Below are 64,887 nucleotides of genomic sequence, written 5' to 3'. Positions count from 1 at the left end.
TTCTCCGGTTGTAAGTGACAAGGAGTAGGGTCACCTGTCCAACCTCGTGGGTTTTCTCCGGGTCCTCCGGTTTCCTCCCACTGCTAAAAGACCCCTACGCGCAAGTGATTTTATTGAAATAAAATTGAACCATATGTTAGTCCTGAAATGACCTGGTTTGTGTCAAGTAGATTTTAAACCCTATTTCTCTCTCTTTTTTAATAAAACTAAATTAAATCTTTTATTTACATCTAAACAACAGTAGGTGTTTGTTTAAATTATAAGGATTATTAATGTGTATATGGCAATGTTTATTTGTGCTGAAATCTCAATAAGTGAGTTTTAAATAATTTACAAAATCCTTTTGATGACCGTGCGATTTGGGTCACAATGTTTTTCATGGAGTTAAGTGGCATGGTGTCAATCCTAAGTTTGCAGGTAACGAGGAACCTCGTTGATTTTCCTCCCATATCTTGAGACTCCAACACAAATTATTGTAATCACCATATGTTAGTCCTGAAATGACCTATTTTTCTGTTGAGTCGACGTTAAACCCAATTTTTCTTATTATTCATAATCAGTATGGATTAAGTCCAAGAAACTTTATTTAAACCTAGATTTATGACAAAAAGCTTTGAATTCACTTTTTTGACGAATGGAACATGTTGTGTGCAATAGATTGGGCAAGGTGAAGGAACACACCTGTTTTGTTCATGAACAGGGGAAAAACTCTGACTCTGAAAAACACCTGAATTTATGTGAGGTTTTAAGTGGAATGGGTAAAGGAGCATATCCTATGGATGCAAATGTTTGTGGGGTAAACGGGTAACAGCTCTCACACTCACAACACCCTCTGATTCCTTGATTACTCTGCATGTAGAAATTTTGTGAAAATAAAAGTTTTTATATCGTAAGTGACAATTTCTTTTCATACAGATTTGTAACTTGTGCTTTATTGTAAATAAATATAGTATTTTTGTTGACAAAAAATTTGTAGGTTGTTGTTTTTCACTTTATGTTGTACCGCCTATTGAGATCGATGTTCATATAATTGACGGTAAATAATATATATTATTATTATTTGTTCAACAAATACAGATCTGTGTATGTCAAATCAGTAGGGCACTCGCATCTTGACTACAATGTTCCAGGTTCGAATTGTGCTTCCCCATGTCATTGGTACAGGACAGAGGGCCTGGCAAGGGACAATGTATAGTCGTTCGTGGAGGGACGGAAGACCGAGGTCTTGTGTACACATTGGCGTACACGTAAAAGAACTCTTGGCAGTTGGAATTCGATAGTAGGCTGTAACGCCGCTGCCCAGACGAAATTTCCCTCATTGCACACTGTAATGACATATGTCCATCCTCATTAGCCTAGTTGGAGCAAACCAGTCGGACGTTAAACCCCATTTCAAGGTTTGAATCCCAGCGTGAACAGAGAAGAACTTTCAGGATTTTTTTTCAAGCCCGGTTCACATTTGTCGGGGGCGGTGCATGCAGGGCCAACAAGAAAAGTATACATAGTCATTCAGATGGGATAAAAAAAACAGGTCCAGCCAGGTATATATTGGTGTGCACATAAAAGACCCTGTGGCAGATGGAATTCTAAGAAGTTTACTTAGAAGCGCCACTATCCAGGCAAAGTTATTGCCCTCACATTGCAATAAAAATTTTGGTCTCAAAACGATGGAAGTGTCATGTTGATGATAATTTCAACCCCATCCCATTTCATTCTGTGTGTCCTTTGCCACAGCTTGCATGTACTAGGGGGTTGAATATGGCCGAATGGTTAGCAAGTGTGCGTTGTATCATAAGGTCTGTCATTGAGTCAACTGGCGTGGTTTCGATTCCCCGGTTGTACGTGACACGTGACAATTAGTAGGGTCGCCTGTCCAACTTCGTGAGTTTTTTCCAGGTCCTCGGGTTTCCTCCCACTGCTCAAGACACCTACACGCAAGCGAATTATTGAAATAAAATTGAACCATGTGTTAGTCCCAAAATGACCTAGTTTGTGTCGAGTGGATATTAAACCCTCTCTCTCTTTCTCTCTCTACAAAGACTGAAAGTGGTTGTTTTTCATAGATTAATAATAATATTGTTACTTTAAGACTTATCTGAGAAAAGATTTGGATAAAATTAATTTCAAACTCTTGACATTAAACCAAGACTGATGTCAAATTGCGTTAGACAGAGAGGTTGATAGATAAAACAATAATTCTATTCTAATCGCTGCTCACGCGGATACCCATAATTGTGCATGTTTTAAACTATACAAAGACTAGAAGTGGTTGGTTTTCATAGATAAATAACAACATTGCTATTTTAATCTGAACTTAGTCTAGGTGTGTACTGGGTACAGGTAGATTGTTTATCAACAGGTTTGTTCACATGTCAAAGATCAATACAACTGTCTGACCTTTTAAACCAGTTATCATGACATCCTTAAAGGGCCAACAGATCTAATAACTGAAATGCGGTTTAAAGTCCTACTAACTGTTCAGACTAATGAAGATGAGTGATATTAAAGACAATTTGTCCAGACAGCAGTGTTTCTGCCAACTCTTCATTGATTCTAACTGCCAAGGGTTCTTTTATGTGCACGCCAACATGTAGCCTGCATAAGTCGCATCAGTGACCCAACTTGCGCTTTGATTTGAAATATTTGACGACTCACGAATTGATAGAGCTTAGTACTCGAGTCGCGGCGAGGTGATGTAACTAAAACTCACCTTATACACCATGAATTGCGAACTCATTTGATGAACTGGTGACTTGAATGGAACTCGACTTGGTGCTAAAGTCAGCTACTTGGGACTCGACTCGAACTTGAGGTGCCACGACTTGGGACTCGAGGGCCTCTGACACATGCTGACCACAATTTTTGGTCCCATCCCAATTGACTAAATGCTGTTACTTGCCAGGGCCTTCATCCTGCAATACACAACCAACACTGGAAACAAACTCAAGATCGTAAGAATGCAGAAAAATCAAGGATAATATCAGGATCAAAATGGGTACCTCTTGGTTAGTGATCATTAAACAGATGTTTAAAATTAAGTTTATTTCTTGTTGAACCAATCTGGTTAAAACACAGATCCTATTTTGTTTCGTTTTTTATAGTTCAAAATTTCGGTTTAATTGTTTTCACAACACTAGGATCTGAAAGAGTTGTTATATTACTGGTGTTTTGGTTGATATGATGGATAAGCCAGTGAAACCATCTGTTTTGGCGAGTTCTTGGCTGCTCTGCAGGGAACTGTTGGTAAACCACTAGAATTGTCAACGCCGATTGATTAATCAATGTCTGACGTCATAGGTTCAAAAGCCACTTGTATAACCCCTGACGTGACCCTCTAGTACAACTGGTCAGATCTTCATGTAGTGTAGGCCATTGAAAGTATAAAAAAAACAAAACGAAATATAGATCTGTATTTTAATCCGATTGTTGTTGAACGTGATGATGCCTCTTTAACGTGAAATATAGAAGGTGGTAATAATATTTTACCTGTATGTTGAGATATAAGTAGGTCAACAGGTAATTAAAATGATAAACAGATCAACAAGGTATTGTTATCATTACGCAGCACAAAATTTAATATAACCTGGTCTATAATCTACCGGTAGATAAATGATCTATTATATTGCGTAATATAAGTGTCCCAAAAGTGTGATGGACAGAGAGAGAGACATAGAGAAATGGAGTTTAAGGTCCACTTAGATAAACCCATGATTCAATTTTATTTCAATCATTCGTTTGCCCGTAGGGGTCTGTGGTAGGTGAGCTTACTCCTTGTCATGTACAATCAAGGAATCGAAACCATGCCGCTTGACTTAATGACAGAGCTTGCTATCTAGTGCACATTCGACCACCCAACCCCGTTCAGATGGACAGACTGATGAACCCAATTTAATACTATAGTGGCCATGGCTCAATTCCACCTTGTGAAATGCAATATTTCTTTGAAATGATTTATCCAGAATTCTGTTGGGAGTTCCTTGTTATTACAAGCCAAAACCACTCCGTTGGCGTATAAGCAATATGGACAGAAAGAAAGAGAGGTTGGAAAGGGGACCCTACTTCCTGTCACGTACAAGCAGGGAATCGAAACCATGCCACTTGATTCAACGACAGACAAACATTACGATCTAATGCATACACGTTAAACCATTCGACAAGCCCCTGTCCCGGCAATATGGACAGACGGATGACATTACAAGCCAAACCACTCCGTTGGCGTATAAGCAATATGGACAGAAAGAAAAAGAAGTTGGTAAGGCGACCTTTCTTCTTGTCATGTACAAGCAGGGAATCAAAACCATGCCACTTGACTCAATGAGAGACAGACATTTTGATCTAATGCATACACATTAAACCATTCGACCAGCTCCCACCCCGGCAATATGGACAGACGGACAACAATATAACTCCACTGGAGAGATGTGGGGGGGATACAAAAATCGATAATTTTTTTTCAAATCACAGCTTTATTCAATAATATGCCAGTAATAATAATAATAATAATAATAAGATAAAAAAAACTGTATCAAACTTAACCATTCACTCACTGGGCAGAAACTTAACATTGCACATCACAGAAAACATTAAAATATCTTAAAAACAACATAATCTCCTTGATTTGAGTGAAAAATAAAAAGGTTTATTGGATTGAATTTGATGTTTTGTTATGACAGATTGCAAATCATTTTACATTAAAAACTTGATGTCCAAACTTTCGGTTAATTTTGAGATTTAATCTGAAATTTCTACTTATTGCACATCAATGTTCTAAAATTTGGGATATATAAGCAGGTCCTGATTGACAAGCAGTCTTGTCTACAATATCACCATAGGTGGAAATGGATGTAAAACTCCAGGAACGAACGAACGACAAGCAGTGATATTAACTAGTTTGGTGAAATTTACCTGTTAATTTACATGCAATTATGTGTAAAATTTAAAAATATGTTTACCGGTATATATGAGATAATACTAAAATTTGTTGTTGAAAAACAAAATAAGCCAAAAATTTTGCCATGCTCAGATTAACCCGTTTCAACAATTTATTTTGACCTGAATCAAAGAGATTTAGTTGTTTTAATCAAGCACTGCATTTATAAATAAATAAAAGATACAAATTCATGTACAGTCACAATCAATTTTACCCATAGTACCCAGGCAGGACAAACCAATTTTTTGATATTTGTTTTTTCGAGATCTTTATAAATTGCCTCGCACCAGCAACCTTTTTTCTGCAATTTCAAAACTTGAAGCTCAGCAATCTGAGTAAAATACAGATCTATATTTTGTTACGTTTTTTTTATACTTTCGATGGCCTACACTACATGAAGATCTGACAAGTCAGGGATCATACAAGCGGCTTTTGACCCTATGACATCATACATTGATTAATCAATCAGCGTTGACGATTCTAGTGGTTTACCCACAGTTCCGTGCATGGCACGCCAAGAAGTCGCCGTAACAGACTGTTTCATTGGCTTATCCATCACATCAACCAAAACACTGGTTAAATAACAACTCTTACAGATCCTAGTGTAGTAAAGACAAGTAAAACAAAATTTTGAACTATAAAAAACGAAACGAAATAGGATCTGTGTTTAAATCAGATTGGAAGCTACGAGGCTAAGAACTATTGAGAAAACAGATCAAGTATGGGTGGCAAGTTCTAAAAACAAAAAACATGTTTCCCGAAGAACTAAAAATCAAAGGGACCATCAAAGACTTATTTATATGCGGGATGTGGTTTGACAATTTCTCTTCTTCAGGACCACATCCCCATTCATTTGGGACTTGAAATGTAATTACCGATATCCAAGTAAAATACTGTGAGACACTTCTATTCTTACGATTCAGAAATTCTACATAATATTTTCTAATATCTAATTAAGGCTGGATATATCTAATTAAGAATGGAAGATATCTAATTAAGGCTGAATATATCTAATTAAGAATGGTAAAAATGAAAGATACCTAATTAAGGCTGAATATATCTAATTATGAATGGTAAGAATGGATTATATCTAATTAAGGCTGGATATATCTAATTAAGAATGGTAAGAATGGAAGATATCTAATTAAGGCTGAATATATCTTATTATGAATGGTAAGAATAGAAGTCTTCTCTTTCACATACACACTACAAAAAATACACAGGCCACAGAAAACACACTAGATCTCCAATACACACTGGATCTCCAATACACACTAGATCTCCATTGATGACACATTGGATCTCTATTGATGACACATTGGATCTCCATTGATGACATATTGGATCTACACTGATGACATATTGGATCTCCATTGATGACACGTTGGATCTCCAATTAAAACACATTGGATCTCCATTGATGACATATTGGATCTCCATTGATGACACATGGATCTCCATTGATGACACACTGGATCTCCATGGATGACACACTGGATCTCCATGGATGACACATTGGATCTCCATTGATGACATATTGGATCCCCAATTACAATACATTGGCTCTCTCATAACAACACATTGGATCTCCATTGATGAAACATTGGATCTCCAATTATGACACATTGGCTTTCTCATAACAACATATTGGATCTCCATTGATGAAACATTGGATCTCCAATCATAACACATTGGCTCTCTCATAATAACACATTGGATCTCCATTCATACATTGATCTGTGTTCAATAACATCATTCAATAACACATAAGATCTCCAATCAGCAATGTGTCATTTAATAACAAATAAGATCTCCAATCAGCAATGTATCATTCAATAACACATAAGATCTCCAATCAGAAATGTATCATTCAATAACAAATAAGATCTCCAATCAGCAATGTATCATTCAATAACAAATAAGATCTCCGATCAACAATGTGTCATTCAATAATAAATAAGATCTCCAATAAACAATGTATCGGATCTCCAACCAGTAACTTGTCAGATCTCTGACAATCTGTAACAGATTGGATCTCTGATAAATCAATACTTTACATCATAACTTCTCTAGTTCCCATTTTTATTATCTTGATCATACTCTACACCCCCTCTGTTATCTTTAATGCCCTTTTCATCAACTTATAAAACAAAAACACACATTAGGCTAATAATATGAGGTTTAAAGTTTAAGATAACTACTCATAGGTATTAAATACACAAAATTATAAAAGTTTTTGAACAAAGAACTACATTATTTGTCAATTACAGCGGCAATACTTTATACCGGAAAACACCGGAAAACACCATTTTATACTGAATACCGGAAAACACCGGAAAAACACTAAATACCGGAAAACACACTAAATACCGGAAAATACCCTAAATAGGTAACCCGGAGACTGGCACCCTAAATAGGTAACCGGGAGCCTGTTCCTCTGTGTGCCTGGGTTAGGGTTAGGGTTAGTTTCCGGTTTATAGTATAGCCCTTCTCCGGGTTACCTATTTAGGGTGTTTTCCGGTATTTAGTGTGTTTTCCGGTATTTAGTGTTTTTCCGGTATTCAGTATAACATGGTGTTTTCCGGTTGTTTTCCGGTGTTTTTCGGTATATAGTATAGCCCCAATTATTAGCACTTATAAAATAAGCGAAAGTGCTAGTTCTTTTTTCCAAAACTTTTATATTTTTGTGTATATATTATATATATATATATATATATATATATATATATATATATATATATATATATATAAAGAGTGTGCCATAAATCTTTGTTATTTTACTGCCAGTGAAAGATTTCACATCTATTTTTAACATCGTGCCACAAGGATCACAGATTTTACTGTATGTGATAATTAACAGCAAATATAATATGTTTTACAATTATATATATATATAAACATACCTCAGTAATTGGAAAGGTATGTGGCAAACAGCAGTAAAAATATGCATCAAATTCAAAAATAGCCAATAAAATTTGACAATTAAATTAGCAGCTTTCATATCTACATTTGAAAAAATCGCAAAGATGTCGATAAAATATGTATGAGATTACACCGATTTCTATCTTTAGTATAAAATCACAAATATATACACTGGGACCTCACTATAGTGCTGGTTTCAGTACAGCTGTAATCAATGGACTCCTACATTAGGCCTATAAGTCTCACTCTATGAATAAATGGACCCCTACATCAGTGATATAGTAAAAAACTAAAAGAGTCTCACTATATGAATAAATGAAATGGGGTTTAACATCTTCATTTTCTGCACCAACTGGGTAAATGAAGATGGGAATATATGTCCAACAGTGTGCTATGAGGGAAATTTTGCCTGGACAGCAATTGAATTCCAACTGTCGAGGGATCTTTTACGTGCACGCCAATGTATACACTGGAAAAACAACTAGTCTTGTCTTTGCCAGGACGTCCATCCTGCATCAGTCAACAGGAATTCATGCTCTAGAAATCCTGGGGAACCTCATCAAACCCTGGACCTTCTGGTTAGTGAACCAGCGCCTTACTCACTGAGCCACTGTGGCTTCTAGTTTCACTATAACCTAGATGTAGTGGCTGTAGTCAATGGATCCTGAATTCAGTGTTACAGTGAAGTCCTAGTGTACTATATATGAGTCTCATTATAACATGGCTGTCCAAATGGTTGTAGTCAATGGACCCAAACATCAGTGTTATAGTGAAGTCCCAGTCTCACTATAATATGGCTGTCCAAGTGGTTGTAGTAATGGACACAAACAGTGTACTATATATGAGTCTCACAATAACATGGCTGTCCAAATGGTTGTAGTAATGGACCGAAGCACAGTTAACTATTCATAACAAAACACAACACAGGGTAACACAGAGAGAGAGAGAGAGAGAGAGAGAGGTTTAAGGTCCACTGATACAAACTAGGTCATTTCAGAACTAACACATGGTTCAATTTTATTTCAATAATTTGCTTGCGCGTAGGGGTCTTTAGCAGTGGGAGGAAACCAGAGGACCCGGAGAAAACCCATGAGGTTGGACAGGCGACCCTACTCCTTGTCAATTCAAGTTAATGATAAATAGAGAAGTAGTTATATCCATATATATCTTTGTGTTGTGTTCTGTTATGAAAATATCTAATCTGTTCTAATCATTCATTACTTGATATAAACAACTACCAAAATCATCTTAATCTATCAATTAAAACTTATTAACAAAAAATAAACTGATATAATTTACCATATGTTTCAACGATTTATCTTCCTCAAAAAATACATGCACAGGAATGTTACGAAATAAACAAAAGAACATGCACAGAGGGATTTTCCCTGAAGCGCACCTAAGACTTACTACCACGTAAATAAGATTTTGGCTAATCAGTTCTATTGAACTATAAATATGTTTCATGGAAAGATCCTAACACAAAAGGTAGCACTAAATTATAAGGTGAAATGGACCCTTGGTTCCTCGTATTACTGTGAATCTATATTGTAAAGTATAGTATTATGTGTACTTGTACAATAGGGTATTACTTGTACATCTAGTTATTACATTGTAAATTAGGATTACTATTACATGTACAGTAGGTTACTACATGAACCAGTGATGGGATTTTGCCCGTATATTCCGGACATGTTCTATGCTATTTTCCAATCGTCCTAAGAAATGTTGACGAATATTTCGATTGGAATAACGTAAGTAGTTACAGTAATTGTTTTAGACGATAGCGCGTGCTTAGAGTCGAATGGGTTTATTTAGCAGTTGGTGTCACTCACTTGTTGTATTAGAGCGACGTTTACTACGGTTTACGGCCAAATAAATTTCAGGATGTCATTTTTTTACCTTCCGTATATAAATCGAAATGGAGTACAAGACGAATGCCGGACTTTGCTGAAAAATGTATCGATTTATGACCCCAAAAATATGGTAATTTGGGGGGAATTTGAAACTGGTACGGATGGGCAGTAGTCGGCACGTTTTCATTCTATGGTATTACGATGTCATGTAATTTTGTAGGAATATTATTGACATAAATTTGAATACCGTATGGGAATTAAATATGAAAAATAACGAGGTGTACCTATTTTTTTTATTACGTGTGAATTTGAATATTTTGTTGACACGTGATTTTTAATTGTGGTTTGAAAACGCCTGCTTAAATAACAATAAGATTTATGTCCCTTTATTTTCGGGAAGAAAATGTCCGACAACTAAAATTTCGAAATCCCATCACTGACATGAACAATAGGGTATAAAACATTGTACAGCAGGTCATTTGTATGTACAGTAGAGTAGTAAATGTACACTAGGGTATCATATGTATAGTAGGGTATTACATGTACATTAGGGTATTTGTATGTACAGCAGGGTATTTGTATGTCTGGATAAGTTAATTCATGTCTAATTAATAATTTAGATAACATTTCAAGCCTAACTAAAGACCTGCAATAGGCAGATTTAGCTCTTGCATAATGTATGTTTAAAATCACACGTTCATGAATAAAGCTCCTTTACAGTACACATGTTACAGTAGAGATAATACATTCTTATGGAAAAACAGCTACTTATCTATTTGTGCGACATTTCAAATGGTTTTCTCCCCATGTTATCAATCTAATGTTTTTCCATAAGTATGTGTTATTGTGTATTTCTATATCCAGTTACTAAATGCCTCTACAAGCTTATTACAGTACACATGTTACAGTAGAGATGTTAGTGTAATAAAGTCACAATAAATGTAATAAACTCACAATAAATGTAATAAACTCACAATAAATATATAAATAATTCACATTCTTGGTAGCCAATTTTATCTACTTTCAGTTTCACTACCCAGGGGATCATGACTACTTCCTGTTTTACGAATAATTAATTAACATAGAAAGCTTAAAACCACATAATGCCAATACTTCATTAACATGGGTTTTCCCCTTTACAAGTCAATACTAATACTATTATATGGCCTCTGCATTGCAAATACAGTTGTATAACAGACATATAAGGGAAAAGAATTCCATGAGAAGGGAGGGACTGTAAAAAGCTTTGATATAAAATTTGTGCTAATCAAGGTCCCATATTAGCCTTTCAATTATTTATTCAATCAATCAGAAATTAGTACCGTAAGTAGTGACACTGAAGGGATATAATCCAGTTTACTGAGTGCAAGTCAATCATAACAAATATTAGTTTAAAACGTCGATTAATTTCGATATATACAGATCACATTTTCATGTTATTGACAGAATAATTACAATATGAATACACAGTTTACACATTTTTGTGTTCTAATTTCTACTGGTACAATAATTCATTAATTAACAATTAATACGTCGTGCCAATGGAAGAATCTATCCTATAAAGCAACCCTGGAAATAAGCCACAAGTCATTGACAACATTAGACAAAAATCTGGCCCCAAGTTCACAAAGCATTTTTAGACTTGTATTAAGAATTTATTCAAAATCGTTCGCCTTATTTTAACTTAAATATAACCCTTTATAAAACTTTTCTTGTTTTAATGTATCAAATACATCAATAAGAAACTATGTGCAAAGTTTTGTGTTTATGGATCAAAGATATTTCTCATAAACAGCGATTGAAAATTGAGTAAAGTCTAAGAATGCTTTGTGAACTCGCGGCCTGCTGCCTATCAGTATGTTTAACACAGTTTGTCCCTTCTTCGTCATGAAAAGTTTCAGGTACAACTTCACCGGTGCCCGACATCTTGTCAGGTAAGACTAAAATTTTTATTTCCAGGTTTGCCTTAATGTTATAAAATTTTGGTTAAGCAGCTGAGAATGAAAGATGCAGAAGGGGGAAGCCATGTAAAAGCACTATAATAGAACATGATTCATTAATTGATCATGATCAAATAATCGATCCTGATTCAATAATCGATCATGATCCAATAACAGATCATGATTAAATAATCGATCATGATCCAATAACTGATCATGATTAAATAATTGATCACAATCCAATAATCGATCATGATTCAATAATTGATCATAGGTCAATAACTGATCACAGGTCAATAATTGATCACAGGTCAATAATTGATCACAGGTCAATAATTGATCACAGGTCAATATTTGATCACAAGTCAATAATCAATAATGATTCAATAATGGATCACGATTCAATCATGATTCAATAATCCATCATGACTTAATAAATAAAGCCATGTAAATTACTCTAAACATTAATACACGTTATAACATCTTAACCACATGGGACCCGTTTCACAAAGAGAAATGATAACACACTAACGGGACTATCATGGTAAATTGAATTAAATAATTCGCTTGCGCGCAGGGGTCTTAAACCAAGAAAAGACTTAAGGCTAGGCTGGATACCCTACTCCTTTTCCTGGACAAGCCTGAAATCAAAACAACATCACTTTACACAATCACAGCTTTATGAAACAGGACCCTGGATTACAAATTGTAATTTTCTTTAGCATTCCAAAACTTCCATAAGACAATCTTCATTTATCAAAATTCTCATCCAACATACTAAATTGTCTATTAAATACTGCACGCACAAACAAAAGTCAACGCTTACAAAAATGAGTACAAAAAATTGTGCAAATCAAACCATAAATATACAACAACAAGCAGTCTATGGATACCATATTTGCAAGGTACTTTACTAAGTTGGATGGAAATTTAACATAAATGCAGAATTTGATAAATAAACATTGCCTGGTTTGTAGTTTCATAACAGAACATATGCACAATTACGATTTGTAATCAATGTGGCAGAGACAAAAATAATATTAGGTTTACTAGAACATGTGTCATGGAAGTAACATAACATCCAATGATATCTTTATTTTGTAAGAATTTGTTCCGTTCAGAAAGCCATCTTCCTCCCTTCTTACTCACGTATCGTCACGGTGATGTGTATAATTTGAGGTAATTTGATGGATGGTTGCCGTCTCGTTTCTGGTCAGGCTGTTGTTTAACACGGCACCATAACCCGTTCGTGGAGTTCCTGCAGCGTTCATTATAGGTGTCCCTCTTGGCGTACCTCTAGAATTTGTATTGTTCACAGAATACTGGTTATTGATATCGAATGGACTGAAACATAAAAATAGATTTTTAAATACGTCCCCCCAAAAAATGGCACCACAATTTGAGGACCAGTCGTGATACAAAATATTCTTATTGAATATTAAAGATACATTATGGGATATTAGATAAAGAGCTGGCAGCTCTCACTATAATATATAGTTAAAAACTAGATAATGTGAAGGGAAAATGCTGAAAATTTCAGTCAAATTGATCCACTCTGAACCAAGATTTTAGCGATTGAAATTTCGGCCTAGCCTCGATCATCATTACTAAAGTCTGTACGATAAAAAACATAGTCTCGATTATCCATTTCATGATTAAATCATGAATGAAAGTTAAGCAGCAATTCAAATCATAATCCAATAAATATCGCAGGCTAGCGTTGACATCGAGAGATAAGTTTATTAATGTCTAATTAATAATTTAGATGACATTTCAGGCCTAAAGAAAGACCTACAATAGGCAGATTTAGCTTTTGCATAATGTATGTTTAACTTAAGAGCAACCAAGCAGTTTTTTGGTTTTGAATTATTTCTTTCCCCAAGAAGCAAAATTTTATCAGGAGTTCCAGAAGAAATTGGTATGGGCTAATAACCATTTATATATAATATTCTCAAAGCGAAACTTGTCCTTTAAATACTTTCTGGGCAGATTTGTTGCCATACTAAACTTACGCTGTCTGTTTGTCTACAATAAGCTCCGCTTGAGAACAGACACTAAGCTAGTTGACCAACATTGTAAGTCCTAAATCAATGATTTTAGTTGAAAAAACTAAGTATAATTTGAGAAGTATATATTCGGCTTTCATTTAATAAAAATGAAAAAATTTAATTAGACTTTTGGTGTATATTTAACTTGCAGCAGACAACATATTCACAATTTATGAAGTATTATTGAGCAAGGTAACCATGGCGAGTGAATATGGCACTGGCTCATTAACAAGGAGGTCACAGGTTCAATTCTGGTGTTGGCTATTGCTGCTTATTTTAACTGCAGTTACGATACGATACATATTGCGATTCAGGTACTACGATACGATTCGTATCACGATTCATAACTAGGCCAATATTTACCAAGATAACAACAGGATAAATTAACAATTGATATTTTTATGGGGAGAATTTTTAGTCCTGCTGATGTCAAAGACATAAAATTGTTTTATATCACGATATTCATATGGATCAAAGTAAAGACCAAAACAGATTAAGGGTGGAAATTACGAGTGACAGGTTAGTTACTGTAAAAATTGATTCAGAGGCTTGCGATTGAATATGTGAATCGCGATACATCGATTCTACGATATATCGTGCCAACACTAGTGTTGGTTCAGTCAGTTCTTCAGGATTTGCCAGCCCTGGTTTCTCCTGTAAATGATGCTAGATGAAAGGCCCGTTATGGAAAAAGGTGTCTAGTCATTCGGGTGCTACGAAAAAACGAGGCTCACCCATGTTCTCATTGGTGTTCAAGAAAAAGTGGTATTGGCATTCTAATAGAGTAGGCATACCCTGTCCTGTGTTTGACACCTCTAACTACCTGTAGCCAATTCAGTAGGTGAAATTATAAAAATATGAGTTTGTTTTTTACCTGCCAGGAAGATGTTCAGGTCTAGACAAATCATCATCACTATCGTACCTTCGTGGATTATCAAAAAAGAACACTTTTGACGTGTGACTGTGGGTCGAATCCGCTAGTGACTGTGAAATAAAAATATTCATTATTTACTCTATCTGAAATAAACTGTCTGACTATGAACCCCCACTCCAAGAAGACTCAGTAATTGAGCCCTCTCAATTATTTCCCTTAATTTCTATGACTGTTAAATAAAAAAAAATATTATTTAGTTTATTTGACATTAACTGTATGACTATGGAAAAAAATTCAAAAGGTCCCTTAAATTATCTCCCTTGATTTCTATACTTACAGTGTCATTTATGGCTCTTCTGACTCTAAAAAACATGACAACAACAAACGTGGGTAATACTTCCCATACAAATAATACCGCACCAAACGAGATATATGCATAACTACCGGACAGGTTATAAGCATCAGCCTAAAATTATAACAAAATCCCATATCTATAAATATAACATAATACCATCCATAAATATAACATAATCCCCGTCCATAAATATAACATAACATAATCCCCGTCCATAAATATAACATAACATAATCCCTGTCCATAAATATAACACAATTCCTCTATAATATAACATAATCCCTGTCCATAAATATAACACAATCCCTGAGCATAACATAATCCCTGTCCATAAATATGTGTAAACAATATACAAAACTTATGACATAAGGTCTGTTAATGAGTCAAGTGTTGTGGGTTCGCCACCCCATGCTTGTACTGACAAGAAGTTGGGCAGCATACCTAACCTTGTTGCTTTTCTCACACAAGTTATTGTTTGTGTTAAAGGAGTCAAGACTCTAACTCAATATTTTCCATAATTCGAAATTAAAAACACGAATTAGAATTCAATATTGATCAATTTCAATCAATATTGATGTTGTTATACTGGATTATGATCCCATTTGCTGCTCGACTTCCATTCATAATTTAATCATGAAATAGATGATCGAGACAATGTTTTTTATCGTACAAACTTTAGTAATGATGATCGAGGCTAGGCCGAAATTTCAATCGCTTAATTCTCAGTTCATAGTGGATCAATTTGACTGAAATCTTCAGCAAATTGCCTTTACATTATCTAGTTTTTAACTATTATAGTGAAAACTGCCAGCTCTTTATCTAATCTTCCATAATGTATCTTTAATATGTGCTTTTAGAACCATTTTTGTCTATTTCAAAGTTCCCAAAAATAGAGCCACAAGCTCATTAAGTACACTTCTTTCTCTTTTCTCAGGAGTTTTAACTATCATAATAGCATTCAAACATTTTACATTTGTTTTATTTCTGTCTGGCCAACGCCGAATAAGTTAAGATGTACTGAAGGAAACTAGAGTGGTTAAACTGTTGGTAATAACATTTTATTGTTTTACTCACCTGATCAGAGACATTAACCCAGTCGTAGCCAAACCCTGGTATTCTAGACGTATCTTTAGGATAAACAGCAATAAAATTATAAATAGCTCGTGATGTGAATAGTAAGGTTATAATCAATCCAGCTGAGATAGACTGACACATTGTTGTTCCCTGGAAAATAAAACAAAGATAAAAAATAATGTTATCTAATTTTCTACTCATATGCCACACTGATAACTGGAACAGAATGGAATATCATACTTGGGTTATTTTGGGACTAACATATGGTAATTTTTATTCCTATGGTTAAGTTGGTAATGTGAAAGGGATAATTTTTTGCCAGGACAGTAGCTCTTCTTTCGAATTCCAACTGCCAAGGACTCTTTAATGTGCTCTTCTTCGAATTCCAAGGGATCTTTTATGTGAACTTCCTTCGAAATACGACTGCCAAGGGATCTTTTATGTGTGCCCCTTCGAATTTCAACTGCCAAGGGATCTTTTACATGCACTACCAATTTGTAGATGGGACATCGGTTTTTCATCCCATCTGAACGACTAGACACACAGAAAATATTCTTGTTTTATTATATAAAATCCAAGACTGTACTAAAAGTACAGAAGATGGGTGGAGGAAACCCCAATACAGTGCATGCCAGATAGGATCTCAGTGACACTGTTGGGTTGGGGATAAAAAAGAAATTATCTTTTGAAAGTTATTAATCTTCTATCAAATGATGATTAAATCCCCAGTAATTAGAAATGGCAGTATTTTCAATATATCTATTTATTAAACATACATTATGCATTATGCAGGTCTTTCATTAGGCCTGAAATGTTATCTAAATTAATAATTAGACACTAATTAACTTATCCAGACCATAATCAACTCTCAATGTCATCGCTAGTCTGCGATATTTACTAGATTAAGATCCAATCTGCTGCTCAACTCTCATTCATGATTAAATCAAGAAATGGATAATGGAGACTATGTATTTTATCGTACCGACTTTAGTAATGATGATCGAGGCTAGGCCCAAAATTCAATCGCTAAATTCTTGGATCAGAGAGGATCAATTTGACTGAAATTTTCAGCAAATTCCCTTTACATTATCTAGTTTTTAACTATTTTAGTGAGAACTGCCCGCTCTTTATCTAATCTCCCATAATGTATCTTTAATTTTATCAATATTGTAAGAAATGCAGAAATAAAATGTTCAAACCTTTGCTTCCAGTACTAGAGCTGACGAAGACATCTTTGTCATTTTGTAAATGCAGACAGAAAGAACAATAGCAAAAATAACGAACAGAGAATCGTTGATCGCCACCCGAATATACAAGAGTTGAATTGGTACTGATTGATAATGCGATTCATGATATTTTACAACTACAGCACAGCCGATATTTGATCCCAGGAAGACAACCGCTGCTATACACACAATAATACGAACTGGCCGTCTGAAATATCAAATTTAAACATGCATTATACAAGAGCAAAATCTGCCTATTGCAGGTCTTTCTTTAGGCCTGAAATGTTATCTAAATTATTAATTAGATATTAATTAACTGATCCAGGCCATAATCAACTCTCGATGGCAAAGGATTTCTCTGATATTAAACAGATTAGAACGATTCAGTCATATTTTGATTTAATTTAAAATGGAGGAGCGAGACTTAGCTTCGAACAACCAGTACGGTGGTTGAAATTATTGCACATGCCTTTTCATACCTTCAAAGACTAATATCTTCGCTCTCAATAGAGTAATTTGAACGAAATTTTCAAATTATTCATTTTATATTATCTATTTTTGAACTATTACAGCAAGAATAGCTAGCTCTTTATCTAAATCTTAAATAATGTATCTTTAAGGCAGCATATCAAAAAGAGGTAATAAATATTACCAAAAAAAAGCATATAAATTAATCAATCTCGTTCCCAGTTATCTCTGGTAGCCGGCCATTTTGAAATCAGCAGCATTTCATTCTAACAAAACCTGCCAATCTGTAGCCACTTGGGGTGGAGCTAAACAACCGAATTAACGCTGATTAATGGCCAGCAAGTTTTACCAGAGATAAACGAAGGGTAAAGTTTTCTCTGGGATCCAGATTGTAAATTTTTATGACAGCAAAAATCACACATACTTCTGTGTTATAGCAAGATTGTAACCATGGATACATCAGTTATTCACTTATATTAAACATTGATTTTGTGTTCTATTGACTACACTTGCTATAACTAACTAACAGTTAGGCTGAAGTCCCTCCACCTCTATCCCAAAATAAATAAATGACACTCATTTAAACATACATTATGCAAGAGCTAAATCTGTCTATTGCAGGTCTTTCATTAGGCCTGAAATTTTATATATACTATCAATTTGTCTTGATGGCATCAGATACTCAAGACTTTAACTAGATTACAACGGTTCGCCATTTAAAAATTTAATTTAAAAATAGGAAAATGAGGCTAAGTCTTGAATATACCAGTGCCCTGGTTACCACAATTCACACATCTTGTCAAAACTACAAACAGTGATAACTCGGCTCAGAATAAAGTAATTTGAATGAAAATTTCAATATTTTCATTTTTACATTATCTATTTTTGAGCTATTGTAGCAAGAATGGTCAACTCTTTATCTAAATTTTACATAATGTATCTTTAAATAAAACATCTAGCAATCAAATAACTGATCACTCTGCATAATCTAAGCAGAAAATGCTCATTATTGAACTAAGTCATGGTATTCATGTAATGAAAGTATACACTAAATTTCATCACTCCCCCTCAATTAGAAGCAGAGTTATTATTTTCTAATTTTATGGACACAATTACAGACTTTATTACTAACAAGGAAATAATAAAGACAAGTGCATCCTCATCAAAACATTTTACAATAATAAATTCAGTAATTGTGGATTCATAAATGTTCTAACTTGTGTTTAATTACTAAATACCAATCAAATAAGATAGTAGTATATTCTCAATGTTCACAGTAAGATTCATGGAGGGAGAGGGTGGTGGTGGTGGGGGGGGGGGGGGGTGAAGGGCACCTCCTCACCTACTGCTGAAATGTTACTTACTATATATTGATTGTAAGTCAGTAGCCATACTAGGCCCGTAGCCAGCTTGCTAGCTTCGGAGGGGCAGTGAAGTTTTTAGGGGGGGGGGGGGGGCACACCCGGCACAGTCTACAGTTGGTATTTTCGAGCTATAGCCGGCAAATATTTTTTCGACCCTCCTTGCCCCCCTCTAGCTACGGGCCTAAGCCATACTTTATTTGTTCACGTTCTCTTTTTGCGCGCCTTTTTATTACATCTGAGGGGTTAGATGGCCGAAGGGTTAGTGTGTGCGTCATATCAAAAGGTCTGTCATTGAGTCAACTGGGGTGGTTTCGATTCCCTGTTTGTGCATGACAAGGTGTTGGGTAGCCTTTCTAACCTTGTGGGTTTTCTCCAGGCCCTCCGCTTTCCTCCCACTGCTAAAGACCCCTACGCGCAAGAAAATTATTAAAATAAATTTGAACCCTATGCTAGTCATGAAATGTCCTAGTTTGTGTCAAGTGGACATTAAACCCCATTTCTCTCTCTTTCTTTTATTCAATCTGCACTTCCCTTTTTTTCTCATATATACACACCCTTTGTACCACATCTACACTTGTTGCTTCATTCAGTAAATGATATATTTTTTATTAAGTAATGTAGATAACTATGAAATATAACAATAACTCACTTATATCTACTGGGTTCATACTTGGCTCTTGCTTTAAAAACCACCTGCAAAAAAAATCCAAAACATTAAGTGTTTTTCACAAAACTAAATTGTACATCATTTTCCATCCATACTATGCATTTTCAAAAATTTACTGACACTGCATTTTCAAACATTTACTGACACATACTCCGGTGTGCGTGGGGGTTTCTGTCGAGAGGTTTAATATGTGCACTTTAGATCATAAGGTATGTCATTTAGTCAAATGGTGAGGTGTTGATTTTAAGCTTGTACATGAGAAGGAGCAGCATTGTCTTCTAAACCTCAAGGGGTTTCCCCCTGGTTAGACTGGTTTCCTGTGTTAAAGATCCCAACGCACAAGTGAATTATTGAAATAAAATTTTTTACCATGTGTTAGTTCCAAAATGAATTAACTGTATACAGATTACCTGACAGGTAAATTTTGAACCCAGTCAATTTCTCAGCTAGTTTTGACAGTCAAGATCAGCAAATAGGACTGAATCAAGAACAATGGACATTTAATTTTGTGTAAAAATTTATACGAAAATTGAAGTAATGCTAAAATTTGTCACATTCTTTGCCAATTGGATGGGACAAAAAACTGCGGTCCCTTGTACATATTGGCATGCATGTAAAAGATTCTTGGCAGTTGGAATTTGATTTAAGAGTAGGCAGAATATATTTCCTAGTACACTGTGTGCCACATGCTCATCTTCATTAACACAGTTGGAACAGAACAGTAGGATGTTAAACCCCATTTCATTTCATTTTCTATTTTTCCCTGTTTCTTTTTTAGAAGCCATGGTGGCTAAGTGAGTAAGATGCTGGCTCACTAGCCTGGAGTTCGCCGGTTGGCTCCCGGTGTCGGCTGAGAAAGTTCATCTGGCTTTTCTAGCGTGGTGTCCCATTGTCTGTGGTGCAGGAAGGAGGGCCTGACAAGGACAGCTGTCTAGTCTTTCGGATGGGACAAAAAAAACCCAAGGTCTCATGTACACATTGGCATGTCACATAAAAGATCCCTTGGCAGTTGGAATTCGATATAAGAGTAAGCTGTAGTGATGCTGTAGAGGCAAAATTTCCCTCATAGCAAACTGCATGGCGTATACCTGTCTTCATTAGCCCAGTCAAAACAGAACAGTGGGACATTAAACCACATTTCCTTTTCTGTTTGTGTTTCATATTTTCTTATACGACAGTTCTTTATGATAGACTCTAGCACTACACATTATCAAGTTCACTTAATAAAAAGCTCAAGAAATGATGTTAAACATTTACCATGATAAAGAAATTTCTATTTGCTTCCTTATATGACTAAACAATCTAATTTATTTCTAATGATGACAGTCATGTCCTACACTTCCTTTCTACATTATCACACTAACACTATTTATGGAATAAAAATTACTGGTTTATTAACGTGTAACGTTTCTACGATGATATATCATTTGCTTGATAAAGATGAGAGTATCATCGTCGAAACGTTGCATGTTAATAAACCAGTAATTGTTATTCCATAAATAGTGTTAGTGTGTTACTGTTCAATTACTAAATGCAACTTAAAAATACATTATGGGAGATTAGATAAAAAGCTGGAAGTTTTCACTATAATAGTTGAAAACTATATAATGTAAAGGGAATTTGCTGAAAATTTCAGTCAAATTAATGCATCTTGAACTGATAATTTAGCGATTGAATTTTGGGCCTAGACTTGATCATCATTACTAAAGTCGGTACATTAAAAAACATAGTGTAGATTATCCATTTTTTGATTTAATCAAAAGCAGCAGACCGGGTTCTAATCCAGTAAATATCGAGGCTAGCGATGCTATCGAGAGTTGATTATGATCTGGATAATTTAGATAACATTTCAGGCCTAAAGAAAGACCTGCAATTGGCAGAGTTATCTCTTGCATAATATATGTTTAAAGAAGTCCTTTTTACATTATCCATTAGTTGTAAGTGAAATAAGGGGAGTTGGGTCGTCAGTACCTTTGCTTTAGGTACTATCTGATTACAGTACAGATCTATATTTAGTTTCGTTTTTTTTATACTTTCGATGGCCTATACTACATGAAGATATGACAAGTTATAGTGGAAGTGTAACGTCAGGGGGTCAAACAAGTGGCTTTTAACCCTATAACAAAAGAGATTAAACTATAAAAAACGAAACGAAATAGTATTTCTGAAGCTTTTCTTAAAGGCTCAATACCACTCTTGTTGTAACTGAATAATATGTCCCAATCTTTATTCTGGTCAACAAATTGTACTATTTTACAATATTCCAATTAATTGATGATACAAATTTCATCTTAACACACCTAATTTAAAAAATTGGAAAAATTCAACTAAATGATTTGAAAAGCCTGACGTAAAGCTTTCCAAATGTGACTTGGATTTAAAAATATTTTTGAACCCTCTGGACAAGTAAAATAGGATTTAATGGATAATTTACACAACAGGTAGGACACTAACACATCTAGTACTTAGAATAAGGCTATTTTTTATTTTCTGGAGCTGTCAAGCCAGCAAGAGTGTTATTGTCCCTTTAAATATTTCTGTATAAAATGTATGTGTAGCCATTAAAACAGTATGTAACTATTTGCACATATCAAGCTCAACATCTAGTGCAGAAATAAAGAGTGAAAGCTAGTTATTTGCAATTTTATACAGCAAAGACGTATCTCAGTAAAAAATCCACCTGAACCTGCTTCAGTTTGATAGATTTCACACAGTAGAGGCTCAACAATAATTTCAATAATATGTATTTAACTATAAAACAATACTGGCTATATTTCGTTTGATTGTAATACTCTGGTTAGACACAAAGTTGATTTTTTCTAGAAAATACGACATTTTCACTGTTAATATTTTTTTTTTTGGAGAACCTCATATACGACATTTTGAAACAATATCTATAAAACCTTGTTTTATTGCCTTAGAAATACGGCAACTACATGTAGATGAAAAGATGCGCAGAAAAATTCTCATTCTGAAGAAGCAAAAAAGTGAATTTCGCAAAATATGCCTTTTGACTCCCCACTGACAATATGTTCTATAGCCCTTTGTCATGGTGGTCAATAAATTCATTATTACATTATACATGTACATAAACAAACAAATAAAAAAAACATGCAGTTTTATTTTATTCTATTCATTATCCAGTACGGGTATTAATATTAACTAATTTCAAATAAGGTTGGATTTACAATGGAATTATTTATATAGAACACTTTGATCACCTAAAGTGTTCAAGCGAACAGTGCATCAGAGGGTTTGCTGCAAGGATTTTAATTGGCTGTTTTTTGTCGGCTTTAGCCGCTTGAAGTTCAATCAAACTGATTGGTAAAATAATGAACCGGCCACTATGGTATCATAAATCAATCTACTTTCGGCCGATTTACAAAGCAAGCAAACTTTGCAGCAAACTTTGCTGTTAAAATAATGGGATGGCCCAAGGACACGAAAATGTTTTTAATAATTTGTTTTGATTCTAAGTGTCAAGTGTTCTGTTAGGTGAACCCCAATGTACACATGGATGGACCTTCATCTTTGTCAACTAAACTTCAAAGCACACTAAAGTTCTACTTTAAAAGATTAAAATATTGATCTCTATATGAACTGTGTAACAGATAAGGTCAATGATTTCTGTAACTATCTGTAATTACATACAGATAAACAATAACAACTAATTCAGAAAAAACCACCAATAACATGTGTAACGAACAGCTGATTCCGTCAATGAACATCCTGTCCACTGAACAGCTGATTCGTTCACGAACGTCCTGTCTACAGGTTTAACGACCCTACTTATAAAAACAGGATGTCTCCCCTTAATATCATTTTTCTACTCTTTTGTTTAAATATTATAGTAATTCCAAAGCCTAGAAAAATGAAAATTTTGGATTAATGTCAAGAGTTTTATATTAACTTCATCCAAATCTTATGTCAGATTAGCCCTACCCCTTTAGTACTTAGCAATTGCTAAAGGCTTAAAGTATGAATATTGTTATTATTTAATAATCATGGACATTTACATTGAATGTCACAAACCTCCAGATTTCTAAAATACAATCTTAAAAACTCTAATTCTTAAAGATACATTAGTTAAGAGTTTAATAAAGAGTTGGCCATTCTTGCTATAATAATTCAAAAATAGATGATAAAAAAAGAAAATATTGAAAATTTCAGTCAATTACTTTATTCTGAACGGAGTTGTCACTATTGGAAGTTTGGACTAGAAATAGGCAACTCTGTCTGCACCGTCAACGAGAATTGCCGATCGTTTGATTGACAGATGATAACTCTTTTGGTCTAATATTCCTTTTAGAGAACCACCTTTTATAAAATTGTAGTTTTCAAGAGATAAACAATCCATCAAATAACGATTTGACACTTTAACGCATTTTATATATCATTTTTTTGTTAAAGGCAGGTTCTTAGACAAGTGCTGTTAAAGTTTCCACTTTAAGAATAGGTTCTGAGAGTGAAATAAATCACCTAATTAACCCTAAGGGTATATATCTTTAATGGAATAAGAATACATGTACACCTTGACAACAGATTGGATCCAAATTAGATTTTAAGATCAACCTGTTTGACGTGTGTGTATTAGTACTTTTTGGCTGCTGTCCAATCTGTTATAATACATTTTATTAATAACACATGGTTTATCAATACGGTCTACCACAAGTAAATGTCATTTCTTTATGAGTCATTTGTTATTTTATTATTCCACATGCTTTTTCTATTTTATATAAACTAGTTTATCAAATGGTGTCACTTAAATACTGACACTGATTTAAAGAGTTATATTTATATTGATTACAAGGAGAATTTTGCCAGGACAGCACATGTTTCTGCCTACTGTTCTTCTAATTCTAACTTTCAAGGGGTCTTTAATATGTCAATGCCAGTGTGTTGTGTACACAGGTAGACCTATCTTTTTTAATTCCATCTGAACTTCAAAGATCAACCCTGACAAGTTGGTACAAGTCTAATATTTAGCGCTACCGGAAACAGTCTAGAAGTGTCCTTACAGCTACATACCCACTAATAAATTAATTGCTTGTCCTTAATATGGAGACTAACAAACAGTCTACAAATGTAATAAAATCAAGAAGAATTTTTCCTGGACAGAATGTGTTTCAAGGGGTCTTTAACATGGCAAAGTCAGTGTACGGTACACAGTACTTAAAAAACAGCAAAGTGCCAAGCATCTGACAGAGGGGAACAAAGCTTATGAAACCCTGTAACTACTAGTAATTTACAATTGTAAAGATGCCCTCTCCTTTAAACATACATTATGCAAGAGGTAAATCTGCCTATTGCAGGTCTTTCTTTAGGCCTGAAATGTTATCTAAATTATTAATTAGACATTAATTAACCTATCCAGACCATAACCAACTCTTGATGGCATTGTTAGCCTGTGATCTTTAGAGGATTATGAGCCGATTTACTGCATAACTTTTCTTCACGATTTAATTCATTAGGCCTGAAATGTTATCTAAATTATTAATTAGGCATTAATTAACTTATCCAGACAATAATCAACTCTCGATGGCATCGCTAGCTTGCGATGTTTATTGGATTACATTCTGATTTGCTGTTCAACTTCCATTCATAATTAAATCAAAAAATGGATATCCTACCGACTTTAGGCTAGCCCCAATATTCAATCGCTAAAATCTTGGTTCATAGTGGATCAATTTGACTGAAATTTTCAGCAAATTGGCTTTACAGTATCTAGTTTTTAATTATTATAGTAAGAATTGCCAGCTCTTTAACTAATCTCCCATAATGTATCCTTAAATAATCAATCTGCCTACAAATTAGCTTGGGAATTGGGTGGACGAATGGTTAACATGTGTGCGTTTGATCACAAGATCTGTCATTGAGTCAAGTGGCGTGATTTTGAATCTCTGCTTGTACATGACAAGGAGTAGGGTTGGCTATCCAACCTTGTGGGTTTTTTCCGGGTCCTCTAGTTTCCTCCCACTGCTAAAGACCCCTAGGTGCTAGCGAATTATTTACATAAATTGAACCATATGTTAGTCCCGAATTGACCTAGTTGGTGTCAAGTGGACGTTAAACCCCATTTCTCCCTCTCTCTCTCTCTTTTTAATCCAATCAAATCCAAGTCGGGAAATTATCTAGCGTTGATATTTTGATTTTGTTTCCTTACTTAACTGTCAAATAATCGATCTGAGTAGCCTACATATTAGCGTGGATTAAGCTGTAAGAAATTTAATATTTTCCGAAAAATTCAAATCACCCACAGCTAATTTAAGTTCTTTTCTAAATGCCTGTGGTGAAGGATTTCACATGATAACAAGCAACAAGATATGTATAATATTAATACTAATAGGCTGGCCACAAGTCAATAACCTGCTTATATTATTCAGCTAGTAAATTTTCTAGACATCCTGACTATTATTTCAATATATTTATCAATCTGTCAATCATCAACTGGCAATAAATTGACTAATAAATTACTGATATTCTTTGACAATATTGCCTTGGTAATGTGAGAAAAAGAAATTATGCAAAATTTTGAATTGAGATCCATGGTCTGCATTATCAAGGGGCTTCAATTACCCAGGATATTTTTTTCCCACTTTCCAAATTCAAACCTTAATAAATATGTTACAATACTAAATATTCATTGATTTAAATTAAATTTATAAAGTTGTTTTTTCTTGGGGGGGGGGGGGGGAGGAGCATAAAACTTACATTATAATAAAGCATCTAAACCCCTTTGATTTAGATAGTTTTGAACTTTGATGTAACCTTATTTTGATTAGTAATAAGGAGAGCAATGTCTGCATTTCCCTTAGGTTAAAAGAAGCTGGACTGTGAAACACAAAATCAGTTATAGAATAGAAACAAAATTTACAACAGAAACAGATTTCCGTCTGATAACGTAACATTCAATCAAATCGAACATTTTATTTCTGACTCAAGTCCTATTTTTTTAAAAGTCATGTGTATAAAAGACAAACCCATTTCACAATAACCCGGTCATTTCCGAACTTACATGTCGTATTTTTTTTTCAAATTTGAGCAACCACGAGATTAGGCAGGTGATCTTACTAATCTTCACACACAAACCCGGGATCAAACACATGACTTGCATTGATTGATAACAGGCCTTATGATCTACACTTGATGCCAATATCATGTGATAAGTTTATTTGCAAATTTTTATCTTTTTATGTGTGTTTTATCTAGTACCTATTAGATCTACAGCACAACTCTGGTCATCTCATATACAGTAAGTCAGGTGTCCGAACTAACTTGAAAACATGATCTGCATGTGATACGAAACGTCGTTATTAAATAACAGAGAAGTAGTTATATTCATATATACCTAGTGTTGTGTTTTGTTTTGAATAGTTAACCATCTTTCTAGATGTCATTTAAAGAATTAAAGAATTTGTCTAACATGTTCACAATTTGATTCACAGAGATCTTTAAATATCTCTGTTACAGATGACTGTTTCGACACGTGACGTCACATCCCACGGTGTCAATCATTGGCTCAATAGCGTGTGCATTGTTTACATAAGACGTTACTGATTCGGGCTAAATGGTGAATTTTACTTATTTTAATACCCATTTACACTAAATAGGAAATGATTTTTACCTACAAACAATTCAAACATCTTTATTTATTTTTCTAATAAATGAAAAAAATGTTTTAGAATTTAATTTGACGGAAGAAAAAAGTTAATATTTGGAACTCATTAAGTCGCATCGATGTCACCCTTATCAGTGATTGTAGCGTTTAGATCATAATATGTTCTGTCATTGAATAAAGGGGTGTGGTTTCAATATCACACATGTACAAGACAAGGTGTAGGGTTGCCTGCCTAACCTCATGGGTTTTCTCCAGATCTACTTAAGAGCATGCCACCCAACTCCCCTCATACTATAGAACTTTAGATATCTATAGGCCAGGAAATAATTCATCCATCACTAACTCATTTAGTTTTACAAGTATTTAGTTTAGTGATTTTACATCACAGAATTTTCATGTTTATTCTTTTTATGTTACGGTAAATTGTAAATTTACAAAATGTAAATTGTAAATTTACAAAATGTAAATTGTAAATTTACAAAATGTAAATTGTAAATTTACAAAATGCCCAAGATGTTTTTCTCCCAACACTTGGTTGTGAATTTATGTAATTTCTGTGCTAGTTTCTTTAATATGATAATAGTTAGTTGAATTCGACAAACAGTGCTGATTGCCTTTATTTCTGAAGATCAAACTGATCTCTTTTACATAAAACAGCTATAGCAGATTTGTTCTAGAAAACTCTTATGTCACATGGACTATAAGAGTGTTCAAATAGAGAATGGCCAACAATGGAGAGATAGAGAGAAAAAGGGTTTAGCGTCCACTCGACACAAACTAAATCATTTTGGGACTAACACATGGTTCAATTTTATTTCAATAATTCGCTTGCATTGGGAGGAAACCGGAGGACCTGCAGAAAACCCACGAGGTTGGACAGACGACCCTACTCCTTCTCACGTACCACCGGGGAATCAAAACCACACCAGTTGACTCAATGACAGACCTTATGATACAGCACGCACATGCTAACCATTCGCCCATCTACGCCCCCTGGGCAACAATGGACCTCTTTTCAGTCATTGATAAAATTCTCACATAACGATTAACTTTTATTGTTCTACTATCGGACATTATCGAACATTTATCATTAATTATTAACAAAACACCAATAATAAGCTGACATGCACTTATCTGTACAGACTGTTCAATTGTACACTGTGCGTCAAGAGATCAATCACAGCATGTTTAAAAATGGAGCTTGAAAAAAAATGCTAGTTTTACAGCGTGCAAAGATAAACATTAGAGACTGGTATATTTTAGAGAGAGGTGTACAGTGCACACCATAAATAGTCTCTAATAGTGATAATAAACAAGGCATGTGTCATCAAACATTAGGCTCAAATGAAAAGCCGAGTATGACTTCTCTGTAATTCAGCATTTTCTATCATTCTTTCCAGCAAATATTTCCTTGTTTTCTGGTATTTAATTTTATTTGTCATTTAGGCCAAGCTCGCATATCAAAACATTTAATTTAACTTGTAAAAACCTCAAATGCCATTAGTTAATTTAAACTAAATGAAAGAATTCGGATTTAACATTCTTCTTAACTGCACCAACCAGGGTAATGAAATGTGCTATGACAGAAATTTCGCCCCAGTGAAGACTGGCATATTCTTCATGCAAATCTAAGTTTTGGTTTTGCAAATGGCTAGATGCTTTTCCTTGCCATTCCCGGGAACAAAATAACTGTCAATAATTGGTTAGCATTGGTTAACATTTTGTTAATCTAATCAAATTCCGATTAGCAGTTTTGGTCATTTGAGGTGCAGTTACAATCTATCATGAAGACTCAATATTAATGAAATGTAACAGTTTACTTTTTCGTTACCATAAATAAATATCCTATAAATTACAGCACGGTCAAGTTTGGCAGTTATTGTTATTTTGGAAGATATTAATATTTTGAATTCATATTTTGTGCATAATTTGCTAGTTACTGATGTCACACGACAAGAATTGTATTGTGGATGGTAGTTTAGAAAGCAGTCCTTTACGATCCATTTACAGGTGCTAAACAAAATCCAACTGCTGACGACATATTTCATGTTGATATCACATGGTCTAAATTACCCCTACAGCAATGAAGACCTCGGTGTAGCTTTGTCCACCAGAGTTATATAAGTTTAATATCATGCATAATTAATTATAAATGCATGTAAATATAGCGTTATTCAGTCGTCATGTTCTGAACATTCACAATTGTATTTAATTATGTTTTATAGTGCAAAAATTGCTGTGAATGAGACCAATGGAAGTGTGCGATGTCAAAATTTCAGACGTCGCAAATCGGCAACTTTCGACTTTTTACATAAAAGATGTCAAACTTCAAGCATTGTTTTGATCAGATTAAAAAGCAATATAGAGAAAAGAGTGCAGACACACAGCGTACTAGTCATGTTTTCAGACGCATTTATTATGCCTGGATAAGTGCAACCGAAAACAGACCGAGTCCCGAATTGAACATTGTGTTGTAAAATGTAGTAGTATAGAAAGGATAGTATCTGTGAAAGGTTTTCATATTGCCAATTGAATTTTGAGGCACTAATAATTGGAGTTTAAGGTACTACATCGGATAAAATTGATTCACAACTTTATAGATTTGCAAGTAAACTTTTGCTAATCAGTTTTTAGACTGAGTCGCAGTAACATCGGAAGCACATCGCAAACTGCTATGCGAACCTGGGTATTTTGTTCCCTGTGCCAGGCTCTCTTGTCTAATTGAATCACTGACATGTCAAAACCAAACTGGAATTAGTAAACTTTCTCAGACACCACTGGGAAATCGTGATGAATTTTCTCAGCCAATTTAACACTGGAAATTCCTGGGGAACTTTCCCAGACAACGCCGAAAATTCCTGGGGAACTTTCCCAGACAACACCGGGATTGAATATATTATATGTCAAAAACATTTCAAAATACAATACATACATAAAGCTTACCTGAGCAAAAAATAAGACCAACAAACACAGTATGATAAACTGTAGGCAAACAGGAAAACAATAGAGAAACCAGTATATCACTCCCGGCAGGTTATTAGCTCTATCACAGTCATTGAAATAAAATGAGAACAGCGTCAGTCTTAATCCCGACCACACCAAACAGAGAAATAAAAACACGGTCTGATAACTGAATCTTTTATGTCTGTAATACCATATCATCCACAACTGAACATACACCATAAAAAATAATAATCCATACAGAACAATATATGCAATAGTCAAACTGAGTTCTACACTTGGTGAGAGAGCTTTGTTCACAGGAATGGGAAAAACAGGAATATCCTTAGTGACAATCCTACCAAATTTCACCAAGTTTTTAGCAGTGTCATTGCTATGAGCGTTTTGTAAATCGGTATATGGCAATCCTGAGCTATTTGCCGACATGACTGTTCAATGTTCTAAAGCCAGATACACCATGTTAATTAGATATCTTTGGATTTCCGTCTCCATTCATTATCATTGCATTAAATATTCTCGAATCAGCTGCGCACGGTCCGCCCATTTGACCTTTAACCCGGAAATCTCAAGATTTACTTTTATACTTTAAAAAAATATCATAGAATAAAAGGTTTTCAAAGCAAATAGTCAACATTTCTTTTTAAAAAATCTATAATTATGTCGTCATGTATGATGGCAATGCAAAATCAGTGCTTATAAATCGTCAATATTTAATTTCAGGTTCGTTTGCAGAAGATTTCGTTTCTTTTTATATTTTTCAGAATCCAAAATATGTCATTTGTCCTTGACCTTGTACTAAAATAATAATATTTACATATACTTATTTAATTATAAAGGTCATGTTTTAAAAAACAGGTCCAATCTTTTAGATAAACTTGATATAAGGAATTGCAAGACGCATAAAATGAATTTTTAAAATGAAGCGTTAGGCGATATAATTCTGACTGCTGAGATATTTTGCTGCTGAATCACAACATGTCAGCCCCCGTGTATAGCAACATTATACTTCAACAAATTGAAAATACATATTTCTATGATTTTCAAGAGAATTTTGTCAAAATAAATTAAGACTGGTGAAGAGAAGAAAATAAACATTCTTCGTGGCAATGAACAGATGCATTTTGGCCCGTGAATTCAGGCTGTCACCTCCAAATTGTCTGCACACCAGTCTCAGACTAAAATCCAAAGAACCCAAGAAAACGAAGCGATACACTCAAACACTTAACTTACCTAAAACAAACTATCAATTAACATTAAGAGATGGAGCAGCAATAAAAAGAGAATTAAATATTCAAAAAGTATGTTTAAAAAGCATTGTTATCTCACCAAGAAAATAACCTTAGGAATTGGATAGAATTAATATGTAACAGGCATTGCCTGAGTAGAGCGAAGATGATTATTGTCAAATATAAAACCTTCATAATTAATTTTCTCAAGTGATACAAAAAATGTTAAATAATTTAGTTTTTCCAAATTGATTTTCATTTAGATACATTATACATTAATTTTGTTTTTTAAAAAAGGAACAAAAAAGTGTGAGAATTATTTTCATTGACGTCAAAAATATGTGACGTCATTGATTAGATGCGTCATAGAAATAGTTCTATGACGAGGCGCGTAATCTTGCTTGGGCGAGATTTGATAAGTTGACATGCGTATTGCCTGTTTTGGCCAGTGAATCCGGTTCCGGTCTGAATTTATTTTTAATCAACAGTCTGTGGGTGACAATTTCAGTTACGCTCCTGTGTTACCGGAAAAGAGCTTTGCTCAAGCACCGCGCTTCGCGCGATGCTGTAGAGCTTCGCTCTATATTAGAATACTAAAAAAAACCCTGTTAAACAAAATGTGTTGAACTGGTTCACAGTCCAACACAATAAGTGATCATCTCCAATCCTCTTACATAGACTGACAGTTGAGTTTCTACAACTTGCCAACGCACTTTACTATAGACTGAAGCCTCTTTACTAAATTCTGAGTATATTAATTTCATTATCATTATCAACTCCCGCGAAATAAAATAACCATAGCTTCTCTTAAACATTTTTTAAAAGGGGTATTATCTAATTAGTGAAAAGTCATTCACTAAGACACTTTTCACCATTAAATTTTTTGTATGACTCACTGTACTGTACTTGGTATTTCACTTTGAATAGTATTAAAAGATAGCATTTGATTTACCTAATTAGTAAAAAGTCAATTGATCACAAAAACACTTTTCACATTTTGTCAATTTAATGTTAAAACTTGTATAGTCAAATCGTATTACTGGTATTGGTCTTATGTTATATGTTGATTGTATTTTCTATTTTGAGGTTTGCAGTTTCGATGAATTATATTTGTGGCAAAGACGTGAAGACCGAAAACAACAGTTTGTTTTACATGATGGTCCACCTTATGCCAATGGTTCTACACATGTTGGTCATGCTATAAATAAGGTATGTCAAGAAAGGATTGCATTCACCTCTCCCAACGCATTAGGAAGAGAGAGAGAGAAATGGGGTTTAACGTCCACTCGACACAAACTAGGTCATTTCAGGACTAACATATGGTCCAATTTTATTTCAATAATTTGCTTGCACATAGGGATCTTTAGCAGTGGGAGGGCCCAGCGAAAACCCACGAGGTTGGACAGGCGACCCTACTCCTTGTCACGTACAACCACACCAGTTGACTCAATGACAGACCTTATGATACAACGCGCACACACTAACCATTTGGCCATTCAACCCCCTCAACTCAGTAGGCAGAATATTTGAATCTAACCATTATCAAAATGATATACAAATATTAAAATGATATTTATTTACAGATATTAAATTGATATTTATTTTATAGATATTAAAATGATATGTATTGACAGTTTTTCAAATAGTAAGTGCAGGAGGACCGCACTACACACAAACAACCCATTAGAAAAACCTGCAGACAATGGGACACATAAATTACACAGTGATTTCAAGTAATAAACATCAAACGTATATACATGTATATCAAATCAAGGGAATGGATAAATATTTATTTTACGGACATTATAAATGATATTTATATCAAATCAAGTCAAGTGAATGGATGAATATTTATAAATGATATTTTTTTTACGAATCTTCAAAATGATATTTATTTTACAAATATTTATTTTACAGATATTGAAAGATATAGTTAATCGTTATAAATTATTACAAGGTTATAAGATACACTATGTACCTGGATGGGATTGTCATGGTTTACCCATTGAACTTAAAGCATTAGAAAAAGGCAAATCAGACCACAAGAAAATGGAACCGTTAGAAATTAGAAAGAAAGGTATAATAGCTTTTTATTATAAATCTCTGAATGTCATTTGAGGGATTGAAGAATCACTTGCAAACTATGATATTGTAAAAGTTGAATCCCATATCAGCCCAAAAATGGTTCAGTTCTGTTTCATATTTACGTAGATATGATTAATTGAAAATTGTCAACTTTTGGCATAAACGAGATAGGATAGCCACCAGTAATCTTCACTGAACTCTTTTCATATGCCTTTTTTGTATACCATTGAATCAGGGGATTAATTACCCTTCCTATTTTTATTTTTTTTATCGTAGATTAAGTCAGGAAAAATTTGTTATTTTCTGCAAAATGCAAATGACTTAAATTGAAAGTGTAGGACAATTTGAAACCAGACATATATGTAAATTTTATAAGATGTGAGATTTTTATTTTGTATTTCTTTTTGAATTTTAAAGCCAAGGATTTTGCTGTTAAAGTGATTCAAACCCAGAAAGAATCATTTAAACAATGGGGCATCATGGCCGACTGGGAAAAATGTTACGTAACTTTAGATCCTGAATATCAGGCAACTCAACTAGAAGTTCTCTATAAAATGTTTGATAAGGTAAAAATTTATACAAGATAATTACTGGTACATCAGTTAATAGTAAATTATAACTTTATTTTCAAAGGGTTGTCCGTCGTCTAGAATTTCATGTGGAAACTCTACAGATTGTAGTTACTATATGATCCTTCTACGATTTATATATTTTGTTTACATTAGTGAAACAAAAAAGTCCATTAAATATCAGCAATTTCTTATAATAACTTGAAGAATTATTTCCCTTGATTATGTCATAGAATCTTGTCAAATCATCAGTAATATTATACTGTATAGATTTGTTGCTTTTTAATTACCTAAAGATTCGCAATGTGACAACCATTATGGACTGCTTGGATAACTTTGCTGTTGTGGATGTATAGTTTGTTGCTTGGCAACCAATCCTTTACAAAGACACCCTTATCCCATTTGTAGTCTTGATCTTTTGTTGTTTTCAGGGATTTGTGTATCGAGATTATATGCCAGTCTACTGGTCTCCGTCATCTAGGTATGTTATATATTGATAAAGTATTATGCAAGAGCTAAATCTCCCTATCGCAGCTCTTTCTTTAGGTCTGAAATATTATATAAACTATTAATTAGACATTTATTAACATGAAAAGACCTTAATTAACTCTCGATGCCATCTTATGTGTTGGATTTTCACTGGATTTAAATCTTATCTGCTGCTCATCACTCATTGTTGATTAAATCAAAAAATGGATAATCAAGACTATGTTTTTTATTGTACTGACTTTAGTAATGATGTCCGAGGCTAGGCCTAAATATTTTGGTTTAAAGTGGAGAAATTTGACTGAAATTTTCAGCATATTCCCTTTATATTTTCTAGTTTTTAACTACTTTAGTGAGAACTGCCAGCTCTGTATCTGATCTTCCATAATGTATCTTTAACATTGTGATCAAAATATAGATTTAAATCTTAGTTCTAGTTTATATTTCAACCGTTAATGTGTATATTATACGTTGATACCTGCTTCCATCATCATTCACAATTTCTACATTATCTACAGCTTGAGAGTTCATTATTTTTTAAAAGTTTCTCTGCTGAATTTCGGTTGTACGTGACAAGGAGTAGGGTCGCCTGTCCAACCTTGTGGGTTTTCTCCGGGTCTTCCGGTTTCCTCCCACTGCTAAAGACCCCTATGCGCAAGCGAATTAGTGAAATAAAATTAAACCATATGTTAGTCCCGAACTGACCTAGTTTGTGTCGAGTGGACGTTAAACTCCATTGCTCTCTCTCTCTCTCTGCTGAATTTATGGACAGTGATTATAGGGTTAAGAAAGCTAACTTAGCAGCTAGTCAGATCAATTGGATTGACAATCCATGTCTATGTTTATTATTTGAATGGCCTTGAAAGAAGAAATAGAGGAGAAAAGAGAATGTGGGCAGTGATTATACTGCGTATGACGCTAGCACGATGGGGGAAAAAAGGAGTGACTGTTCATTATCTATTTTGAATAAGTTATCAGAATGTAATATATATATTTATGTATTTTATTACAGGACAGCTTTAGCCGAGTCTGAATTAGAATATAATAACCAACATGTCAGTAAATCTGTTTATGTCAAGTTTTTGTTATCAGAGATACCAGATACAATCAGAACTATTACAGGTAGGTATGTGAAGGGTGCACAGAGGGTAAAGGTCACAGAGGTGCTATCTGGTGCTAATAGGAGCTACATGTACCTGGTTATGGTTAGGGTCCAGGTTAGGTTTATAGTTTTTGAGATTTTTCTTTGAAGTTGTTTGGGTCATTTTGGATCCCTGAAATTGCACCTTCTCAAAACTTAGGATTGTGGGTCATCTAAATCTGTTTACAGAGTTATTACCCTTGCTATCGTAAATGTTGACCTGTGTTTACCATTGGTAGCACGTTAATTAGATCCAGAATTAAAACTTTTTTGGATAGAGAGGGAAAGGGAGAGGGAGGGACAGAGAGATTAACAGCCACGGGACACAAACTAGGTCATTTTGGAACTAACATATAATTCAATTTTATTTCAATAATTCCCTTTCACGTAGGGGTCTTTAGCAGTGGGAGGAAACTGGAGGACCTGGAGAAAACACACGAGAGTGGACAGGTGACCCTACTCCTTGTCACGTACACATTAAATCACTAGACCACCGCCCACCCCCCTCCCTCTGTGCGTTGAGAATGCTCATGCATGGATATTGCGCTATATAGATAGACAATTATTATTGTTATAATAGAAGGTCATAGCACTACTCTCAAGGAAAAATTTGCCTGATTGGTACAGAAAAGTAAGACATTAAACAATACTTTTTTTTTTTTTTTTTTTTATTATAATTTCCAGGGATCATTCATTGTACTATAATGCACATCTTCATTTGCTTGGTTAGTACAGAAATGTAAGATTATAAACCATATTTAACTTCCAGGGATCATTCATTGTACTTTAATGTTTTATTTATAGATAAACCTGTATATGCTGTGATATGGACTACAACACCATGGACGTTACCATTTAATCAAGCTGTCTGTTATAATCATAACATCAAGTAAGAAAATAAACATCAATTATTTTTAAAACTTCACAGAAAATAAATTATTAATGATTAGTCAAGAATTACAATCTGGTGATACAGAATGTGGGTGTATCAGCTGTCATAGTTGCTTGAGATATTTTCTGATTCAATCGGCACATGCAATGCAGTGCTTAATCCCTATTTCTCACTATTCATGGGGTTAAATTCAGGAATGTTTAATGAGGGTGATTTTGGTACAAGACAAAAGTCAGCCTTGGTTGTTTATAATGACCCATCGGCTGTCTACAGACTACACCCTTGGTCTTGTAGTTGGTGAGTGTTAAACTTGAATATCACATTTGTGGAAGTGATTAACTTCACTTGGCAGTTGGAATTCGATGTAAGAGTAGGCCGTAGCACCACTGTCCGGGCAAAATTTCCCTCATAGCACACTGCATGGCGTATGCTCGTATTCATTAGCCAAGTCAGAGCTAGGAGGTTTCATTTCTGCTCGGAAAAGCTTTATGATAGCCCATCTTCAATAGCCCAGTAGGAGCAGAACAGTAGGACGTTAAACCCCATTTCATTTCATTTCATTTTTGTTTAGCACCAACTATCAAAAAGACAAGGTATGTTGTCTGTGGATTGAATTATAGCAATTTGTATATATGTGTTTGTGAATGAAGCCGGTTAATATTGTTTATTGGTATTTAACTAGTAGGGCATCCATATGGCTAACTGGACAGTGATTATGTCATCCACATTGAAGGTTGCACACTCGCATCCCGTCATGAGCTATTTGTCACAATCATGGTGTGTTGGGATTTCTATTTCTTAATGAATTTGTTGCATGCATTCTTGATTTTTCGGGAGACAAATTAAAAGTCAATTCACAGCAAGTTTTTGAAATATTTTTATTTTAGATATGAACTCATGGAACATGTTGTAAATGGTGAAGTTTATTTATGTGAGGCTGCATTCAGTGAAAAACTAAGAAGCATCCTCGATCAATCACTGACATCATTAGCTGTTGTAGATGGTATGTTTAATAAATTGATACAGACATCTTAATAATTGTAAAGATTACTTCTTGAATACAAGATAAAAATCTGAACCGTTCAATGTTTTGAAAGCCCCCTTTCAAGTTTTCTGATGTCTGCAAATAAGACTAATGTGGCCCAGTATGTCCAGAATTGATTGATGGATCTTTTAAATCAAATTGATATCATGATTTGTCGCTCCCTCTGTGAGAGTGAGCGGGGAATGAAGGGAAAATAAGGGAGAATGACTTTAATGTTCACTCAACACCAGCTAGTTCATTTTGCGCGCAAGGTGACCTTCATAGCTGGAAGAACCCAGACTACACCAAAAAAACCTGCAGGTTTAGGCAAGCAGCCATAATTCTTGTAACATACAAGCCTAGCATAAAAAAACAAACCAGTTGATTCAGTGTATATCATATGATCTAAACCACTCGGCGCCCCCATCCCTGTATTGCCATGAATTTTAATTAAAAGTCAAATTTTAATTTCAATTCTCAGGCAAAGATTTGAAAGGTATCATGTACAAACAACCATTAACCAATCAGAATCTGAGTTTTATATCAGCTGATCATGTGACATCTGGTAAAGGAACTGGATTGGTTCACACCGCACCTGCTCATGGTCATGATGATTTTCAGATTGCCGTAAAGCACAAACTTCCTGTGGTATGTACAAATTTTATAATCTTAAAGATAGAAGGGAGCTATGGTGGCTCAGTGAGTAAGACGTTGACTCGCTAACCTAGAGGTCCTGTGTTCAATCCCTGTGTTGATCAAGAAAGTTCATCAGGATTTTCTGGCAGGGTTCCCCCTTGTCAGTGGTGCAGGACAGAGGGTCTGGCAAGGGACACCATATAAGACAAAAACCAAGTCTTGTGTACACATTGGTGTGTACATAAAAGATCCCTTGACAGTTAAAATTCGATATAAGAGTAGGCTGTAGTGCCACTGTCCAGGCAAGATTTCCCTCATAGTACACTGTATGGCGTATGCCTATCTTCATTAGCCCAGTTGGTGCAGAACGGTAGGATCTTAAACCCCATTTCATTTCATTTCTTAAGATAGAACTAGGTCCTGTCTGCTCTGTACTATCATAACATTGTTTCATTAATTCACTTAGGGTGCCAGGATCCTTATTCCTAAAATAATTTAAAATTGCTGATTTTTCATTGGATGAGCACTAAAATCATTGTTCAAAATTTAACCCTTGATCAATGGAAATGGCTGGATTCTTAAAATATTTCTTTTAAGTTTTCTTGAATAAGATGTTTACAATTGTAGGAGTGTAAAGTCAGTAATTATATCACATATCTATAATTGTAGGAGTGTAATGTCAGTAATTCTATCACATGTCTATAATTGTAGGAATGTAAAGTCAGTAATTATATCACATATCTATAATTGTAGGAATGTAAAGTCAGTAATTATATCACATATCTATAATTGTAGGAATGTAAAGTAGATGAAGATGGTAGATATATGAAATCAGCAGGTGATAATTTATATGGTAAAACTATTGGTATAGATGCTGATCAAACAGGTGATTATTATATAGTTATTTGTAGAGCACCTGTTAATATGAGGTTTGATCATTCTTTTACGTGAGTCTTCGTGGGACTGTCAAGTCCTGTGCAAATTATTGCTATTTGTTGTCAGGATGAAACTTTATTTTTATGTATTTTGGACTTCTAAATTTATTGATATATTTCAACCAAAGGACCACCTTTAGATATTTTCTTGACACACTAGATTACTTTCAAAATAAATAGATATGTTCCCAAGGTTGAACAATCCCTGTGACTTCAGCTCCTAAGGGCAGGCCAGGGACAGCATGCTTGCGAGAAAGTATATATTGATCTTATTATCTATTCCTTTAAATATATCAACAAAACTAGTAAAAAAGTCATATTTTCACAAAGCAAAATCTTCAATGCATATACATCTTTTAACTGATAGCCAGTAAAAGCTGTAAGTTGTCTATTTTCAGTGATTGATTTATTAAAGGATAATCTACTCCATGTAGAGGATTATGTCCACAGTTATCCGTATGATTGGCGGACTAAATTACCAGTTATAACCAGAGCCAGTAAACAATGGTTTATCAACACTAATATAGTCAAAAAAAGAGCTCTTGTAAGTTTTGACTTAACTAGATGCATAGGCGTACGGGGGCAGACCCCCCCTAACTTTCGGGCAATCTGACTTTTTGGGCAGACAAGTAAAGTGAAAACAAAAATTATTTTTTCATCTAGTTGGCAAAATAAAACACTAATACAACGAATCTGTACTGAATTGACTATGGATTAAAACATTTTGTCTGGAGCCACTCTACTTTGTGTGACATTTTTCGGGCCATCGATTATTATTTGTGAATGCAACTGCAACAGTCCGATTAGATGGTTGGAATTCAAGTCGGCATAGAGTAGGATTTCGGTTACAAAACGATTGGAAACTTTGAAGTTGCTTTACTCATGGGCTAGAATAACAGAAAAACACATATGCAGCGGTTAAATTTTCAAAATTTTCTCGGGGAGCCTGAGGCCCCCACACCCCACGACGATCGATTGATTGTTTGGGATTCTAGTAAGAGTAGGCTATATTGGTCCCCTAACATTCATTGAGCCCGTACGCCTATGACTAGATATTGAAAATAAATTTTTTGATTGTACTGCTGTAGTGGCAGTGCCAGATAGAGAGATCTGGGGGTGGGGGCGATATTGGTTTGTGACATTGATGGGATAATTGACAGGTTTGCTTCCAAAAAACACAGACGAATGTGTTTCATCATTGAATATTCTGACTGATTAATTTCATTCTGTATTTACATAGATATGATGAACTAAAAATTTCACAAAATTCAGAATCATCCAAATATAAACAAGGCCAGTGCCATCATCAACTGTTGGAAAGAATCTTTTGATAGGCTTCATTTTAATCTGATTAAATCCAAGCCAGGATAGTATATACCATTGATAATTGTTTTTTTTTTCCCCTGCATTGGCCGAGAAAGTTCATCAGAATTTTCCGACGTGGTTTCCCCTTGTCAGTGGTGCAGGACGGAGGACCTGGCAAGGACAGCTGTCTAGTCATTCTGATGGGACGGAAAACCAAAGTCCCTTGTATGCATTGGCATGCATGCAAAAGATCCCTTGGCAGTTGTAATTTGATATAAGAGTAGGTCGTAGTGCCACTGTCCATACAAAATTTCCCTCATAGTACACTGTATTGCATATGCCCGTCTTCATTAGCCCACTCAGAGCAGAACAGTAGGACGTTAAACCACATCTCATTTCATTTCATTTATTTTTGTTTTATTATCTGAATTAAATCTGAAGCATGGATTAATCCGTGAAAAATTAGATATTGTCTCAAATTTTCAAATGACGATTAGCGGGTTTAACACATATTTCAGGAATGTTTAAAAGATGTGGAAATTATTCCGAAAACGTCGGAAAATGGAATGATTAATCAGCTACAGACACGGCCATATTGGTGTATATCTCGACAACGAGTGTGGGGTGTTCCATTTCCTGTATTTTACAACAAACAAACGGGAGATCCAGTGATAACAAAGTAATTCTTATTTTTTTATCTTGCATGATTTTAAGGGATGGGTAATGAATTGGGCTCCATCAGACCCCTCTGTTTTGTTTTTCGGAGCATATTTCATACACAATTGAAGATATCTTTATGCTTACCTTGTGCTTGATAATGACAGGAGATTACTAATTGTTGAAATGTGGCAATATTAAAGTGGCAAGTAATTGTTGTCCATAATTATTATTTTAACAGGAAATGAGAGGGGGAACGGCAACACTTCCTTAAAAGAGTAGGAGAGGCTGGACAGGCCAGCAGATCGGTGTAGCTTCTGGATCAAATGATGATGCCAACAGAGAGAGTTGACATAAATGGATATTTAAAAATCCCCCGCTCAACAGCAGTAAAAAAACAAATTTTAATGATGGTTGGCAGAAAGGCGTCTATTAGCTTTGCATTGAAATTCTTGTTTGTCTTGCTTTAATGATGGTGTAATCTGTAAACTAAAAAATGACCAAGGGGACCACAAATATTTTGAGGTGAAGAGGTGGGGTATTCCCCCTAAAACTCTGGGAACCACTGCTCTAGTGTTATGCCTTTAATTATATTGGCTTTCTATCATGTTTTCTATGGAATCATGTGTTTTATTACAGAGAAAGTATAGAACATATCTGTGGTTTAATCAGGAATCATGGTAGTGATATTTGGTGGAGTTGGCCTGTTACAGAATTATTACCACATTCTCTGTTAGAACAGGTTCGTCCAAAATACTACAATATTCTTAAACACCCTTTTCTGGTTCAGTTTATCGCGATAAAATCCCCTGAATCACATATGATCTCCACAAATAGATGGAAAAACCTTTCTACCTTCTATCATATTTATAAGGTCTGTAATTTATGGGGGGAGTTGGGTAGCCGAGTTACTTGTCATTGAGGCAAGTAGTGGGATTTCAATCAAAGGCTTCTACATTGCAAGTTATAGAGTCACCTGTCTAACCTTGTGGGTTTTCTGTGGGTCACCACACATCACTTTCCTCTAATTCTTTCAGAGAACCAAGATAGTCAATATTTACATGTACCAAGCATTAAAAGGTTAATATTATTGTTTTTATTGTAGCTAGGGCCAGATTTAGTTAGTGATGTAGTTAAAGGGTTAAAATATTTTTTTATTGTAGCTAGGACCTGATCATTGAGTATTTAAAGGATTATTATTTAAGGGTTGATATTGTTTTTATTTGTAGCTAGGGCCTGATGTAGTTAGTGATGTAGTTAAAGGGTTAATATTGTTTTTATTTGTAGCTAGGGCCTGATGTAGTTAATGAGTTAGTGAAAGGGGAAGATATATTAGATATATGGTTTGATAGTGGTACTTCCTGGGCTACAGTTCTAAAAGGTAAAGCTATAGACTATAAACAGCTTCACATATCTGGATGACCTGGCGCCTGGTACGTTCGGGCATTTTTATGCACAAACTCTTAGTTTTTTTTTTACTGGCATGCGCACAGGTACTATTTCTTTTTCTTTTAACAAGTACCCAAATCGGGGATTTCGTGCGGAGGTAGTTCGGAGGTAAACAGTCTGTGAAGTACAACACTTGCCACTGTACCTGTGTATCGCTAATTATAAACCGAATGTGTGAAGACAGTTCATACATATCACTCAAAAATTTTTCAGTACAAACTCAGTTGATTCACGCTCGATTTGCTACTAAACAAACCCATCGGTTTATTTTCTCAACAGTGTGACCCGAAGTGACCGCGGATTTATTGACCTTGTATGAACTTATCCATAGCTATATCCTTACACCGAGAGAAATTATCTAGTCTCGGTGAAAAGAACCATGGTCATCTGGTAGAAAATTACTTTTGTATTTTTTGGAACGGAAAACAGTGTTTTTAGAAGCAAACTAACCTGCCGCACATGAGGAAGTCATTATACTAATAATAAAAGGCGAGACCTCTTTTTGCGGCGCAGGCTTATCACAAACAATAATATAGGAAGACGAGTGTAGTAAGTAGGCTATAGACTATAGGTTTGAGTCGAGATTACTCGCTTTCAGTTTACTCTGTTTTTGCGATAACCAATTATGTGAGAAATACCATACTGACATTCGGTTTTTAAAAGTTGTACGCGAACTAAATGCGTTTGTTAGATACTGACAGAGCAGCCCCGAGTCGAACAATCGCCGCCCGAGCTGTCTTCGTCAGCTAGTTTCACAATATCGTGCAATAGGTGTATTAATGTGATTTTTAGGTTTAACCCCGCAAACAATGCCAAAATAGTGTTTTCACTGCTTACAGAAACCTGAAATTTAAAAAAAAAATTTTTTGTGAGGGTGACCCTCGCACACACTCCCTATCGAGCTGCCGCTCGGTCTGCGCAGCCTCATGTCTGGCACATACTGTCAACATTGTATATTTTTCCGTTTCCGCCCTTCCCCCCCACAATATATATTTCATGGCTACGTTGCGACGGTACCAGCATACCCAGTTGTTGACACCCATTACATCACTCCTGTCTAACAAATCATAAAGCTGTGGTGTTACGGTGGCAGCATAGTATTTCACCGTAACACCACAGCCACTCTAACCATTCATAATACATCTAACTATCCCTTTACAGCACTTCACTCCCTACACATTTCCCCTCGTCCTACTTTCCCAAACGTCAACAACACATCTCATACATCCAGTTCGCTGATTAACCCTTGTACCACGTCTACTGGATTTTCGATAATACAGATTGTAAGGCTGGGCAAGATGTAAGGCTCTATGCTCCTTGTATTTTCGAATGTGATTCCCTCTTGCCAGTGGTGCTGAACGGAGGAACTGGTAAGGATCAGTGTCTAATTGTTTGAATGGGATGGAAAACCAAGATCCTGTGTACATGTTGGCGTACACATGAATATAACCTTAGTTAGAATTAAATAAAGACAAGGTAGTAGCTCCACTGTCTGGGTAAAATGTCCCTTATGGTACACTGCATGGCGCATGGCTATCTTCTTTATACCAGTTGGTGCAGAAAAGTAGGATGTTAAACCACATTTCATTTCCAAAAGAGCTATGCTTGTCATTTGTTGTATTTAATAAAGTAATTGTTATATTTATAGATAAATGTAGCTGATGTATATAAATTAATTGTTATATTTATAGATAAAAGTAGCTGATGTATATAAATTAATTGTTATATTTATAGATATTATAGCTGATGTATATAGATTAATTGTTATATTTATAGATGTAGATAATGTAGCTGATGTATATTTAGAAGGTTTAGATCAGTTTGGTGGATGGTTTCAGACATCATTGTTAACTAGTATTGCTGTAAATAATAAGCCACCTTACAAGTAAGTTTTAATATACATGCTGTATATTACACATACTGTATATTACACATGCTGTATATTATACACGCTGTATATTATACATGCTGTATATTACAGATGCTGTATATTACACATACTGTAAATAATAAACCACCTTACAAGTAAGTTTCACATGCTGGTGAAAAACTACAAAAAACTGTGTAGTTTGGCAGGTGGAAGAATTCTGTATAGAATCTATTTTCTTGGGTATCTATTGAAGCCTGGGCGAATCAGGAAAAACTGTAGAACATAAGAGTGAAAGATTACCCCAGACTTAAGAAAAACAGAATTTATGTATCTGATGAAGCTTGACTAGACCGAAACGCTATTCCATTTAATACCTCTTGCCAACAGATTTTGTTTTTCTTGAGTTCAGGAGATCTCCCACTTTTATATGTGTGTATTTTACAGATTTTTATTATCAATTATTGTAGTTTCTAGTAAAGTGTGCATCATAAACAAATTGGACCTTTTCCCTGTCAGCCAAGAACTGTAGCCCAGGAAGTACCACTATCAAACCATATAACTACATCAGGCTAGCTACAATAAAACAATATTAACCCTTTAACTAACTCACTAACTACACCAGGTCCTAGCTACAATAAAAACAATAATATTAACCCGTTAACTACATCACTATAGTTTGAATTTTACAGGAATCTGTCCATTTAAATCAAGCTTGTATTATTTGTTCTGTACAAAGTAAGTAATTCAATATAGCCATAACTTTTATCTTTTCTAGACAATTAATAGTTCATGGTTTTACGACTGATGAAAAAGGAAAGAAAATGTCGAAATCTGTTGGAAATGTTGTAGATCCATCAACAGTTATACATGGTGGTAAGGTATGTAGAAGATTTTATCGTCTATACCTATCAATAGATGTCACAGGTAATAATTGTAATGTTCAAAATCTACATATGGCAATATAATGTGTCTGTGCATACATGCAGTATATTAAGTTAAATGTGAGTTAATCGAGTCTAATTGCATATTGTAGGATAGTATCTAGTGTCTTGAAAATCGAGTCAGTTGCTTAGCAACCGAGCGGATGTTGTGAACATGTGCGATGAAAGTAAAGATGAAAGTGCGTGATGTGAGCTGGTGACAGCGTACTGTTTTCTACCGCAAGTTAACACGAGCCAAAACGCTAAGATTATCTATGTATGTATCTATCAGAATATGACTTGTAACCAGTGAACCTTTGTGAAATAACTAATGTGATGGTGAATAAATAGTTGTTATGTTGCAGTTTCATATTTCTTATGGACACATCATAGGGTTTTATCAAAGCGGTGACGCGCGTATGTAACGATATGCTGAAAAGGGACTAGCTTAGATTTGTAGCGGTGTCATGTGAATAATTTAGTGGGGTGAACTTCATCGAACTAGTCTTCACCAGCTCGGCATCCACATAATCAAGTAGAAAACATCTGAAATTGACATTTCGATGAAAACATCGTGTTGTGCGACTTTCACTTTTGTGACATTAATTTGTGTTTTTCTGATGTCTGGAATGAAGAAACGTGAAGCGGGAAACATAACCCCTCCTCCGCCTGTCTTGGAGCCACACATAGAAATTGTAAGTACAAATTCTAGTCGTGAAACTGTCTCGGATCCTGGATTGATTTCCGATGATGTGATACAAAATGACATTGAAGTAACTGAGAATGACGACAGGCCGACTGGCCTGCACGGGGCCGGTATTCATGACGAACAAGTGACAGCAGCACGTGCGCCACATGGGGCCGGTACTATGTCTATGGTTGATGATAAACCCACTGTGAATCCCGAAGATAGTATCTCGAATATTAGTAGTAAAGGGAGTAAAATTTCTTCAGCCTCTAGAGCCAAAATGCGTGCAATTAAACTAAAAGAGGAATTGTTTGCTTTGGAAGAGTCCAATCAACTAGAAAAACAAAAACTTGAAATGCAACGAGCCATGGAAGAAATCAACAGAAAACAAAAAGAAATACGTCTGCGAGCACAACTTAAAGCAGCAACAGAAATAGCAACAGTGTTAGAAAATAAAAGTAGAGTGTCAGATTCAGAACTAACATTGAAACAAAAACCTATAATTCCTGAACATTCTCCCAGCAGTGTTTCTAATCATGTGACTGAACCTGAAAGTTGTGTGAATATTGAACCGGAAATCCCTGTGAGTTCTGATATTTGCCCTAAAACGGCTGTGAATAATGTTGACATATCCGATATATTGGCTAAACTTGTTGAAAATCAGAGGGACCAAGTACTTCCTAGTCAGGAATTACATTATTTTGATGGAACTGATGTGTTATCTTATCAAACATTTGTGAAGAATTTTCAATTTATTATTGAACGGAACACTAGTGACCCTGCCAGACTTTTAGAATTTATGTTAAAATACACAAAGGGTGAAGCACACGAACTGATCAAATTCTGCCCTTTGATAGAACCGCCTGTTGATGCGTATCGTGAAGCAAGAAGACTGTTAGACAGGGACTATGGTAATTCGCAACTCATAGCCTCTGCATTTGCATCAAAAGCTGAACATTGGTCGAAAATTCAGAATGGTGATAAAGTGGGGTTAAGAAAGTTTTCAATATTCTTAACCAATTGTGTTAATTCAAAACAAAATAATAAAGACATGAACTTTCTTGATGGTTTTGAATTTATTAAGACATTGTGTAGTAAACTGCCTATAGCCATACAACAAAAGTGGATTTCGGAAGTTGGTCGACTCCGTGAAAAGGAGAATCGTTCTCCTACTTTAATTGACTTTGAAAACTTTGTGGGTGTTTTATCAAGGAACGAGAACGATCCGAGAGTTAGTGGATTGGGTTACCAACAGAGATCAAATTATCAGTCATTCAGCGTTCAACCAAAAATCCCACAAAGGAGAGTGAACGCAACAAACATTCAACCTGTGGTACAACATGGTACGAAACGTGAAAATCTAGCAGCAAAGTCGCCATGCCTTTATTGTGGACAGCAAACGTATCATTCTTTATTGCAGTGTAGACGATTTGCTGGAATCACTCAATCTGATCGTGATATGTCAGTAAGAAAACTTGGTTTGTGTTATGCATGCCTAAATCCTGGTCATATGAAGGATACATGTCCAAATCCTGAATGGTCAAAATGTGACAAGTGTACGAGAACTCACCAAACTGTTATGCATGATCCTGCAAGGGACAGGAAAAACTTTAATAATAATAGTGAAACCAGTGTCAAGAAAAGTATTGATAATACGAACTACAAAATAACTTCAGGTTGTGTTAAAGCTGAAATTATGGGTGGAAACCCTTTAATGGCAATTGTTCCTATCTGCCTAAAACCAAAAGTGAATGACGATATAGTTTCAACCTATGCCTTCGTAGATAATGGCTCGGGTGTGTTATTTTTTAACAATGAGATTTCATATCATCTGAAACTCAGATGTAAACAAACTCAAGTTGTGTTAAAAACCATTAATTTGGAAGAGACTATAAACACTAGTATAGTGACTGATCTTGTACAAGTTAGTGATGTTTGTGGTAAAGCATTTTATGATTTGCCTCCAGCGTACATAAGGGATGAAATTCCAGTTACTATGAAGGATGCACCTCAACAGTCCGATATCAATAAATGGGAACATTTTAAGGACATTAAATTACCTGATTTGGGTGGTAACTGTATACCCAAAGTGACAGTGATGATTGGTGTGAACTTTCCATTGGCGACACAGCCACTCGAGATTCGTACAGGCAACCTCGGTGAACCGTATGCTGTAAGATCACCTTTGGGTTGGTTGTTCTACGGTCTTAACGGGAAATTTGAAAATCATATTAGTGTTAATTATTGTCATGTTGACCATAATTTAGAGCTACAAGTTAAATGGTACTTTAATCTCGAATTCGGTGAAAGGCTATGTGATGACCGACAATTCATGTCAGTAGAAGATAAACGGTTCATCAATATTATGGACAATTCTATAAAATTAAAAGATGGACATTATGAAACCAATCTGCCTTTAAGAAATCGTGATGTTGTGATGCCAAATAACAGGCTTCAAGCCGAAGTGTTCGCTTATAAACTGAGAAAGAGATTAAGTGTCAATGAATTTCTTCATAAACAATATACCGATTTCATGAATAATTTAGAATCGAAAAACTATGCCGAAAAAGTGCCAAAAGGTGAATTGGTGAAACTAGATGGTAAAGTATGGTATTTAAATCATCATAATGTTGTGCATCCAAGAAAACCCAATAAGGTGAGAGTGGTATTTAACTGCCCTTTGATGTATGATAATACATCTCTCAATGAACAATTATTGTCAGGCCCTGACTTGACAAATAAATTACTCGGTGTGCTTTTAAGATGGCGACAAGACTATTTTGCTGTCATGAGCGATATAGAGAGCATGTTTTATCAAGTCAGAGTTAGTAAATCTGATGTAGACTTTATGAGATTTTTATGGTGGCCAAAAGGGGACATAAATCAAGCATTAACTGAATATCGTATGTTAGTCCATTTATTTGGAGCTGTCAGTTCTCCGAGCTGTTCCAATTTCGCTCTCAAACGTGTAGCAAGCGACAATATAGGTAAAGTAGATCAAAGTGTCATTGACTCAATCAACAATGATTTTTACGTGGATGACTTTTTAAAATCGTTGCCGAGTGAACCTGAAGCCATTTCCTTAGTGAAAGATATTCGTACTGTATTAAGATCCGGTGGTTTTAATTTGACAAAATGGGTCAGTAACAGTCGCAATTTGATGAAAACTATCCCGGCATCTGATAGAGTTGATGAAACCAAAAACTTGGATTTCGACAATATCAATGACAATTTACCAGTGCAACGTGCATTGGGTGTGAAATGGGGTGTCGAAGACGATAAAATTGAATTTAGTGTGAGCTCTATGAATCCAAAAGCAACTCGTCGTAACATTTTATCGGTTATGAGTTCTGTGTACGACCCGTTTGGGTTCGCTTCTCCGTTCGTTCTCCGTGCTAAGTTAATCATTCAAGACTTATGTCGCGAAAAACTTGGTTGGGATCAAGAAATACCAGAAAAACATGAACGCGATTGGAGAAACTGGGTAAATGATTTACCGAACTTAGAAAACGTGTCAATTGATCGCTGTTTAAAGCCGAAGTCTTTTGGTAATATTGTGAATACACAATTGCATCATTTCGCAGATTCATCGCAAAATGCATACGCAATGGTTACTTATGTAAGATTTGAAAGTGACCGTGGTGAAGTACATGTGTCATTTGTGATAGGGAGATCACGTGTTGCGCCTATTAAACCGCACACAATTGTAAAGTTGGAATTATCAGCTGCTACGTCAGTTGTAAGAATTAACAATATGTTGAATACGGAATTGACTATACCAGTGAACCAAGTGTACTTCTGGACAGACAGCCAGACGGTACTGAAGTATATCGCGAATGAGAAAGCGCGTTATCAGGTGTTCGTGTCTAATCGCTTAGCAGTAATACGTGATGGATCGGAAATTGATCAATGGAGGTATGTTCCGTCTAAGCAGAACCCCGCTGATCATGCCTCTCGAGGTCTTAGTGCAGATGCCCTTAAATCTGTCAACTGGATAACGGGTCCAGGTTTTCTGTATGAGTCATCTGAGAAATGGCCGCCTATGCCAGTATTTAGTGAAAAACTTGACAATGAAACTGTGAGTGAAATAAACGTCGGGTGTATCAAGGTAAATCAAGACGATGTAAACAAGTTATTTAATCATTATTCGAACTGGAATCGTCTTAAACGCGGTATATCGTGGTGGTTAAGACTAAAGGCTATTTTAAAATTGAAAAGCCAAAAACTCGAAATTCCTGACAGTTTACGGAATGGAATCTTGACCGTGGATGAAGTATCAAGTGCTGAAAAATCTATCATTCAGTGTATTCAGAAATCTGTTTTTTCTGAAGATTATAAAATAATCTCTGGTGACAAAAATAATTCTGTTAAGTCCAATAGTGCTTTGTCAAATTTGGATCCTGTGTTTTTAAATGGTCTAATCTGTGTCGGTGGCAGATTAAGAAATGCTGACATTCCTAGTGATGCTAAACATCAAATTATTCTCCCAAAGAATAATCATGTGTCGATCTTAATTGTTAAATACTTTCATCATAAAGTAGGTCACCAGGGTCGTAATCATACGACTGCTGAGATACGTCAGAAATTCTGGATCATAAGATCTGGTGTTTTAGTGAAAGAGATAATCCGTAACTGTGTCATATGCCGTAAGATAAATTCTCGTGCTGGTCAGCAAAAGATGGCTGATTTGCCTAAATCTCGTGTTCAAGCTGATCTTAAAGCATTTACCAGTGTAGGCATCGACTACTTTGGTCATTTTGAGATTAAAGTAGGTCGATCGGTGAAAAAGCGGTATGGAGTGATATTTACATGTTTTACTACCCGTGCCATCCATATAGAGGTGTCAACTTCTTTAGATACTAGTTCTTGTGTTAGTGCTATCCGTCGGTTTATTGCTAGAAGGGGTGTGCCAAAGGACATATTTTCTGACAATGGAACTAATTTAGTAAGTGCAAGTAAAGAACTACGCGATGGTGTGAAAGAACTTAATCAAGCTGATCTTAACAGATTTGCTGTAGAACTTAACTTTAAGTGGCATTTTAACCCTCCTACTGCCTCTCACCACGGTGGTGTATGGGAGAGACAAATACGCACAATACGCAAAATATTACAATCACTGTTGAGTGAACAATATTTGAAAACCAGTCAAACTGAAGAACAATTACAAACATTTCTTTGTGAGGTGGAATCGATTATAAACAGTCGTCCTTTAACTCGTGTCTCTGAAGATCCGAATGATTTGGAAGTAATTACTCCAAACTCATTATTATTGTTGCAACCTGTGACGTCATTTCCTACAGGTGTATTCTGTGAACGTGACATTTACTCAAAACGTAGATGGCGGCAAATACAATATCTAGCCGAGTTATTTTGGAAACGGTGGACTAGGGAATATCTCCCAATGTTGCAACAAAGACAAAAGTGGCTAAAACCAAATAGGAACTTTAAAATAGGTGACGTAGTTTTGATAGTGGACGATAATGCACCTAGATGTTCGTGGCTTATGGGTGTTATTATTGATGTATATCCAAATAAACAAGGTCTAGTGAGAAGTGTACAGCTAAGGACAAAGACCACTACATTGGTCAGACCGATTACTAAATTATGCTTTTTATTAGAGCAAGATGCGTGAAATGCGAATCGTGATGAACTGTGAATCGTGCTGAACTGTGAACCCGTGAACTTTCTAAATACTTTAGAATGTCATAACTTTAAGTTTAAAGGTAACTTTCATTTGTGAAATCTGTACAACTAGTATCTTTTCTTTATATGTGAATCATGTAATCTTTAACTTAATTGTGAACTTCAGTAAACTTGTGAATTTGTAGATTGTGACATCATTCTTTATAACATTATTGTTTATTTTGTTGTAAATTACAGTTTATTCATTTGTTTAGTTTGATTATAATTGTAAAAGTCGTGAAGTGTGAGTGCTGAATTGTGAAACAGTATTTGTGAAGTGAGTTAGCTTGGTGAATTAGCTCTAGTTAAGAGTTTCTTGTTTATTTGATCTTTGAACATTGTAATGTTGTATATCTTATTCTTTGTTATCATAAGATAGGGGCCGGAATGTAATGTTCAAAATCTACATATGGCAATATAATGTGTCTGTGCATACATGCAGTATATTAAGTTAAATGTGAGTTAATCGAGTCTAATTGCATATTGTAGGATAGTATCTAGTGTCTTGAAAATCGAGTCAGTTGCTTAGCAACCGAGCGGATGTTGTGAACATGTGCGATGAAAGTAAAGATGAAAGTGCGTGATGTGAGCTGGTGACAGCGTACTGTTTTCTACCGCAAGTTAACACGAGCCAAAACGCTAAGATTATCTATGTATGTATCTATCAGAATATGACTTGTAACCAGTGAACCTTTGTGAAATAACTAATGTGATGGTGAATAAATAGTTGTTATGTTGCAGTTTCATATTTCTTATGGACACATCATAGGGTTTTATCAAAGCGGTGACGCGCGTATGTAACGATATGCTGAAAAGGGACTAGCTTAGATTTGTAGCGGTGTCATGTGAATAATTTAGTGGGGTGAACTTCATCGAACTAGTCTTCACCAGCTCGGCATCCACAATAATATATACTCATCACACTGAAGACTTTCATTTTGTTATTTAAGATAAAATGTGAGTCACAGTGGCTCTGCCTCACTAACCAGGAGGTACGCGTTTTCTTCCTGGTTCCTCTGTATGTTGGTATTTACGACTATTTAACCCCGTAATCTTACGCCGAACGAGTTCTTTGTATATTTGTAAATACTTTATTATTTTGCAATAAATATGACCCCATTTCTATTTTTATATAGTAATGGTAATAAATGTATTATCAGTTATTTTGTGCATAATCAAATGAGCCATTAGCAGAGGTTGGTGTGAACTGGAAGGGAAGACAACTCTGTTTGAGAGATTGGTCCTATGTATACCATTGTCAGCATGTTAAAGAACTTCTGATAGTCTCAAATCAGAATAAGACTAGGCCATCTCAGGGCAAAGTATCCCACATAGCACACGCCCTGGCGTATGCCTACTTCATTAGCCTGATTGATGCTGAATAGTAGTATTAAACATACATTATGCAAGATATAAATCTGTCTATTGCAAGTCTTTCTTTAGGCCTGAAATGTTATTTAAATTATTAATTAGACATTAATTAAAAAAACAAGACCATAAACATCTCTTGATGGCATGGGATATTCAAGATTTTAACTAGATTAGAACGGTTCGTCATCTAAAAATTTAATTTAAAAATGGAAAAGTGAGGCTAAGTCTCGAATATGGTTACCACTATGGTCAGCTCTTTATCTAAATCTTACATAATGTATCTTTAAGTATTCCTTTCATATTTGTGAGACTTTTTATTTTTTTCAACATAATAGGTCTCTATGATGTAAAATGTATACCAATGAAATAAAATTATTTTCTGTGTTTTAATTACAACAGAATAAATCTGTGGAACCGTCTTATGGTGTGGATGTGTTAAGATGGTGGACAGCTCGATCTCATCTAGAAACAAACATTATGATTGGTCCAGCCATATTAGACAAATTTCAAACAGATATTTTCAATGTAAGTTGATTTCAACTCCCTATAGGATACTTTAAGTTTTTGAAAACCTGATTATGTCAGTGGATTCTACCCTATGTAATTGTGGGCATGTCTATAAAGTCTAGTACCTTTGAAAAAGTAGTGCACATGGCACTATCTATATCTCATATACGTATGTGCAATTGTCATGTATTGTTATTTGTAATTGCATGCTTCTCCCTATATAATAAAATTTATGTATAAATTATTATATTTACCAAGAGTATGTATCTTATGCGGCAATAATTATTGGGTTTTTTTTTCAGGTTAGAAAATGTCTGAGGTTTTTATTGGGTAATATTTCTGATTTTGATCCAAATAAGGACGCTGTTGAATATTCATCATTATTACCACAAGATCAATATATGTTACATTTACTTTATATACACTGTCAGAATGTAAGTCATACGTGATTATAATTACTTTATATACACTGTCAAAATGTAAGTTATACATATTATAATTATATCAGTTTATTATGGGGTGTTGGATGGCCGAATGGTTAGCACGTGCAGGTTGTATCATAAGGTCTGTCATTGAGTGGCGTGGTTTCGAATCCCCAGTTGTATGTGGCAAGGAGTAGGGTCGCCTGTCCAACCTCGTGGGTTTTCTCCGGGTCCTCTGGTTTCCTCCCACTGCAAAAGACCCCTACGTGCAAGCGAATTATTGAAATAAAATTGAACCATGTGTTAGTCCCGAAATGACCTAGTTTATGTTGAGTGGACGTTAAACCCCATTGCTCTCTCTCTCACCAGTTTATTATGTGTAGTCCCGAGCTGTTGTTTCAATATATTACGCAATGTCTTAAGCTTGAGACCATTAAACAACTTAAAATACAAACTAATGTACGCTTGGCACAGTGCCTGTATCATTATTTGAAATAATTAGACATTAATTAAAAAAACAAGACCATAAACATCTCTTGATGGCATCGGATATTCAAGATTTTAACTAGATTAGAACGGTTCGTCATCTAATAATTTAATTTAAAAATGGAAAAGTGAGGCTAAGTCTCGAATATGGTTACCACTATGGTCACCAATGGATACACCAACGTCAAAGAATGACGTCACATCTGTATTTTAATTGGATTTGATACAATAAAAATGTACCAACCCGGCTAATGAAAATGTGCATATGAGGTAAATTTCACCTGGACAGCGGTGATGATGGGTTGGGATGGCCTAGTTGTCTAGAGCTTCGATTTCTAGCTGGCTGGTCACCTCTGGCTTGTTTTCGATCGGTGGTGTGAGCAAATGTTACTTGGAGATAGGGGCGCCTTCTCAACCTCGTTAATTTTTTCTGGGTACTCTGGTTTCCTCCCACATGAAAGACCCATGCACGTGCACTAAGCGGAATAAAATAAGACAGCTTGTTTGGGATATCATTCTCGATCGAAGAAGGGACCTCCAGATTAGCGAGCCAATGTCCTACTGATTCAGTCGCCGTGGCTCCATTTGAAGATAGTGTAGAGGACTTCTTGTCAACCACATAACTAAAATAAAGGTTTGTATTTCTATGAAAAAGTACCACAGAGATTGAGATAGTTGTACATGACTAGAATAAAGGTTTCTAAGGGTCGTTCACACAGAGTTAAAAGGTTTGACTATATAGAATACATATCTAAGATAGTTCGTTCAATGATAGGTATATATGAGTGTACTGTATTTATTTCAGATAACTAAATATTATGAAGAATATCATTTTAGTAAAGTTTTATTAGATATGGAGAAATTTATCAACACAGATTTTAGTTTCTACTCCAGTATAATTAAAGACAGGTATAGTTAGACGGTTAAACTGTTTAATAATAGGCCCCCCACCTCCCCACCCCCTACCCCCGTTTTAGTTTCTACTCCAGTATAATTCAAGACAGGTATAGTTAGACAGTTACACTATTTAATAATAGATCCCCCCTCCCCCATTATTTATATAATCACATTATTTTAGATGTAGATGCATTTTACCATTAATTATTACAATACACCACTTCCTTTAAGATAAGAGAACACGAGAAAAATAGAAATAGTCTGTACATTCTATACTTAATAAAAACATGGGAATGCACAGACTTTTTTTTTTTTTCTTTCTTGTTCTCTTATCTAGCGACAGTCAATTCTTTTAATGAATTGACAGATATCCTTTCACAGTCTCACACAACAACTTTTGGTCTTCGAAGGAACTATTAGTGAGCAGAAATTCGTCCATATATCTGTTATCACTCGTCACTTCAGTCAGTTATATAGAGGGATAACTTGTGTTTTCCTTTTGCGTTTGTCACTTCCGATTTTTGAAACTTGCATTACGTATCTATCGTAGCAATGATCTCTGTGTTAAAATTATATTTGGAACGTGTTTAACGAGTTCTATCAAATATGTGATAATGACTGACACCAATATTGTCCTTTAAGTTAATTTTAATAGTACACATTTGATATAGCTGTGCTAATATTCCTTCAGGTGCTACTGTGAAGAAAAACATAGTGTAGAAAGATTATCCAGTATAACTGTACAGTATCATATGATAGATATGATTACCAAGTCTTTAGCTCCTATATTACCTCATGTAGCAGAAGAAGTATATCAGTTTTATCCTAATATATCTAAAGGTATAAATACACTTATTAGTGCACGTAAAAGATCCCTTGGCAGTTGGAATTCGATATAAGAGTAGGCCGTAGTGCCGCTGTCCGGGCAAAATTTCCCTCATAGCACACTGTATGGCGTATGCCCGTCTACATTAGCCCAGGTTAGGAGCAGAACAGTAGGACATTAACCCTATTTCATTTCATTTCATTTCATTTATTAGTTTATCAAATAATTTATCCTTAAAACAGTTAAATTTATAGTTTTTATGGGTAAAAACACTTCAAAATCAATTAAAAAACTGTGATAATAGTAAAAATTGTCACAAATTACTTACAAAATTCACTGGTTGGCAAAATTCTCAAGTGGCAGCCATGAAATGAAATGGGGTTTAACATCCTACTGTTCTGCTCCGACTAATCAAATAAAGACAATCATATGCCGCATAGTGTACTATAAGGGAAATTTTGCCTTGATAGTGGTTCTATGGCCTACTCTTATATCAAATTCCAACTGTCAAGGGTTCTTGATGTGTACACGAGACCTCAGATTTTAATACCATCGAGAATGACTATACGTGTACATTGTCCCTTGCCAGTAGCCATGAAATAGACAATGGATGTAATTAAAGTTTAACTCAATATCAGATGTATTAAAATTTATACTGTTTGAATGAATGAGGCTAAACATACCCCACAGGAGAATACTAACAGTCTAGATTGGAATAACCAGACACCAAAGACTGCCATTCTTTTTGGACCCTTCACATATTTTGCCGAACATAACTGATTAGAAATTACAGTAAAAACAGAAACGATTGAATGTAAATTAGTTTATATACATTCATATTACATTATTATATGCATTGCGACCCATTTGTGTCCATTTCTAGAATAGCCAAAGAATAGAGATTCACCTCCTTTAATATCAGTTTTCAGATGTACCGGTATACAGATTTTGTTATTTCAAAACAATTACATTTTCCGATGCATATAAATAGAGAATCTCCTACCAGTCTTTTTTGATATCAAAAAATATCAACACAAGTTAATAAAGTAACAAAAAACGAGGCTCTGCCGAATTTTTTTTACTTTATCAACGAGTGTTGATATTTTTTGATATCAAAAAAGACGAGTAGGAGATTTTATTTATCACCCAATCCCTTCTTACATGCACAAATAGATAAATATAATTCTTTGCTGTAGATTTCACTTTTACTGAACATTACGGCGTAGTGATACATCATTTTTTGACAGCAATTCAACCATTGCAAAGTCCTTTATATTGACCCAGTTTTTCCATCAAGGTCAATTGAATAAGAATAGTTCATTTTTAATAAAAAAAAGTTGCTTTTAATAAGAAATGAACTATTCTTTGAAAATAAAAAAAAAGTAGTTCCTTTTCAACTGACCAATCAAATTCATGTAAAGCGATATCTCCTAAGGAGATATTGCAGTAGATTATGAAATATATCACACAAGCGATATCTACTGTAGAATGTATTATTGGGTGATAAATTTTATTATTTCAGAAGAAAGTGTGTTTAAATCTAGCTGGTATAGTTTAAATATTGAATGGAAGAAACCAGATTTAAAGAATAAACTAGAATGTATTTTAGATATACGGAAAGATTTAAACAGTATTTTAGCTGCTGAGAATACGTTAGAATATGATGTTGTTATTTACGCTAGCCAATTACTACATGATATATTAAAGGTAGGGTAATTTTACATGGGGGGGCTAGGGTATTTTAAAGGTAGGTTAGGTGGAGGGGGTGGATGGTCGAATGGTTAGCGCATGCACGTTGCATCATAAGGTCTGTCATTGAGTCAACTGGCATGGATTCGATTCCCTGCTTGTACGTGACAAGGAGTAGGGTTGCCTGTCTAACCTCGTGGGTTTTCTCTGGGTCCTCCAGTTTCCTCCCACTGCTAAAGACCCCTACTTTAAATATATGAAAGGTAGGTTAATTTTAAATGAGGGACTAGGGTATTTGTGTTGTTTGATCTATCTCCAGTAAAATAAAATCCATTGTACAATTAAATATTGCAATGCATAATAAAGTTCTTAATAACCATAATTAATGCCAGGTTCCCACTATCACGATTTGTGCTACGATTGAAATCGTGGAGTAATCGTGGTGATCCTATTAGTCGTGGCAATCGTGTTGGCCGTATCGAAATGTATCCGAAGTATCTGCACGTATCAGATCATGAACTCAATAGGGACAATCCTATCATTATGCATCGCATGACAGTGGGACCTGGCATTAGTAGTTGATTCATATGGGATAAAGACATTTCTTTTAGCATGGGGGGGATCACGTGGCTAAGTGGGTAAGACGCTGGCTCGCTAGCCTGGAGGTCGTGTGTTTGATCCCTGCATTGGCCGAGAAAGTTCATCCAGATTTTACGGCGTGGTTCCCCCTTGTCAGTGATGCAGGACTGAGGGCCTGACAAGGACAGCTGTCTAGTCCTTTGGATGATACGAAAAACCGAGGTCCCGTGTATACATTGGAATGCATGTAAAAAATCCCTTGGCAGTTGGAAATCGATATAAGAGTAGGCGATAATGCCGCTGCCCGGGCAAAATTTCCCTCATAGCACACTGTATGGTGTCTGCCCGTCTTCATTAGCCCAGCATAGGAGCAGAACAGTAGGATGTTAAACCCCATTTCATTTCATTTCTTTTAGCATGGATCAGATAGTAGAATGGTGGTCTGCAGAAGAATTTTAAAAGTTTATGTATCATAATTCTATTTCCAAAAACATAATCATTATGATTTAGTTTGCATGGTTCAGACAGTAGAATTTTATACTAAACTTTGGTGGAAATCTAATGATCCGAATAGGATTTAATATATTTTAATTATGTTAATCCTATTTTGCAGGAATTCCAAAAAGAGACGACATCAAGTACATCATCATTAAATGAAATATTACAGATGTCTCATACTAGTTTATTGGACAAACCACCGACCATTATACCAGAAGACTCTCAATCAGTTGAAGGCCTTACAACAGTTTATGTTAAAGGTGAACACTCCATAACCCTTTTTATTTATCTGCATCTCTCTCTCTCTCTCTCTCTCTCTCTCTTGCAAGGGATTAAAAATCCACCAAACAACAGTGAGATTAATGCGTTCCAATATGAATCTTATACATTTTGAGATCTCTTGACAATTTGACAAGTTTCTGACTTATGTTAAATATATAACCTCTTTATCTTACAGGTATGAAATGGCCAGAGAAATTTAAATTAATTATTATTCCCGCTATGGATCATATCTGTGAAAGATGTCGACGCTACACGTCTAAAAGTAGTACGGCACCATGTGATAGATGTTTATCTGTTCTAGCGGATGATTGGATAAATTAGTGTCAGGAATGAGGCAGGGTATGCTTACAAGTAAAGCATTTGGTAACTGGGTTGATTTTATTCATGAGAAGAGAACTTCGTAGAAATCGACAGATGGTGTGTTCTTCACTGCTAGTGAATGGCAGATATGGGAATTCATACGACTTGGTTGTCTGTGTTGTTGCTTAACCAGAATCGCGTCTGTCTGTATAAACCAGTGGTTCTCAACCTTTTTTTTGCCAACGGCACACCTTGGAACACATGAAAAAAATAGCGGCACACCTGGCTAAATATATATGAAAAATATTTGAATTTTGCCAAATAAAAACATGGCAAGTCATAGACCGCATACAACTCTAGACACAGAGACTAGTCATAGACACATAGAATGACTCAAACTAAATGGAGAAAAACAACAGCTATTGCAGTGTTTCGAATTTCATCCGTCAATTTCATCGCGGCACACAGGTTGAGAATCACTGGGGTAAACTGTGAGTCTGGTTCAGCGAATCTAATATAGAGTATTTCTAACGTTTATGTAATACAAAGTTTCTGATTTTTACTAATCAAGGTTTCGACTAGGATTCTGTAGTCCAGTGGTTTATAACTCAGTCAGTCTCAGTGGTTCGATGGAGGTGTGCGTGTCCATTCTGTTCACCAGGAATACTTTTGGCATTCCCACAATACTTTTATGGCATTTTCAGTGTTTCACCTTAAGAAAACTGATGGATATTGATGAATATTTATGGCAAATTCTAAAAACTGTTGTGTAATTTATGGTGTAATTTATGTTACATAATTAATTTTTCGAATATGAAGGATTAGGTGAATGCACGTATGAAACTTGCGGGTTTCAGTACCCCCAAAAAGGTTAAGAACCACTGCTCTAATCTGTATCAAGACATGGTGACAACCTGCAGAGTGTACCAAGTCAATCTGATTAAAACACAGTTCCTATTTCGTTTTGGTTTTTATAGTAAAAAATTTCGTTTTACTTGTCTTTATTACACTAGGATCTGGAAGAGTTGTTATATTACCCGTGTTCTGGATGAGATGATGGATTAGCCAATGAAACTGTCTGTTACGGCGAGTTCTAGGCCTTTTTATGCACGGAACTGTGGGTAAACCACTAGAAACGTCAACGCTGATTGATCAATCAATGTCAACGTCATAGTGTCAAAAACTGCTCATTTGAACCCTGACGTGAACTCCCACTATAACTTGTCAGATCTTCATGTAGTGTAGGCCATCGAAAGTATAAAAAAAACGAAATGAAATATAGATCTGTATTGTAATCAGATTAATACCTAGTGTGAGGTATAGAAATCATCACCACAAACATACTGAGACCTTTTCTGTCATGACAAGGAAGAATAATAATTCCTCGTTTCTAATAAATTTGGAAATTGTGTAATGGAATATTGGATTAGATAAAAATCTATGGTTTATTCAAAGAAAGTGGTAAATGAACATCTCCCTAACTATTGGAATCTTTAGAAATAGCAGAACTAACAAACAAACATTTTTGAATAATATTTTAATAATCGGTCACATTAAATAAAACACAAAACTTTATGGATTACAGTTGCTGAATTTAATAAGGAGCAATATTTCAACAATGACTCTCTTGTCATTATCAATCACAATATGGACACTGCTAGAAAGTTATTATAGTCTTTAAAGTATTGGGTTTTCTTTTACAAATATAATCAAATCACTTGATTTAGAACAATTTGCTATTATGGTTTTTGAATTTTTTGATTTAATGGCAGTATGTCATAAGCAAAATTCTAAAGTCTGTATTTTGAACAGTCTGAATTGTGCCAGTGAGCACATTTTTAAATTCTATCTTTTACTACAGTGGTAATTGATTGCCAATAGACACAGTTCTAAATTATATGTTTGCTTTGTTTGAGTGAGTTGCCTTCTGAAATGATGGATTATTTAAACCTTGTGCTCTGTAATTGAAAGAGAGAAGTTTTGGTGAACTGAGTGACCTGTGGTTGGGTGTTGATATCAAAGTAAGAATGAGTGAATTGTTGATGTGTTGTTAAATTTATTAGATTTATTAGATTATTAGAATCAGGTTTTATGAGAGTGTTCTCTCTAATATAAGTGCATGTCACACAACCATGTGAAAAAATCCAACACTTTCGTCCACTTTTTTGTTGCACTTTACATTATGGGCCATTCGCTTTATTATCTTATACTTCTCATATGGCTGTTTCAAACAAATAAATGTATATCACAGTGCCATTTAGATGTGAAAAGATGAGGATTTTAACTTAAAAACTATTAGGCTTTATGAGAGTGTTCTCTCTACTAAGTGCACGGCAAACCAGCTACAATTAAATGTATCGTTAAACTGTGTGGCTTGAGTAAGGTCGAAGACATCAGTAGTGGAACCATTTCTAACATCAAACAACCTTGTGTGGGAGCCACGGGGGCTAAGTGGGTAGGTAAGATGCTAGGTCGCTAACCTGGAAGTCGTATGTTCGATCCCTGCATTGCTGTCTAGTCGTTCGGATCGGATCGAAAACTTGGGTCCTCTGTATACATTGGCGTGAACATAAAAGATCCCTTGGCAGTTGGAATTCGATATCAGAGTAGGCCATCATGCCACTGCCCGGGCAAAATTTCCCTCATAGCACACTAAGGGATCTTAACATGCACGCAAATATGTACACAGGACCTCATTTTTTTCATCCCATTTATATTACTATACGTTGTCCCTCCTGCACCACTGACAAGGGGGGAACCATGCTGGAAAATCCCGATGAACTTTCAACACAGGGGCATACTTTATAAAGATTAATCTATAATCTAAATTTATAAACAGATATAATCTTTGTATGAATATGGGATCATATTGTATTGTATGTTATAGGTTTATAAATGAAGGAAAACAGATTCTGATTTGAATATAAGTGCTGTTTGTTATTTAATGATAAAATAAAACTTTTATATTAAATGTTTGCAGATCGTTTTAATTATAAATTGGATTCTGTCGAAAAGAAATGAAATGAAATGGGGTTTAACATCCTATTGACTAGGCTAATAAAGACCAGCATATGGCACACAGTGTGCTTTGAGGGAATTTTACCCGGACAGTGGCACAATGGCCTACTCTTATATCGAATTCCAACTGTCAAGGGTTCTTTTACGTGCAAGGCAATGTGTACATGGGACCTTGGTTTTTCATCCCATCCCAACGATTATACATATCCTACATCACTGACAAGTGGGAACCACATCAGAAAATCCTGATGATCTTTGTTGAAAGGAATGGGGTTTAAATGTCTCATTTTGAGACTAACATATGTTACCTGTAATTGTTATTTCTTTGACTGTCAAGTATTCTTTTACACACAGTCTTTTCTTGATTCCCCAAACAAAAATACCCTAAAATCTGAGCTGTGTATAGGGCTGTAAAGCTGAAAGAGAGATGTAGTCTATCATGATCCCAAAAGCTGGATTGTGTATAGCTGTAACGCTGAAGGAGACTCTCATGATCCCCCAAACAAAAAAAACCCAAGACCGGGCTTGCATACTGTAAAGCTGAAGATGACATATAGTCTTTTTGTAATGCCCAAAACCTGGGTTATGTATAGGAGAGAGAGAAATAGGGTTTAACGTCCACTCGACACAAACTAGGTCATTTTGGGACTAACATCTGGTTTATTTTTTTATTTCAATAACTGGCATGCGCGTAGGGGTTTTTAGCAGTGGGAGGAAACTGGAGGACCCGGATTAAAAAACCCATGAGGTTGGACAGGCAACCCTACCACTTGTCACTTACAACCGGGAATTCAAAACCACACCAGTTGACTCAATGACAGGCCTCATGATACAGTGCACACGTGCTAACCATTCGGCTATCCAAGCCCCCGGTTATGTATAAGGCTATAAAGCTAAAAGAGAAATATGTCTTTCGGGATCCCCAAAACAAAAGTACTTTAAAACAAAATTAAGATTTTATAAAGCATGTTTATTAATGTGAATAAATAATGCACATTATTTACAACTTTTGTATTATTTATTATAATATCAAAGATTTTAATTTAATATTGAAGTATTAACCATTGCATAGCAGTGAAGAAGGAAAGCATTAAAATTAATAAGTAAGATTTTATAATATCTAAATACAGCACAACATAAAAATTCTACACTTCAGGGGCCTGTTTCACGAAATTTTAACTAAAATCAAATCCAAATTTTAGTAATTTGATTGGGTAATATTAGATTGATTTCAGTGATTAGCCAATCAAAATTGAAGTATCTACTAAAATTTTATCTTGAGTTAAGATTTCGAGAAACAGGGCCCTGATACAACCACAGTAAAATAATCATCAACCTTTATGATAATTATTTCAAATTTATCCCAGAATAATGAGATACACCATATAATGCTATTATCCATACTTTTTCAATTTGTCATGAAATCATTTCAATTCTGGATATGATGTTTAGAGTATAAATATCTATCACAAATCTTTCCTTGTTGGTCACTTTTTGTAATACATTTGGCCCTATTGACAAAAGAAATGCTTTTGTCAGTGATAGTAAATAAAGAGTCCAGGAAGAGTCCAGAGGAAAAACAATCTAAGTCACATTTTTGTCTTTTCGCATAAAAGGCAAAACAGACTTTTAGACGAGAATGTTTGACGCGAACAGAACAACGAGTGGGTTTAATTACAACTTCAAAATGATGTTTAATATGAATCATAATTACCAGTACAACAACTGACTTCCACTTTTCAGCCAAATTAAGGTCAAATAAAGGGTACGATGGACGTATTTGTCCGGGAGGCTATTTCGGAAGGGCCCTGGTTCGATGTGACCCCGATTGTTTTTACCTGAAATAGATTGTTTCACAGAAAACTAATACAATTTGCTACCGGATGGCGCCATTAACTGGGGTTCGTTGAAAAAGTGACTTAGTAGATTGTTCTTCCCCGGGGCTCTTTAAATATTATGGTCACCTGCAGAATTCGTCAAGGTCATGAGATGTAAACAAGGTTAGGGCATGTGATTGTTGCCTAGGATTATGGGTTAGGGTTAGGACTAGCCCTGCTTACATCTCATGACCTTGACGAAATCTGCAGGTGGCCTTAATTTTTAGACCTCACCATAGTAGGACCGTGATGGTTCATTGAAACTAC

At 35.1% G+C, this 64,887-nt stretch overlaps 2 protein-coding genes across 2 annotated transcripts; one reads left to right on the top strand and one right to left on the bottom strand.

The window, feature by feature from the left end:
• Window positions 1-7,647: 7,647 nt before the first annotated feature.
• LOC126821949 (G protein-coupled receptor 137Ba) lies at window positions 7,648-30,839 on the bottom strand. The gene is made up of 7 exons (XM_050550621.2): window positions 30,286-30,839; window positions 19,707-19,750; window positions 17,199-17,433; window positions 16,000-16,149; window positions 14,908-15,036; window positions 14,571-14,680; window positions 7,648-12,992 (listed from the first exon to the last, which is right to left on the bottom strand). The coding sequence occupies exons 1-7, from the start codon at window positions 30,727-30,729 to the stop codon at window positions 12,794-12,796; spliced, it is 1,311 nt and encodes a 436-aa protein (XP_050406578.1). The 5' UTR covers window positions 30,730-30,839; the 3' UTR covers window positions 7,648-12,793.
• Window positions 30,840-31,288: 449 nt separating this feature from the next.
• LOC126821933 (isoleucine--tRNA ligase, mitochondrial) lies at window positions 31,289-62,700 on the top strand. Its single transcript, XM_056100990.1, has 23 exons — window positions 31,289-31,601; window positions 32,616-32,738; window positions 33,447-33,606; window positions 34,032-34,180; window positions 34,615-34,664; window positions 35,682-35,791; window positions 36,615-36,699; window positions 37,590-37,705; window positions 38,208-38,374; window positions 39,158-39,248; window positions 39,696-39,841; window positions 41,121-41,281; window positions 41,899-42,001; window positions 42,547-42,640; window positions 44,485-44,593; window positions 45,354-45,456; window positions 53,639-53,764; window positions 54,049-54,180; window positions 55,460-55,563; window positions 56,243-56,391; window positions 57,900-58,084; window positions 59,259-59,403; window positions 59,601-62,700. The coding sequence occupies exons 1-23, from the start codon at window positions 31,410-31,412 to the stop codon at window positions 59,744-59,746; spliced, it is 2,946 nt and encodes a 981-aa protein (XP_055956965.1). The 5' UTR covers window positions 31,289-31,409; the 3' UTR covers window positions 59,747-62,700.
• Window positions 62,701-64,887: the final 2,187 nt, after the last annotated feature.

Source organism: Patella vulgata, chromosome 5 (assembly GCF_932274485.2).
Source record: "Patella vulgata chromosome 5, xgPatVulg1.2, whole genome shotgun sequence".
NCBI lineage: Eukaryota > Metazoa > Mollusca > Gastropoda > Patellidae > Patella > Patella vulgata.
Note: the sequence above shows the minus strand (reverse complement) of the source record. Positions and strands in the feature narration are given on the sequence as shown.

Bases quoted from the DNA above. Each gene is read 5' to 3' on its own strand.
- LOC126821949 (XM_050550621.2), bottom strand. From the start codon at position 30,729: ATGTCGGCAAATAGCTCAGGATTGCCATATACCGATTTACAAAACGCT. The intron at 16,150-17,198 runs GTTTGAACATTT...TTTATTTTCCAG, and splicing joins CTCTAGTACTGGAAGCAAAG to GGAACAACAATGTGTCAGTC. The intron at 14,681-14,907 runs GTAAGTATAGAA...TTTATTTCACAG, and splicing joins GAAGAGCCATAAATGACACT to TCACTAGCGGATTCGACCCA.
- LOC126821933 (XM_056100990.1), top strand. From the start codon at position 31,410: ATGAACAGATGCATTTTGGCCCGTGAATTCAGGCTGTCACCTCCAAAT. The intron at 34,181-34,614 runs GTAAAAATTTAT...TGTTGTTTTCAG, and splicing joins TCTATAAAATGTTTGATAAG to GGATTTGTGTATCGAGATTA. The intron at 37,706-38,207 runs GTATGTTTAATA...TTCAATTCTCAG, and splicing joins ATCATTAGCTGTTGTAGATG to GCAAAGATTTGAAAGGTATC.